This window comes from Oryzias latipes, chromosome 5, assembly GCF_002234675.1.
Source record: "Oryzias latipes chromosome 5, ASM223467v1".
Classification (NCBI taxonomy): Eukaryota; Metazoa; Chordata; class Actinopteri; order Beloniformes; family Adrianichthyidae; genus Oryzias; species Oryzias latipes.
In genome coordinates this window covers 1,176,031-1,247,626 of record NC_019863.2, presented here as the reverse complement: position 1 = coordinate 1,247,626, position 71,596 = coordinate 1,176,031, and the positions used below count along the sequence as shown (strand labels likewise).

At 41.5% G+C, this 71,596-nt stretch overlaps 3 protein-coding genes across 6 annotated transcripts; 1 reads left to right on the top strand and 2 right to left on the bottom strand.

Moving 5' to 3' along the window:
- The first annotated feature begins 17,258 nt into the window (after window positions 1-17,258).
- LOC101154846 (14-3-3 protein beta/alpha-1) lies at window positions 17,259-31,008 on the top strand. Its single transcript, XM_004086118.3, has 7 exons — window positions 17,259-17,396; window positions 21,263-21,423; window positions 21,864-22,004; window positions 24,224-24,347; window positions 26,624-26,787; window positions 26,963-27,058; window positions 28,902-31,008. The coding sequence occupies exons 2-7, from the start codon at window positions 21,271-21,273 to the stop codon at window positions 28,956-28,958; spliced, it is 735 nt and encodes a 244-aa protein (XP_004086166.1). The 5' UTR covers window positions 17,259-17,396; window positions 21,263-21,270; the 3' UTR covers window positions 28,959-31,008.
- Window positions 31,009-34,820: 3,812 nt separating this feature from the next.
- Window positions 34,821-48,043, bottom strand: LOC101164135 (A-kinase anchor protein 2). 4 transcript variants are annotated; one of them, XM_020701445.2, is made up of 6 exons: window positions 47,871-48,030; window positions 43,519-45,381; window positions 42,357-42,540; window positions 39,218-39,411; window positions 39,072-39,110; window positions 34,824-36,042 (listed from the first exon to the last, which is right to left on the bottom strand). In XM_020701445.2, exons 3-6 carry the CDS (start codon window positions 42,520-42,522, stop codon window positions 35,956-35,958), a joined length of 486 nt encoding a protein of 161 aa, XP_020557104.1. In that variant the 5' UTR covers window positions 42,523-42,540; window positions 43,519-45,381; window positions 47,871-48,030; the 3' UTR covers window positions 34,824-35,955. The 4 variants fall into 4 exon arrangements, 3 of the variants coding, with proteins under 3 accessions (XP_020557104.1, XP_011492891.1, XP_023810464.1); XR_002289656.2 differs by lacking the exon at window positions 42,357-42,540 and having other exon boundaries at window positions 34,821-36,042; window positions 38,237-39,110; window positions 47,871-48,024; XM_011494589.3 differs by lacking the exon at window positions 42,357-42,540 and having other exon boundaries at window positions 35,326-36,042; window positions 47,871-48,022.
- A 7,208-nt stretch (window positions 48,044-55,251) lies between these two features.
- On the bottom strand, window positions 55,252-65,962 carry krr1 (KRR1, small subunit processome component homolog). The gene is made up of 10 exons (XM_004086119.4): window positions 65,836-65,962; window positions 63,748-63,923; window positions 62,658-62,792; window positions 60,235-60,360; window positions 58,179-58,262; window positions 57,049-57,105; window positions 56,279-56,449; window positions 56,117-56,194; window positions 55,897-55,993; window positions 55,252-55,810 (listed from the first exon to the last, which is right to left on the bottom strand). Exons 1-10 carry the CDS (start codon window positions 65,909-65,911, stop codon window positions 55,665-55,667), a joined length of 1,146 nt encoding a protein of 381 aa, XP_004086167.1. The 5' UTR covers window positions 65,912-65,962; the 3' UTR covers window positions 55,252-55,664.
- Window positions 65,963-71,596: the final 5,634 nt, after the last annotated feature.

The window sequence follows — 71,596 nt, the reverse complement described above, 5'->3', positions numbered from 1 at the left end:
ATAAAAACTCTTCAGAACCAGGTGATCAAAAATAATACTGCTAATGCTGAAAAAGAATTGTTGACACTTAAAGCAGAATATAACAAAATGTCAGCAGATAGAGCAATTTCTGACATCATCAGGCTTAATCAGAACTTCTATGAACAAGGAGAGAAAGTGGGGACTTTATTGGCATGGCAAATTAAACAATTAGAAACTAAAAAAGCAATAACTTCAATCATAAATGGCGAGGGTATTACAATAACCAATCCTGTAGAAATTAACAAAGAATTCAGAGAATATTATGGGAAATTATACAACTCAGGGGAAAACTGTGGTAGTCATAATATATTTTTAGATTCTGGAGAAATTCCTCAAATTCCAGACAAATTTACAGAAAGACTTGAAGCTAGTTTGGAGGAAAAAGATATCAGTAAGGCTATTGATGATATGAAGGTAGGTAAAACACCTGGCCCTGATGGACTTCCAATTGACTTTTACAAAAAATTCAAATCTAAACTACTTAAACCTCTTTTGGATATGTTTTTAGAAGCATTTCAATGTGGAAGTTTACCAAAATCACTGACAGCAGCCACTATAACACTACTACCCAAACCTGGCCGCCCAAACAACTGTTGCGAAAACATGAGACCAATAAGCCTTTTGAATGCTGATTTAAAAATTCTTTGAGAAATTTTGGCCAAACGGCTACAAAAAACTTTACCCTATGTAATCCATAGGGATCAAAACGGCTTCATTTTAGGGCGGCAGGGGATTCATAACGTTAGGAGGGTTCTTAATCTTATTCATGGTTTAGATAACACCACAGATAAAGCCTTCTTATCTTTGGATGCCAAAAAAGCGTTTGACAAGGTTGAGTGGGCTTATCTTTTTAACGTTTTACTTCGATTTGGGTATGGCAAAAACTTCCTAAAATGGGTGCGCTTACTATACTTAAATGCTACTGCTGAGGTGGTGACAAACAAAAATGTCTCGCAGCCGATTACGATAAAGAGAGGATGTAGACAAGGTTGCCCTTTGTCGCCCGTCCTTTTTACATTGGCAATAGAACCTTTTGCAATTGCCATAAGGAAAAATAAGGATAAAGCAGGAATAACAATCGGGCACGAAGAACACAAAATTGCATTGTATGCAGATGATGTTATCCTATTCATCTCAAACATGAGTAAAACAATTCCAATTATCTTAAAATTGATAGAAAACTTTGGCAAGATCTCTGGTTATACAGTCAATAATACAAAATCATCCATTCTAGTACTTGATGAAAAACAAGCTAGCAATCCTAACTCGTGGGCTTTATCATTTAATCTTGTGGATCATTTTACATATTTAGGTATAGAAATCAGACGTAAACTAAACGACGTTGTTAGGGTTAACTATGAATCTTTGATAAATGAAACTACAGTGTCTGTTGATAGGTGGATGTCCTTACCTCTGTCCTTGATGGGAAGAATTAATGTTATAAAAATGAATATTCTCCCCAAAATGTTGTACGTGTTTCAGAATTTGCCATTGCCCCCAACTGATGATTTCTTTTCAAAAATAAAAAAAATACTTACCATAAATCTCTCCTGTTATCCTTCCGGGTTCCAGCATCTGGGTCTACATCAAAGTCTCAATTACCATGACAGCAGCAGGTTTGTTAGCTCAGCTGAAAGTCCAAAAAACCAAATCAGGGTCAGGCAGCCAGGAGTTGATAACAGGCATAAGATCATGAGAAGAGAGACAGGGTAGTCAAAATATAGGCAGGGGCGGGGCAAGCAAGCAAGCAAGCAAGCAAGCAAGCAAGCAAGCAAGCAAGCAAGCAAGCAAGCAAGCAAGCAAACAGAGATAAAGGCAGAGTGGCACAAACAATACTTGGCACTGAGCTGAGCTCAGTGCAGAGTTTAAGTATGCTGTGGTTCATTTAGTAAATGAGAGTCAGGTGTGCAGCATTCAGGAAGTGTGGCTAGAACTCTGGTTCCCACTGGTGACCAAAGGGGGAGACAGGGTTCTGACTTCTGACAATAACAAACTTTGTCTGTTAGCCTTAACAGAAACGTGGCTCCATTATGATGACTCCAGGATTTCAGGGAAAGGAGGTGGTTGAGAAGTAATGGCACAGTCTAGCTTACTTCGTAGCACTAAAGTCAAACATGTTTATAAATGCTTTGTAAATATCATATTGTCTATAAATCACCCAAACAGGAAGACTCAAAAAGCAGTTTTATTCATAATTATTTATAGTCCTCCCGGCCCGTATTCAGAATTTTTAAATGAGTTTTCTGACTTTCTATCGACTACCATTTTAGATTCTGATCAATTATAATAACGGGATTCCTTTTTTAAATATATTTTTATTGTCTCTCAAGCAAAGTTTTTAACAAACACAAACATTGAACAGCACAACACTGGTCCACAATTATCTACATTTTTGCAGAAGTGTATTCCAAAATAAAGTTCCTTCTCATACAGTGAAAGATGCAAAAAAAAATAATAAACAGAAAAAACAAGAGTAATAACGAAAATAAAGTTAGTCAACAATCCCGCTGTTTAGAATGGAAGCAATAGTGAGACGGGTAAAGCTGAGGTAGGGGTCCACGTTTTTATGAAATCACTTTTAGTTGAGTGGGGCAGACAGGTCAGGTATTCCAGAGGAAAAAGTTCAATGACAAGTCAATGCCAGTTTGCTTTGGATGGAGGTTTGTCACTGATCCATGACGGAAAAATATTTTTACGTGCAGCAAATGTCAGGATGTCATACAACATGCCAGAAGTAGAGATGACTTTATCATCCCTATAACCCAGAGGCAGTGAGACCGGATCCAGGGCAGGGCTGTCCCAAGTATTTTTTCCATGTCCTCCAAAATGTCTCTCCAATAAGATAAAATCTTAAGGCAGAACCAGATACATTAAGAAAAAGTTCCTAGTACAAGGTTAACACTCACCTACCATCCAGCATTCCATCCATCTAGACCATCCATGGTTGTACAGCACTTATCAGTAAACAAGACAGAAAATGAGTCTTGATGTATATCTGGACCCACTGCAGTCATTTCTGAATATGAGTGTTATTTAGGGGTGGCCAAATAGAAGACTTACGTAGAACGGGAAGCCTCTGCAGGATCCTACACCTTGATGTTGGTGGGTTTCCAGAGACACCAGCAGCTACAAATATGGGCTTTCTGCTTTGTAATGGTATTTTAGTGTCTGCTCTCTTAATCCTCTTTATGTATTTTTCTGGCACAATGTTACGTCTTGCTGTTGCTGCTTTGCTGCATCCCTATTATTCTGCTCACCTGCCAGGTGTGGCAAATGATCTTGATCACCACCTGCCAGTTATTTAAGTCCGAGGAGCCATCAACCAGGGAGGCATGCAGAGAGAGCAGATCAGGAGACTGAGGAACATTTGGGTTTGAGTTGGAGCTGTGTTGGTTGGTTGGTTTGTCTTTTTATTCCCTCTTGGTCCTCAGCAGTCTTATACTGCTGGGTTTTGTTATTTTAGTTTGGGGTTGGACCTTGGTAGTCCTTATTTGCTGGCTTTGTTTCTTTCTTTCAATAGTTAGATTCTGTTAGGCAGCCTTAGCAGGGAACTGCTGACTCTGACAGTCAACTATAGCTGGGTCAGTTGTCTCCCTGAATTATTTTATGTTTGGCCAAGGCTCCAGTCCCTCGGTTTTTTCTTTTGTTGGGACCAGCACAGTAATTATTTATTTTTGTTTAACAGGACACAGGTTCCTTCTTCCACTCAATAAACTGTGTTCCTAAACTTATTGGTGTCCATCTTTCATATGTTTTGGCCCCATTGTGATTTCCCCGAGACTGGGACAGGTTTGTCTGAAGGGGCCGTAACATGTTTTTGGGCTCGTCCGGGATTTATCCCGCTTGACCAGTGGCAGTTTTTTATTTGGAGGTCTGTCTTTATACAGCCTGTATTGTCTGTCATCTGCCCTGGTTTTTTGGGCGCTGGTATGCGCATTTGTGACTCGTGTTAGCACTTTGTTTTGGGGTGCTTTTCTTTGTGTCTTGTGCTGACATCAGTTTGTAGTTTTGGCTAATCTACTGCCCCTGCCTCAATTTATTTTCTCCCCCTCTTCTCTCTTACTCCTTTTGTTAAGCCCCTGCATGTCAGTTGACTGAGGATCAACTGTTTTGATCTGAGTCAAATTTTGTTGGTTCCATTGGAGGTATTTTGGTTGGCAGGATGAGTTTGCCAGACAGCAAAGCTTCTGCTGGGTCTCTTTATCTTAAGGAGCTTGAGGTTGAACTGCTCCGTTTGAGAATAAAGAAGAAGGAAGTTGGTTATGAGTTTGAGCTAAAAAAAAATGAAGGAGGAAAACCACAGGCAAATCTGCCTAAAGGAGCTGGAACTGCAACAAGCCACCTCAGTTGCACCACCTCATTCCTTCCGTGTGCCACAGTTTGATGTGGACAAATGTGTTAAATTTGTACCTCCACTAGGTGACAGGGCCATTAATGAGTATTTTGCTCTGTTTGATCATGCTGCGAGGATGTTGCAGTGTCCTAAATTGGTTTGGCCACTTTTGTTGCAAAGAGTCCTTACGGGGAAGGCACAGGAAGCAGTGGTGTCCTTGCCAACCATTTCAAGTCTGGACGATGAGAAGGTGAAGGCTGTGGTGCTACATAGATAGATAGATAGATAGATGACTTTATTAATCCCACAATGGGGAAATTTCATTTATCTGTGGCAGCAACACGACATTCAGAAATAATCTATATAACATAACATCAATAAAGGACATCACAAATTACATTTATATTAGATAATTAAAAATATTACTAAAATAATTATGAAAAATTATTATCAAAAATGAGATTCTTATTAAATAAAGAAATAAATATTAAATAAATACAGCTGCAAAAGTGTAAAAAACATGCGGTCTGCAAAACATGTAAACTGTAAAAAAACATTACAAATTTTTTCAAAATACAGAAATAACTAATGAAGTTCACACCAAGAACAAAAACAAACAACTGTTCAGGAACAAAAAACAATTTAAAATTGAAAAACAACAACTACAACAAAAGTAAATGAATCAATGACTAAACAGAAAAAACACCCCTGGGACCGTGGAGTGTCACTTTGACACGGTGTTGTACAGTCTGATGGCTGTGGGGAGGAATGACCTGCGGTAGCGCTCCTTCTTACACTGAGGGTGCAACAGCCTGGTGCTGAAGGAGCTGGTCAGCGCCTCTACAGTTTGGTGTAGGGGGTGGGAGGGGTTATCCATGATGGATGTCAGCTTAGCTAACATCCTCCTGTCCGCCACCTCCTCGATGGACTCAAGTGTGCAGCCCAGGACAGAGCCGGCCTTCCTAACCAGTTTGTTAAGCCTCTTCAAGTCTCTGCCTGCACTGCCCCCCGCCCAGCACACAATTCCATAAAGGACCACTGAGGCCACCACAGTGTCGTAAAAGGTCCTCAGCAGCTGTCTGCACACGCCAAAGGACCTCAGTCTCCTCAGCAGGTGAAGGCGACTCTGGCCCCTCCTGTACAGAGCATCCGTGTTGTTGGTCCAGTCCAGTCTGTTGTTCAGGTGAACACCCAGATATTTAAATGTGTCCACGACCTCAATGTCTGAACCCTGGATGTTCACCGGTGACTGTGATGGTGAGGACCTCTTGAAGTCCAGTATCAGCTCCTTTGTCTTGCTGGTGTTAAGCAGCAGGTGGTTAACTTCACACCAGCTAACAAAGTCAGTGATGACCCCCCTGTACTCCTGCTCATCCCCCCCTGATACACAGCCCACAATGGCACTGTCATCTGAGAACTTCTGCAGATGACAGTGGTGGGAGTTGTAGGTGAAGTCCGATGTGTACAGGGTAAACAGGAATGGGGAGAGCACAGTCCCTTGAGGTGCCCCCGTGCTGCAGACCCCCACATCAGACACACAGTCACGCAGCCTCACAAACTGTGGCCTGTCTGTGAGGTAGTTGATGGTCCAAGCAACCAGATGTTGGTCCACACCTGCAACCTCCAGCTTCCTCCTCAGCAGTGATGGCTGAATTGTGTTGAAAGCACTGGAGAAATCAAAAAACATGACTCTCACAGGGCTCCCAGGGGCCTCCAGGTGAGACAGGGCCCGATGCTGCAGGTAGATGATGGCGTCATCCACCCCGATGCCTGGTTGATATGCAAACTGCAGCGGGTCCAGTGCTGAGCTCACCTGAGTGCGGAGATGGCTGAGGATGATCCTCTCCATAGCCTTCATCAGGTGGGAAGTCAAGGCGACAGGTCTGAAGTGGTTCGGTTCCGTAGGACGAGGTACCTTTGGAACCGGAACCAGGCAGGAAGTCCTCCAGAGAACTGGTACCTTCTCCAGTCTGAGGCTCATATTAAATATGAACAGCATCACCACACAGAGCTGGTCTGCACACTCCCTGAGGAGCCTGGAGGTGATGCTGTCAGGGCCTGTTGCCTTCCTGGCCTTTGTTCTCCTTAACTCCATCCTAACCTGATTCAGGGTGAGGCAGAGGGGGGTTGGAGGATGGGTGGGCGGTGGATGGTCTGGTGCTGTGAGTCGTTGGGGGGGTCCCTTTGCTTCTGTTGGAAGAAGGGGAGAGTGGACTGTTTGGTGCCGAGGTGGTAACAGCTGCAGCTGGGAGGAGACGCCTGAGCTGGAAAGGTGTGAAGAGGGGCCGTGTGGGTGGAGACTGGGGGCTGGGCAGAATCAAATCGGTTAAAGAACAGGTTCAGTTCATTTGCCCAGGCTTGGTCACCTGTGACCTGGGACCATTTCCAGCCTCAGCATGTCCTGAGATGTGTTTCAGACCTCTCCACACATCACGGATGTTGTTCTGTTCCAGGCGCTGCTCCAGCTTCTTCCTGTAGCGTCTTTGCACTTCCTGATGTTGTATTTCAGGTCCTTCTGTACTCTGCGTAGCTCCTTGTCCCCAGAGAGAAAAGCCCTCTTCTTCTCATTTAGGAGGGTCTTCAGCTCAGGAGTGACCCAGGGCTTGTTGTTGGAAAAACACTGCACTGATTTTGTTTGCACTGTGTTTTCCACACAAACATTGACATAGTCCGTGGTGCAGTTAGTGAGACTGTCAATGTCCTCCCCGTGTGGACTGCAGAGAACGTCCCAGTCTGTGGTGTTAAAACAGTCCCTTAGTCGCTCTGTTACCTCCTCAGTCCAGATCTTCACCGTTTTAATCTGTGGTTTCTGCTGTTTCACCACTGGAGTGTACGCAGAAAAGATGGACCAGGTTGTGATCAGAGCGTCCTAAAGGGGGGAGGGGGGCAGAAGCATATGCATTCTTGATGTTAGCATAGAAAAGGTCCAGAGTTTTTCTGTCCCTCGTATGACAGTTCACATACTGGGTGAAGTTGGACAGGGTGGCGGAGAGGGGGGTGCATGCATGGTTAAAGTCCCCAGAAATCAGGATCAGGGCCTGTGGGTGTTGTGTCTGCAGCTGGGACACGGTGCTGTGCACGCGCTCACAAGCGACAGCAGCGTCAGCCGACGGAGGGATGTAAACAGTCACCACCAGCACATGGGAGAACTCCCGTGGAAGGTAGTACGGCCGAACGCTGACTGCCACCAGTTCAATGTCCTTGCTGCAGTGCTGTTCTTTCACAGTGATGTGGTTCGGGTTACACCACCTGTCATTCACGACTGGTGTCAAGCCAGCCCCCTCTCGTCGAACGGCTGTCAAGTGAGCCCTCTCTCAAATACGGTGTGCCGCTTCTTTACATACATTGCGGTAAAAGCAAGAATGCCTTCATTCGGGTAAAAGCAAAGTGTAAGAACTGTCATTATACTCATTTACTATTTACACATACGCCCCCCTCCCCCGTATATAACTATATATTTATATGTGTATATTTAATTATATGTTTCAGGTGAATTATCAATTAAAGACCAAATTAAAATCATATACTGAAGAGGATTTACTATAAAGTTCACTTATTTTTAGGAAAATCTCCTAGTTTCCACAGAGTCATTTCACTTCTCACTTATAATATCCCACCTGGTGATGTCACAAAATAAGTTTCAGAGGGATCTTATGTGGAATTTCAAAATAAAACCCAATTGAAATCTGTTAATACAGCGTTATTGTCATATGTTGACGGAGCTGTGAAATGAAAACTGCTAGTTTCCACAGAGTCATTTCACTTCTCACTGATAGTATCCCACCTGGTGATGTTCTAAAATAAGTTTCAAATGGATCTGATGTGGAATTTCAAAATAAAATCCAATTCTAATCAGTTATAAATGCGTTATTGCCATATGTTGACAATGGTGTTAAATGAAAACTGCTAGTTTCCACAGAGTCATTTCACTTCTCACTTATAATATCCCACCTGTTAATGTCACAAAATAAGTTTCAAATGGATCTGATGTGGAATTTCAAAGTAAAACCCAATTGAAATCTGGTATGAACGCGTTATCACCATATGTTGACAGAGCTGTACAATGAAAACTCATAGTTTCCACAGAGTCATTTCACTTCTCACTGATAGTATCCCACCTGGTGATGTCACAAAATAAGTTTCAGAGGGATCTGATGTGGAATTTCAAAATAAAACCCATTAGAAATCTGTTATAAATACGTTATCGCCATATGTTGACAGAGCTGTAAAATTAAAACTGCTAGTTTCCACAGTCATTTCACTTCTCACTGATAATATCCCACCTGGTGATGTCACAAAATAAGTTTTAGATGGATCTGATGTGGAATTTCAAAATAAATCCCATTAGAAATCTGTAATAAATACGTTATTGCCATATGTTGACAGAGCTGTGTAATGAAAACTGCTAGTTTCCACAGAGTCATTTCACTTCTCACTGATAATATCCCACCTGGTGATATCACAAAATAAGTTTTAGATGGATCTGATGTGGAATTTCAAAATAAAACCCAATTGAAATCTGTTATTACAGCGTTATTGTCATATGTTGACAATGGTGTAAAATGAAAACTGCTAGTTTCCACAGAGTCATTTCACTTCTCACTTATAGTATCCCACCTGGTGATGTCACAAAATAAGTTTCAAATGGATCTGATGTGGAATTTCAAAATAAAACCCAATTTAAATCTGGTATGCACGCGTTATCACCATATGTTGACAGAGCTGTAAAATGAAAACTGCTAGTTTCCACAGAGTCATTTCACTTCTCACTTATAATATCCCACCTGGTGATGTCACCAAATAAGTTTCAAATGGATCTGATGTGGAATTTCAAAATAAAACCCAATTGAAATCTGGTGTGCACGTGTTATCACCATATGTTGACAGAGCTATAAAATGAAAACTGCTAGTTTCCACAGAGTCATTTCACTTCTCACTTATAGTATCCCACCTGGTGATGTCACAAAATAAGTTTCAGAGGGATCTGATGTGGAATTTCAAAATAAAACTCATTAAATTCTGGTATACATGTGTTATTGTCATAAGGTGATAAAGTTGTAAAAAGCTGGGTTTTAGTAATTCCACATCAGATCTATGTGAAACTTATTTTGTGACCTCACCAGGTGGGATATTATAAGTGAGAAGTGAAATGCCTCTGTGGAAACTAGCAGTTTTAATTTTACAGCTCTGTCAACATATGGCGATAACACATTTATGCCTGATTTCTAATGGGTTTTATTTTGAAATTCCACATCAGATCCATCTGAAACTTATTTTGTGACATCACCAGGTGGGATACTATCAGTGAGAACTAAAATGACTTTGTGGAAACTAGCAGTTTTAATTTTACAGCTCTGTCAACATATGGCGATAACGTATTTATTACAGATTTCTAATGGGATTTATTTTGAAATTCCACATCAGATCCATCTAAAACTTATTTTGTGATATCACCAGGTGGGATATTATCAGTGAGAAGTGAAATGACTCTGTGGAAACTAGCAGTTTTCATTACACAGCTCTGTCAACATATGGCGATAACGCATTTATACCAGATTTCTAATGGCTTTTATTTTGAAATTCCACATCAGATCCATCTAAAACTTATTTTGTGACATCACCAGGTGGGATATTATAAGTAAAAAGTGAAATGACTCTGTGGAAACTAGGAGTTTTCATTTTACACCATTGTCAACATATGACAATAACGCTGTAATAACAGATTTCAATTGGGTTTTATTTTGAAATTCCACATCAGATCCATCTAAAACTTATTTTGTGATATCACCAGGTGGGATATTATCAGTGAGAAGTGAAATGACTGTGGAAACTAGCAGTTTTCATTTTACACCATTGTCAACATATGACAATAACACTGTTATAACAGATTTCAATTGGGTTTTATTTTGAAATTCCACATCAGATCCCTCTGAAACTTATTTTGTGACATCACCAGGTGGGATACTATCAGTGAGAAGTGAAATGACTCTGTGGAAACTAGGAGTTTTCATTTCACATCTCTGTCAACATATGGTGATAACGCGTGCATACCAGATTTCAATTGGGTTTTATTTTGAAATTCCACATCAGATCCATTTGAAACTTATTTTGTGACATCACCAGGTGGGATACTATAAGTGAGAAGTGAAATGACTCTGTGGAAACTAGCAGTTTTCATTTTACAGCTCTGTCAACATATGGTGATAACGCGTGCATACCAGATTTCAATTGGGTTTTATTTTGAAATTCCACATCAGATCCATTTGAAACTTATTTTGTGACATCACCAGCTGGGATACTATAAGTGAGAAGTGAAATGACTCTGTGGAAACTAGCAGTTTTCATTTTACAGCTCTGTCAACATATGGTGATAACGCGTGCATACCAGATTTCAATTGGGTTTTATTTTGAAATTCCACATCAGATCCATTTGAAACTTATTTTGTGACATCACCAGCTGGGATACTATAAGTGAGAAGTGAAATGACTCTGTGGAAACTAGCAGTTTTCATTTTACAGCTCTGTCAACATATGGTGATAACGCGTGCATACCAGATTTCAATTGGGTTTTACTTTGAAATTCCACATCAGATCCCTCTGAAACTTATTTTGTGACATCACCAGGTGGGTTACTATCAGTGAGAAGTGAAATGACTCAGTGGAAACTAGCAGTTTTTTCTCTAAACATAAGTGAACATTATAGTAAATCCTCTTCAGTATATGATTTTAATTTGGTCTTTAATTGATAATTCACCTGAAACATATAATTAAATATACACATATAAATATATAGTTATATACGGGGGAGGGGGGCGTATGTGTAAATAGTAAATGAGTATAATGACAGTTCTTACACTTTGCTTTTACCCGAATGAAGGCATTCTTGCTTTTACCGCAATGTATGTAAAAAAGCGGCACACCGTATTTGAGAGAGGGCTCACTTGACAGCCGTTCAACGAGAGGGGGCTGGCTTGACACCAGTCATTCACGAACACCGCCAGACCACCGCCTTTCTTCTTTCCGCTCTGCGCCGCGCTCCGGTCCGCCCGCACCAGCGTGAATCCGTTAACTGAGACCACGGAGTTTGTCATGTCCTGGTGGAGCCACGTCTCGGTGAAACACAGCAGGCTGCTCTCACGGTACACCCGCTGCAGACGCATGATGAGCGCTGTTAGCTCGTCCAGCTTGTTAGAGAGTGCGCGGACGTTTCCCATAGTAACGGATGGTAAACATGGATTGTACCTCCGTCTTCTCTCCCGGCGTTTAACTTCAGCTCTGCAGCCTCGTCGTTTCCTCCGTATTTCAGCTGGAACATCTGGCTTTCCAGCGAGGAGAATCTCAACTCGTCCAAGAGCTAACAGCTGATCTCGAGTGTAAACAATGGAGCTGCATCCTAACGGATCCCCCGAGGCCGGTTCAAAAAGTTGACAAAAAATAAAAAAACAAAAAGCAAAAGTAATGATGTTCCTGTCCTTTGTCGCAGAACTTTGTAATAGTTGTTGAAAAATACAAAAAAAAAAACAAATAAGTTGGAAGAAAATATTAAAAAACGCAAAGTAAGGAACACAAAAAGGTAGAGCTGCCCAGATAAGCTGCCACACCATGGCGCCGCGTGTGCATATGCGCACATGCATATGCGCTTAAGCCTGAGGTTTGTGGAGTAGATGCTGGATGTCTCAGGAAAACAAATGATTTAGCTGGGGACAAAGCCCTGCAAAACCAACATGTTTGGGACAGGTTTGCCTGTCGGGGCAGTAACACAGAACCCTTCCTAATTCTGCCTTTATCTGCACCAACCTGTGGGTGCTCCGAATCAGCCACAAATTTCTTCATAGTACAATAATAATTTTTACGTTTTTGTGAAAGTGTCTATTCGCACATCATTTTCAAAAGGCCTGCAGCCAGCCCTTAACTTTTTTCTTGGCTGCACGGACCCAGAGGATGGGCTCCGGTTAGGATTATGGTTGGGGTTAGGTTGTGTAGGTGTGTGATAAATAATGGGACTTTAACTTTAAGTTAAATTTTATCCAAAGCTTTTAACTATTTCACACTTTTCAGCAGAAGAGATTCATTTTATCTCCATATTGCTTGAAAATGTTTGTCTGCTATTTAATGTTGAACATCCTTCTATAGTTTTTTCTTTAATTGAATTCACATGGCAAACGGATATTCACAGGTTTCTGAGATTTATGTTATAATCCAAAGAGACCCGAGAAACAATATCATCCATTAGTTTAATTGAAAAACAAATAATTGTATCTTTGTGAAATTTGCATAATAACTTTGAAGGGTGTTTCAAACTGCATCATATGAGGTGAAAAAATTAGAACAGAGTTGGACCAGGGGTCGGGATTTTCTCAGCAACCTGCAGCTCTGGAGCCGCATGCGGCTCTTTCATCCCAGTGCTGTGGCTCTCCGTGGTTTTATAAATATTAGAATTATTATGAACTATTATGTTCTAAACTAACAGGCAGAGTATTATGTTTAAAAAACAAAAATCTAAATGTTGACATTTTCTAAGTAAAGTTCTACGTGACTATTGACCTGCGTCACTGCCACAACTCCCGCCGGCGTGTAATCCCAACAATGTTCCAACCCAGGTAGAACAACGATGAAGAATTTTGAGAAAATGGAAGTTCCTGAAGACAACAGTACGTCTAATGGCAACTGGGCAGATTTGTCTGCTTTCAATGACTTTACCAGTATGATTAATATGTAATGAGGAATTGGCAAATAACAAAGTCTCAAATGTGGCAAGACAATCCAGAATAAACCCGCAGCGTTTGCCCAAAAACATCCTGATCGAGATGAGAAAAAAAGCTGTTGACAAAAATCTTTTGGAGAAGTGGATTAACTGCTATTATGACATATTTTCTAGTTTTGATGCCTCTCTGGAAATAGTTCTCACCAGAACCCATTAAATCCATGTTGCAGCTTTCTGTGTTTTAATTTCTGTGGGAAAATGGTCTGAATGGCTTTTTGAGTGGTAAAGGCTGCCAAGCCCTGATTGTCAGTGAAGGTTTTGAGCTTACATTTTACTAAAAGTCACTTGGAAGGCAGAGTGATAAAGTGCCCAGAGGGAATGCCTTGTAATAGAGGGGCTGTTCCAAAAAATGATTTAATGCAAAAACAAAATGCAAGTTTGGGACTTTTTTTTTTTTTTTTTTTACAAAAAATTGGTCTCAATTTTAGCAAGAAATTGGGAAAAATTCCCTTTGATTTTACTAATGATGTATGAGAAAAAACACCATTTCCAGTAGTTGGATATTTATTACCCCCCAAATTAAGACAATTTTAAAGATTGCCCCACGTAACAAAAACCAACCATGTTCATAGGGGATATTTCTACCGTTTGACAGTTTTACAGCGACTTCTCATGCCCCTCACCAACTCTGTGATATTTTACCGAGGCAATGCCTTCCAATCTTCTACAAGTGCTACAGATTTTTTGCCTGGACACTTAGGAGTGGTACACTATCATTCAGTCTCAGCTGGTCCAAGACATGCTCTATGGCAGGGGTCGGGAACCTATGGCTCGCGAGCCATATATGGCTCTTTTGATGGTCACATGTGGCTCGCAGACAAATCCTTAATTATACTTTTTTTTTTCATTAGACCAGTCCTTCTCCGGCGCGATGCAATGCCAGAGGCGCGCAGTAGTAGCGGTGCTTGGAGAAAAAACTATCAGTTTACTGTTATCTATTATTTCACAGAGTTTGTACCACCCGGAAACCTTTGAATTGCCTCCCTGAGGAAGAGCGCGCAGTTTTGGGGACGGGATGTGTGAGGAAGAAAGCAGAGGGGGTGGGGGGTGGGGGGGGACCGGCAGCAGGTGAATCGCGCAGAGATGGTAAAAACGTAAACCTGCTGCCCGTCACTCCTGCAGCGTGGGTGTGTGTGTTTGTTCCATGTCTGTCTCACATCTAAAGAACATTCAGACCTACGATCACGTTTAAAGTCTCAACGCCTGCATGAAGCAGAAACTCACCACGGATCAACCAGACTAGACCATCAGCAAAACCACCACGAGAAATACTCATTATTTATTAGCAACAGTATAACAATGTTATTAAAAAGAATCCACAGACTTATTGGACTTTAAAAATGTTGAAATTACATCAAATGCACACATTCACTTGTATTTTAGTTTTAAACATATTGTCGCGGACTGAGTTTAACTTGGCTGTTGGGCCGCGTTAAAAGTTCTGGAGTTCATGGAACGCATCGTTCAAGCAGAGATCTGATTGGCCCTCAGTTCTGTCGCTCAGCCTGTTGTTAGGGAGTTTGGACCAATGGGGTTCAGCTATGGGCCGAATAAGGGAAATGGGAGGGCTGGAGCAGGACGGGGGAATATAAAGTTGGGAGAAGTGCTCTCGTCTCGGCGGGAGAGATTCAAGAGTTGCTGAATTAATCGTACGGCGTTTGTTGTGGTCTACAGTAACCAGAATAAAGAACCTTAAAAGAGGTTAAGTCTCAGTGCCTCAGTGTGGGAAAGGGACACTACATTATTGTATGGCTCTTTCGAAATTACATTTAAAAATATGTGGCGTTTATGGCTCTCCTGGCCAAAAAGGTTCCCGACCCCTGCTCTATGGTGTTCAGGTCTGTGGTCATACCTGGTCATACCACATGATGATGATGGGTTCTATGATGTATCTGTGCAGTGACTGGGTCATCTACATTAACCAAATCAGTTTTGTGCTGACTGGTGATGCCTGCCCAGACTGTTGCCCCCCCCCCCCCCCCCCCCCCACACACACACACCAAAACCAACCCTGGACACCATGTTGATCTTGATGTATCACTCACTTCGCCTTCGCCAGAAAAGTTGACAACCAACGTTTCTGCTCAAGGTGGCCCACCCCTCATCAGGGGTAGACCATTTCTGCCACACATTGTTGCATTGTCCAGGCCACATACTCTTGTTCCTACTGCAAACATTCATTCTGGTGTTGTTAGTGGGGTCACCAGCAACGGTCATCTGGCAATCAAATCAAAGCTGTGGAGTCAGGTTTTTCTGGAAACTTAGTACCCCTCACGTCTGGTAAACAGGCCTGCAGCTGTGTGGCATTTGCTAAACCATATCTGAGTAAAGAGGTCCTTGTACTGCTCATGGTTGTGGTCTGTCACTTGCATGGCTCCACTCCTGGGTCTGTGACAAATTCTGCCAGTAGTTCTGTGTCTTGAAGCAAGTCTGCTGATGACACTACCACATTCACCTGTAACATCTGACTGTTTACTACCAACCTGACTGACTGGATTTGGTATCTTCCCTCCACATACCCCAAGAAACTGCTTCAGAGCTTCCTTGCCACGATCTGCTGCCCCCCCCCAGTCTATCCCATTAAGACTAATATTACAGCCAGGTGTTCTATGAAGGGACGTGCTGGAAGAAAAGCAAACATTAACTGGCTTCGTCCACTAAAGGAAGCACCAAAACCTGAGGAAGCAGCTTCCACAACCACTCCACCCCCCTCTTTTAACATGGCACTTTTTAACATTCGATCTTTGTCGAACAAAACTTTTATTATAAACGATTTTATCCAAGATTATAATATTGATGGTCTTTTTTTAACAGAAAGATGGCTGAGCACGGATGCATCTACTGTTCTCACAGAGGCCTCTCCAACCAATTTTAGCTTTGTTTTTTCAACCGGGGAGGGCAAAAAGGGTGGGGGTACTGCATCTATAAAGTCCAACTTCTTTGCAGTAAAACAGATGTCATTCGATGAGTACCCAAGCTTTGAACATCATGCCTTTGTTTTTAACAGCCCTCCAGTTTTATGCATCACAGTGTACAGACCACCCAAACCAAGCTCTGTTTTTATTGAGGAGTTTTCTGAGTTCTTAGCATCTGTCCACACTTCCTTTAACATGATTTTAATAACAGGTGATTTTAACCTGCATATAGACAGGAACTCGGACTGTTGCACCACTCAGTTCTTGGACTTGCTTGCTTCTCTTGATTTTAAACAATAATTTAAAAACAATAATTGATAGCCGCTGCAGCTCTGGATGGGAAACTGTATCCCCACTTAGCTGTGGTGGAGCGGTCCCCGCCTATGATGCTGCATTTGGCTGTCTATGCAGCTGTCCACTGGGAGGGAGGTTCCAATTATCAGCGTTTCCAACGTCTTGCTTTGGTGCTCAGCCTATTTCTCATTGTCTTTTCTCATCAGTTAGGGGGTGGGAGGTGTGAAAGGAGTGGGGGTCTAGGTACGGGGAGGGGAGCCCTATTTTTGTGCTTGTTTATTTTAATCGTCATGCTTGTTTTTATATCTTGTTGTGTTTTAATGTAAAGGAGTTTGTGTTATATTTTTATATGAAAAGTGCTTTATAAATAAAGTTTTAATTTGATTTGATTTGATTTGAAGGCGTGCTATGGCCAGGTGGTGCTGCCGTTGTCCATTAAGCAACGTTGTGTGTTCATGGCTGTTTGAATGATGAACTTGGAATGACTTGATGGCAAAATCGGCTTTTTAGAGCCTTAGAATGTTTAAATTGATGCCATGTTGAAAAGGTTTTTCTTTCAGAATATTTTGGGCCAAATTGTGTTGTGTTTGTACCCCAATACAGCTGCAACTCCCAATCCTGAACATCTGAGAAGTATGTTTGTTACGACAATAAAAACAAATTCCACTGAGTTTTTTCACAATATCTCGAACTTATTGTGAGTAGTTAATATGTTGGCTGGCGTGTGTCTGTTTATTTAGGACTGAGCTGCATTCGCTGTTCTGATAAATCTATAATGTGAAAGAGGCGGCCTCAAGAGCAGTTTCCACGGAGACTGTTGCACGTCATCTTTAAGCGGTTGCCATGATCCTCCTGACGTCAAAGCCCCTTGCAAGGTCATTAAGAAACCCCCTGGCAGGGTTGCTATGGAAACTGCGGGGAGGGGAGGGTGAAATGAGGGTTTTAGAGGAAGCGGAAGTATCAAAACAGGCGGAAGTGGAACTGCCCTGAGGACCCAAAGAGCGGAGGACGGCTCGAAGAACTTTAATCATTCAGAGAATAAAGTCGGGATCACCAGTACACTTTAAATGTGAGTTCATGATCATAACATTTTATTCATTGGCTTATACCGGCTATCGAGTTGATATATCTGCCCACGAGCTCACGTACCTCATCCGCGGAACGTTCTTACTGCGGTTTGATGTTGGTTGCAAAAAAATAGGCCAAGAATGTAATTAAATGAAAATAAATGGATACATTTGAAAATCGCAAAGCAAAAACATACTGTTGGGTTGTGCACGTTAATTTGAAGTCGAGATGAAGCAGCTATACGCTTGTTTTAAGGACAGAGACTACTCCCTTCCTACACGTTCAGCGCGCGTGTCCATGTAGGGAGGGTGAAGCATTACTCAGTCTCAAGCTGGGCCATTTTGACAACAGCGATCGAGCCCCGACCGTCGAAGAAACACGTTCGACATTTAGCTATTGGTGCTTGGCACATTCTTGAACATGTTATCCTATAGCATCCACTAAATGCAGACCAGTATCATGTAAGAAGCCTCGTTGGTTGTTAATTGTGGTTTTAACGGCCAGTGCCGTGGCGTAATGGAACGTCAAAGGGAAAGCTAACATGGACCCAAGAACATGTATGAATATTAAAATAAATGTGAATCAGAAAGCCCAAGAGTTATTTTTTAATGCATACGATTTATTTGTTTGAAGTGCTTTGTTCGTATACATTTTTGACCTTTTGCTCGCCTAGCAGATTAAATTGGGTCAAGTCTTGCTAACAGCTAAGCTATCCTCCGTAGGAGCTCGGCTGTGCAGTTAGCTGGCTTGCTAGCTAACTGACGTTATCTTGTCCCTCTCCATCTTAAAATTCTGAAAGGACATATAAGAAGGGAATAATTGTCAGAAAACATACATATCAAGCATAACTAACTATGTTTGTGTTGTTGGCTGTTTGCATTAAACTAGAATGTCCGGGCCCTGCCAAAGATTGTCGTGAAAAGGCCCCCAACCCTGCTGCATATCCGCGTTTTTGATACCTTAACGGGTTTTCACCTTTCCATCGTACCAAGTTTGTACATCGCCTGAAGTGTTTTTCGCATCCATAGCGAATAACTACTGCAACATTCACTACATGTTATATATACTTTTTCGCCTGTTCCTGTTTATGCATTAGCAAAAGAACAGTCCTCTTAGAGAGAAAAAGAAAAAAGGTTTGTTCAGAAAATATTTTAATCATCTGACCCTAACTTGATCAAGCTGTCATAAAGCTTAAACTTTAAACTGTTTTGATAGAAACAACTTAATTGATTCTGAATGGGAAATGTTAGCAGCTCGCCAGCAAACACGAAACAAAAATAAAACAGGAGTCGAGGAATAATGATAATCATAAAAAGAAGAAGAAACAACGGATTCTAAAATGAGCTGCATTGATGAGTTGAGTGACTTTAGGTTAGATAAGTTTAATGGAGAAAATGGATGAATAAAACTGTGACTATTAGCTCTTACAGCAGTAAAACTCTGTGGGTCCACATTAGCATTCGTTCTGTGTCCAATGATTGTGATTGATTATGATTGTGTTGTTTTTAGCCCAAAGGAAAAAAACTGTAGTTTTATTTAGGACATAGTTTCTGCAGAGTGGCAAGGGTTACTTAGAAATTCACCTCTGAACTGTTGGTGGGACTGTTGCCCACTCTTCATCATCCATCTGTTTACATGCTCTCCTGCTAGCTTACAGTCCCTCAGTGTGGTAACCTAACATTAGCAATGCAACAAAAATGGCGAGCAATATTGGAGCTTTCCAGCCGTACAGTTTAGATCCAGATTCCAGCTCAGATCCAGATTCCAGCTCAGATCCATTTGTCTGCAAGTGGATTCATCAGAATGGAGCAGAGCAGGGAGCTTGTGGCTTGCCATAGTAGCTTCTACATCACATTTCAACTGCATCTTTCATTTGCTCCTGATTTACGATTTGAATAAATACCAAGAAATGCTCAGATTTGGCTCTGGTCTTTGTCTCCAGCATTGTTCCACGCCATCAGAATGTTTTGCAAAGTTTTTAGATGCATCTTCTCTATCTGTGCTCTAAACATCTGTGCATTTTATTATTCTGTATTAAGGGCTTGAACCTGTGACCGCTCCTTAATATAATTCATTTGGGATGTGATGTGTGGGATGTGGATCTGTAACGATGAACGTTGCGCTTTACATCGAGTTTCCTCAGTGGGGGGGTGGTTTTGGGGAACTAATTTATTTTGTACCTTTCACGAAGGTGTGAAATTGATCCAAAGTCATTAGAGCGCTGCCGTTGGCTCACAAATGTCCGCTAAGTCCACTTTACCTTCTTTCTGAATTAAAATCAAACTATAAGCTATCCCAGTAAGCACAGCAACGCATATATTAACACTTTACATTTTCCAGTACTGAAACCAATCAAACTTTATTTCTAAAGTACTGTTCATGTAATAATATAACACTGCTGTACATTAAAAAGAACAAAATGAATAATATGAAAAAAACAAGAAAATTAAAATAAAGAAGCACAAAATCAATAAATAAATAAAAATAGGGCCCCCCTCCCCGTGCCTACACTACCCCCACTTCTTTCACATCTCCCACCCCCAATAAGAAATAGAAACAGGCTGAGCATGAAAACAAGATGTTGGAAACGCTGATTATTGGAACCTTCCTCTCTGTGAATAGCCGCATAATCAGCCAAATGAAGCATCACAGGCGGGGACCGCTCCACCACAGCTAAGTGGTGATGCAGGTCCCCATCCAGAGCCGCAGTGCTGAACAGCAGCCGATCCAGAGGGAGAGGTCCCAACTGAGGAAGCACCGGAAAAAACCCCCAAAAAAACCAAGTTCTTCTTTGGCGAAGTGAACGTGTGCGAACGGCATGGGCGGCGCCCTTTGTGCTAACTACCAAAGGGAACATTATTGCAGACTGTATGGTCACATGTCTTTTCACACATTGGACTGGAATGATGGACTGAACAGTTCTTGCTTCATCACGTGTGTTTTGTCTGCTGTGATACACGTGTGTTGGTTTTTACAGTGCAGTATTCCCCCCTTTTTCACGGGGGGTAAGGAGAACCATCCTTTCCCCTGCGGCCGAAGAATGTCCTTCAGCAATCCTTTCTCATCAAAAACCCATCTGAAACATTCCTGATGCTTTAAAGAACACTGGAAGATTGCTCAACATAAAGATTTTTTTTTAAATTCAGACCAATGGACTGTAACGTGGCGTACTTTATAAGGCACATTAGTAGTGTCACGCTGTCGCTCTCTGCCTTAAAACCAGGAGTCCGTGCTCTGGATGAGGTTTATTCTCCCTGATTATCTTACTCGGTGTATCAGCTGATCAGCTTCAGAGTCAGCTGATGTCATTTTTCTTTGCAGGGGCACAAACTTTGGTCATTGCGATTCAGGAACATGTCGGAATAGTGGAAATATTCCTTAGCAGCCGGCAAGGAAGCCGACGGGCCGACTTGCTCTTCATCTCCTCCCCCCTCCCACCAGCATCTCCTTCGGATGCAAAAGTCAAATACAAGCGTCTTGGCTTGAGAGTAAAATAAACCTACCGCACCTCAATCCAAATGGTATTTCCCAATACCAATTCGATTATCGATTTGTCATTTTGAAACGTTTTAACGGTATAGGTCGATTAACAACTTGCTTTAAACGGATTCATCTAGTTGGATAAATTGCAAAATTGATTGTTGCAACCCTACTGTTATCACATTGTCTTGGGTTATGACATTTGACTATTCAACAACTCTTTGTCTGTCTATACTTTATTGCTTATCACACTCCCCCCCCCCCCCCATTTCCACAACCATGTCAAGCTTTGATGACGTTCTTAATGTGCACACAGTTTAGTTTCCTTTTTAATTTTTAGTCATTTTCCTGTAAACATAACCCTGTGTGTGTTTTTTGATGTTGCAGCCTAAAAGATGGATAAGAATGATCTGGTGCAGAAAGCAAAGCTGGCAGAGCAGGCCGAGCGCTATGACGATATGGCGGCTGCCATGAAGGCTGTGACGGAGCAGGGCTTGGAGCTCAGCAACGAGGAGCGCAACCTTCTGTCTGTTGCCTACAAGAATGTGGTATGGCAGCCATTGGGTTTGTTTCCAAAACTGATAAGATATTGGGATTCTGTTATCGGCTGTTTCTGATCCTTTTGATCATCTGACATCACATTTATGAAAAGTTAAGGTGGAGGCGGGTAGGGGACTAACAACATATTGGCGCATCACTTTCTCTTCCTTTACAAATGACACAATGACCGATTAATGCCGAATACTTTTTTTTATTGACTTTTTAAGAGAAATAGTTTTACATTTATATAAATCAGGAGTTATTTTTACTGTTGCATTATGATATAAAAAGGATACCTTTTTGGTGTAGATATTCGTTCATCCAGGTGGATTCCATCAAAGTAATGCATAAAAGGGAAAAAAAAGTTTATCACCAGTTTTTGGCACCACTGTGTGCATGTCTTTTTCTAATTTCAGATATTTTTGGTTGTCATTTATGACCTCTGTAGGTGGGTGCACGCCGCTCATCCTGGCGTGTCATCTCCAGCATTGAGCAGAAGACAGAAGGAAACGAGAAAAAACGGCAGATGGCCAGTGATTACCGTGTGAAGATTGAGGCTGAACTCCAAGAAATCTGCCATGACGTGCTGGTAAGGACCAGGTTTGGGGGAGAGGAGAGGGGAGGAGATTACTATTTGGTTTTTATCTTTTTTAAGAGCACAATATGTAATGAAAAACTTTTAAAGTGGTTCTCAAGCTTTGGGTTTTAATTTTCAGGTCAGAATCTACGAACATTTTTGGGATCCGTACAGTTTAATTTTTTATAGAACTTAACACAACAACCTTTTACCCAATATTTCTTCCTGAAATTTATCTCACTGGTCCAAAAAGGTTACATGAATTTCAGAAAATAGATTTTTTTAAATTCTAAAATCCAAAGCCAGAGAATATTAAAACTTGTATTCTTGAGTGCGTTCTAGTATTTCTCTTTGCGATGCTCAAGCTAGTGGCAGCTCCCAAAACATCTGCTGCAATGTTCTGCAACATTTTTACAATGTTTTAAAATTTCTAAAGGAGATGTTAAAAGAAAATAGGTTTTAAAGTCCATCATAAAAAAAAAAAAGACAAAGCAAGGAAAAAAAAAATCAAGTAAAATCGAATTAAAAAGGAAAATCAGCTATTTTATTTCTTGGCCATATCGTCCAAACATCCATCTGAGATTGCAAATTTTTACTCACATTCTGTTTTATTTATTTTTTTAAGAATTGCACACCACACAACATTTCATATTGAAAATAATCATGATCCAACTTCTGCCAGAGATTACGCTTATTTGTACGGCTGGATCTGCAGCGCTCTCTCTCACCTCCAGAGAGCATCTCTCTCTTTTGACCTTTCTAGTTTACTTCCACGTGAGAAAGCGTGGCTGCAACGGTGCAGAGAAGACTGTGATGGAAACAAAGCATCTTTGTCACATTAAAGCGTCTCCTTCATCCTGTCCTGCTGCCTCATCACACTTTATTTTTTCTGCAAAGAATGAGTGTGCCCCCCCCCTTATTTTTGAAGTACCATCCAGGCTCCTGAGCTGTTTAAAGTACTGGAGAAGCTACATTAAGCAATATTGAAAGTAAAAAGCACTTTATTAACTTCATCATACTTTTAGAACCTTATTGGTTAAGGCACATTCATTCAAGAATTTAACTGCGACTCCTGCTGCTTCATCACCACGGTGATCAAAAATCCCCCACCGTCACAGCTCTAGTCCATATAGTGCGGACTGAACTTGGTATGTGGGAACAACATGCCAATAAATCCATATTTCTTGTTGGAATCCTGGTTTTGTAGTGTAAAATGCAGATTTCTTTTTTTCTGTTCCCTCACTGACTCTTTTCTGTGCAAAGAAACTTTCCAAAGATATATATAGATATAGATGGATAGATATATAGATAGTGTTAAAGGGCCTATGCCATGCTATTCATGAGCCTCTTGTAGTATAGTATAATAATATCCCTATAATAATAATAATATATTACCTTTTGGCACACAAAAGAACCCATTTTCTTTTTGTTTTCACAGCTCATTTTCCTACCCAGAAGTAAGACGACTCGATCTGAGGCTCCGCCCTTCCCTTCTTATGTGTGCCGCCCATTTCATGACATCAGCCTAGAGCCGGCCTCGGCAGCATGTCTGCATTTCTCCCACAAAAACAAGCAGCATCCAAACTTTTGCAAAGATGGATGTGACTTAGGGCTGCACGATATGAGGAAAACTTGCGATATGCGATATTAGAGATTAATATTGCGATAACGATATAATTTGCGGTATATAAAAAAATAGAAAAATGCCAAAAACATCATTCCCATTTCATTGCAACAGTTTAAAATTACGCTCCAAATGACCCTCATTGACATAGGTGACAAACATCTAACATAATAGGCCTCCATCTGATTGGTAAACAATGGGAAGGCGTCCATCTGATCGGTCAAAGCATAAAGGGATTTATTTGGGTTTATGATTTATCACGATATTCGCATTCTTTTGCGATATGCCTATTGCAGAGCTGGATATTGCGATAACGATAAATTTGTGGTATATTGTGCAGGCCTAATGTGAATGCTATGCATATAAATTGAAAGCGTTTAGCCAATCACGGCTAGCTCCACGGAGACGGTGATAGCCTGGGGGCGGGGCTGGCAGCTCAGTTGAACAGCTCCTAAAGCATTTAATTGTAACGGGCATAATTATGAGATTCTGTACCTGTTGCCATGCCATACTGTTACTAAGAAGGATGTGCCGTCTCACGTCCTATTTTACTGATTGGACTTTGTCTTTCTGGTTCTAAAACCTGCTGCCTGTTTCTCTGTTTCAGAACCTGCTTGACAAATTCCTCATTCCTAATGCGTCTCAGGCAGAGAGCAAGGTGTTCTACCTCAAAATGAAAGGAGATTACTTCAGATACCTGTCAGAGGTGGCCTCTGGAGACTCTAAAAAGGGTAAGTATGGATTCAAACACAATATGCATTATGTTTTGTGTGTTATTCTTACCCCCAGTACATGTAGTCTTGCATTTTAAATGTATACAGTGCTCTCCAAAAGTATTCCCCTCCCTTAGTGTTTTTTTGTATTTTGGTGCCTCACAACTTGGAGTTAAGGTGGGAAGTTTGATGATTTGCATAATACAATTTACAGAACATGCCCACAACTTTGAAAAGTTTTCTTTTGTGTGAGGCAAATGACAATTTCAAAATATACAGAAAGTCAACATACAGAACTGTTCACCCCCTAAAGTCAATAGTCTGTAGAGCAGCAGTCACAGCTCCAAGTCCCTTTAGGTTCATCTCAGTGAGCCTGTCACATCTTATCACTGGGATTGTTGCCTATTCCTCCTTGTTAAACGGCTCCAGCTCCTTCAGGTTTGATGGTTTGCACATGTCAACATCACACTTTAAGTCTGACTGTAGATTTTCTGTTGGATTGAGGTCTGGGCTTTGGGCCATTCCATCACATTTGCATGTTCTCCTTAAACCACTATTGTGTTGGATTTGCTGTGTGTTTGGGGTCATTGTCCTGCTGGGAGGGGAAGCTCTGTTCTAGCCTCAGATCACACGCAGAGCTCTACAGGTTCGGCTCAACATGTCTTGTATTTAATGACCTTCCTATTTCCTTAAACTATGGCCAGTTTCCCAGTGCTGGCTGCTACCACCATGGGAAGATGGTGTTCTTTGGGAGCTGTGTTGGGTTTGTTCCAGAGGCTGCAACCTCAAAGTTACAAGATAAACTAGCTTAAAAAACCTGAATAATGTTTAGCTGGTATGTGTAAGCAATAATACCAAAAAGTTTGTGCTAGATAAGTGATAATGTGGAAAGAAGCATCATTTAATATGGATCTAGTTTAAAGTATATAGTGCACTTGCCATTTTGTAGGGGTGTCTGTATCAACAATTCCAAAACCCAGTGCCCTAGAAATGTCCCAGAAGTCTCTGCGAAAAACCAGTGTGCATTGATCGGCAAATATAGACCACAATGCATTGCGTCTGAACATTTTTACCCAAAAAATGTATTTAAATATTTTTTTAATAAACCATCTACGTTTTTATCTCCAGAAGACAGTGGATTTATAATCGTCACAACACGCTCATATCAATTAGATTTGAACTTTAACCATAAAAATAAAAAGTAGGGAGCATGGTGTCCAAATTGGTTTTAAAATTCAAGGCACCACATAGTGCCGCTCTATATCGTTTTTTAGTACTTAGGGTGGGAATTTCAGACACAGCCACATTTTTAAATGTATTTTTAGTCTTATCTATCCGCTGTTTTTAATGGAGTTATGAAAACAATGTCATTTCCCTTATTGTGGGATCAATAGTTTGTCTCTTCACGCTGTCGGTCAACCGTGACACAGCGCCCCCTGCTGGTTCATCACAGCGGAGATCAAAAATCCCACACCGTCACAGCTCTACTCTTTGGTATTAAAAATGTATCTATTAAGCTAATGTGTGTGTATAAGAAAACTTCATTTTTAGTGGCGTGTCCTGCAGAAGTGGGCAGAGTCATGAATGAAGCCACTGGTTTCGTCAGTTTGACTTTTGCAGATTGTCATGCCACGAAGACGTTTAGGTGCTTTATATCTGTGTGTACATTCCTGCTAAGAACAGGCTGCAGAGAAATGTTTGTGTGGCTTGTTCAGCAGGATTTTATGTTACAGCAAGTGTGTCTTTGGTCTTTTTATTGTGCTTCTCTTTAAATCAGAAGTATGCAGATCTTCAAATTGTACTTTTTAAATTATTCATACACCTTTTTCAGTTATTTGACGTCTACTACCTTAGCTGGTTTTAAAAATGTGAACCCAGGTCAGAGGTTTTAATAACAAATTGTGCTGACTCCAAGTAACTTGTTAGCATAATTGGTGAGTTTAGCAGCTTACAGTTAGACCTCTGCCCTGCACATAAATGGGGAAGGACTCTAGAATGTCTCACCAGTTCAGCCAGCCAATTAAAAAGGTTAAAAGCATATCTTATTCTGTAAATATTCCAGTTTCTTAAACACATTAAGCCTATATTGATTTAATCTAATAATACCTGTGTTAGAAGGTTATTTTAGCACCTAGGCTGAGATCTGGCTGCTATTATAACAATCATCCATGTTTCCTATGGCAGACATTTTCTGTCTGCCATAGGAAACATGAACTCGTAAAGATGGTTTTGACGTGTGCAGTGAAACCATGTGCAGCAAAGTGAAAGGAAGTGCTTTTGTCTGTGTTGGACAGACACCGTGGAGAACTCTCAGCAGGCCTACCAGGATGCCTTCGACATCAGCAAGAAGGACATGCAGCCGACACACCCCATTCGGCTGGGCTTGGCTCTCAACTTCTCTGTCTTCTACTATGAAATCCTCAACTCGCCAGAGCAGGCGTGCTCTCTGGCCAAGCAGGTGCATCCACATAGGCTCATGCAGATGTGTTTTAGAGATGAGAACACGTGTTAAGGTTCTTCAATTATGCATTATGAAACTGAATTAAACAACAATACATCTTCATGTAATTTCTGTAACTCTCCATTTTGGTTTGAATAGAAATGTTGACGTCACTGCCGTTGGTTTTCTGCAGGCTTTTGATGAGGCAATTGCAGAGCTTGACACTTTGAACGAGGACTCATACAAAGACAGTACACTGATCATGCAACTACTAAGGGACAACCTTACTGTGAGTACATCCTCCAACAAAACAGAAAAGATGGTCATTTGTGGAATTACCAAACAAGTCACTGGAATGACCTGTGGAATGTCAGGTTTACTCATTTACTTCAATAGGAAACAGACCTGTGCTTTTCACCCACAGTGTGCTGGTGAACATTAGACTGCTGTTGATGGTAGGAGGGCATGCAGCGGCACTAAAGGAGTTGGAGTGGGAACTGTGAATGTTGGAACTTTGATAGTGTAGACCAGAGAGATGGCCAATACAATAGCAAGGAAGGGTGAGACTGACAAAGGAAGACAAGTACAAATGACCCTTTATAGAAGGGGAAGAATATGAGCCTTTAAACTGTTCCAATGTTTTCAGACTTTTTAGCTTTTTAAATTGGTCGAGACTTTCTCAGTTAAGGTGTATAAGATACGATTTTTTTTTTTTTAGATATAACTGGAAATACATAGTCAGTTTAATGTTAAACAATACATTTTCCAAAAGCCTTTTGAGTTGTCCTGAATGAATTTGATTTGACAGTCAACTATTTATTCCATGCAGGCTACTTAATACTTTATTCCCAGTAAACAGACATTATGATCTTCTGGAGTGTTGCTTCCAAAACGTTTGTGTAACGCAACCTCTTTTAATTTTAGTTGAGTACCTAGACGAAGACCAAAGTAATAGGCTTTATGGAGGTGGTGGAGGACTTGATCCACCTTCTCTTCATCCTGGGTTAGATTTAGGGTGGTGGTGGTGTGGGCAAGGAGAATGCTGCTCTGACAGAACATGAGACCACTGTGGAGATGGTTGTTCAACTGAGAAGTGGTCAACATTTAAATACCCTGGCAAACTCAATGGAGGATGATATACATTTAAAGTTCCACTCAGATCACATATGATCTATTTTTAAAGTGTTCTCAGTGGTCTTTTCATTGATTATGCCGCTTTTAGCCAAATTTAACCAAAACAGTTTTTTTCTAGGACATAGTTTCTGCAGAGCAGCAGGATTTAATTAGAAATTCACTTCTGAGTTCCCACCATCCATCTGTTTGCACATTCTCCCGTAGGCTTACAGCCCCTCACACCACACACAGTTCTGATCCAGATTCCAGCTCAGACCAGGAAAGCAAAGACGTTCATGGATCTGATTTTTTTAAATGTCATTTTTTTGTCTGCTCCTTTACAACTATTTGAATGAAGAAATACTCAGAAATGTCATTTTAAGCATAATGGTTCAATACATGTCCTGAGAAAAATGCCACAAGAACCTGTTAGAAACACCAAGCTTTATTCTCAAATAAATCAAAGTCATCCATCAGCTGTCGTTCCATTTCACTAAAAGGAGATTCCCTTTAGCCTTTCCATTACAGGCCCATCAGTATTAAACCTGTCCAAAGTCACAGAGAAACCTCACTCATCCATTTCACTTAATCCTATGCAGTTTACCTTTAGATTATAATATAATCAAATGAAAACACAATTTTCATCAGAGTGGGTCTTTAAGTAATTATAGATGACTGCATTGTTAAAAATATCTTAATGTTCTTTAAGTATTATAAGTTGATATTTCTGATAAAGGTCTAGACTTCAGAACTATACATATACTTTCATGTATTCAGGTTTTTCTTGCATTTTCATACTTTTTACAAATTCATTGGAGTAGCAACTTCACCAGAGAAAATATGAAAATAAAGTAAATTCATGTAGTTCAGATAACCAAGGCAGTTCTCCATGATCCTTTGAGCTCATTAGGATGCTGAGTGCAGGGCCAAAGGTGATGTGATGCTGAATGCATTTGCGTTTCACCTGCACAGTGACTGAACCACGTTGGTTTAATTGTTTTTTTTGCTTTTGTCTGCAGCTGTGGACATCAGAAAACCAGGGAGATGAACCTGAAACTGGTGATGGAGAGAACTAGTGTGCACTTCAATGTTAACTCATCCCAACAATCCTATTCTTGTTTTTCTCTTCCTCTTTCTTCTCCTCTTTGTACACATAAGATACCTGCTCATTCCCGTGTCCCTTCTGTATAACCAACAGCATGAATAGTACTTGAACTTCAAATGTTAAATAAAATAAATTGAAAGAGGAAAATAAGTCCTCAATTCTTTCATTGGTCCTCAGCACTCATCCACCTTCCCTTCCTCCATCATGGCCCTTCAGAGCAGCCCAGCAATCTGGCCAGTCAAAAAACGAGCAGGAACAACTCCAAACATCGATAACGACCTTAAACAGGCCACTTTTTTTTAAAATCTTTTTTCCCCTCTTAATTGCATTTATGTTTTCCTAACATCTGTCCATTGGCTGGCCCTTCCCTGCTTTACTTCTCTCTTGTAGGCTCATGCAGTGTTCCATTCCTTCCTCCTCTTTTGGCTTTTTAGTGTTCTGGCAAACATGACTGGTTTCATTTTTACTTTAAAGAAAATAAAGAGGTTATTAAACAATCCATTTATTTTCAACAATCACTGTGATGCTTACTTTTTTTTTCTCCACTTCACCACCAAATCATGCCGACGAGAGAAAAACGATTGGAGAGGCGGGGCTTATCGGATAGCAATGTGATTCTGCTGAGGTTTATACAGAAGGGTCCTCTTGTACGGTTTTATTGTGACACTGCCAAACAAATGTCATCAAACACTTTGAGCTGGAGTTTTTAAATAAATCTGGAAAATTGAGCTTAAGCATACCATCCTTCTTATCCTAGACTGAAAGCATATTTCAGACATAAACTGGACTGTACTAGTCTTTTGTTTTGGATGTGGCTGGCACATGCAGGTGAATGTCAGCACCACTGTAGCTACATCTGATTCTATAGTGACGAGCCTCTTTCCCTGCTTGTTTTTAGGATATGTGCTGTAAATTTAATCAATCTTGTTTCTTGCAGAGAAAACTTGGTCATTAGAGCTGATGGTTAGTTGCTATTGTGTGCTTTGGTGTTTGACTGTTTTCTCCTTCTTTGCCATCATTCATTACATCCTTTTTTTAATGTTTTTTGCTTTTAGCAGCAGGTCTAGTTAAGTCTCAGAATGGTAAAGCATCTGAACATGTGGCTCAGGGGGGTGAATCCCACTCCCCCTGGACCCTGCTCTTCAAGCTAGATCATCTGAAGTAAATTCAAAGGAAGTAGTTAGTCGCCAGCATTTGTTTGTAAAGTGAAGGAGTAAAATTAAAGCTCATCAGCCAGGAAAAGTAGGAACGTTTTCCATTTTTATTTTGAAATCCCTGTTTCAGTAACCCGTATGCTTTTTCAGGCAACCTGCGTCAGAAATGTCTTGCATGCGATCGATCACTGCTACATTCTCAGTTTTTTGACCCCATGGTCTTTTGTTAAACCTCTGACAAAACAATTAAAGAACTGCCATGTGTTGCAACACCACCACTGTTTTAGCTTTTACTTTTGTGTGTCAGGAAATCGTCAGTGTCAAAAACCATGTTCATAAAGCTCAGTGACATTCCACTATAGTTGTAGAAATGGTCTGTAAACCAGAGACGGTTGTCATGAACCAACATCCAAGGATTTTTAAAAAATCATCCCGGCTGCTTTTTTCTTTTCCTGAAAGACAAATGTGCGTTCCAATTTTTAAAGAAAAAAAATTATAGATCCCACGCGATGGTGGATGTGGCAGTAAGTTCATGTTGCTCTGCTCTCTGAAGTCATTTTTGCTCAACAGTATTTTGCCTAAAATCAAAGTACAAAATTCATAACGTATACTTGCTTCTTTGGTGGTTTTCCTGCTTAGCCAGCCTGTGGTTGTGAGTTTTAGTAAGCTTGAGGACATCAGAAAAAGAAAAAAAACCCCAACAATAAATGAAAAACCCTTTCGGGACCCTTCTTCCACCCAGTTTATAAGAGTAATACTAGATTAGTGTATCTTTAAAAAAAATCAGACTCTTGTTTCACCTTACATGTTATAATCTGGACAAGATGTGAGATGATGTAAAATGAAATAAAGATTTTATCAGTTCCACCTCTGTCCTGCTCTGTATATCATCTTTATTTAACTGTTTCTGAAATGTTTAAACTGCCTAGAAGTCATTTGCTTCTTCTTCATAATTCATTTTGAAATGATCCCAAACTTTGGAGCCCCCTATGAGAATACATAAAAAAGCCCCAACCGACCATTCAACACTGAATGAAGTCGCATGAATTGTAGTGTTTCATGAGAAGAAAATATTTCTAGAAAATGCAAATGAACAAAACAATCATCCATTTACTGAACCCCTTTTGGGGTCATGAGACTGCTGGAGACTAATGCAGTTACTGTTTGGTAAAGGCAGGGTTCAGGATGCTGCAGTGCAACGCTGTCAGGAAAAAGTTCTATAATAAATATGCCGTTAGTTCATACCCAGGAGTCCAGATATGCAAGAAGAGTGAAAAAAAATGGTTTAGCTGTTTAAGATTTAGAAGTTCTAAGTTAATTTGTTAGCTGGCTGTTAATTTTTTATGTATTTATTTATTTAAAAGCTATCCCAAATGACATCCTCTAGAAAAAGGCAGTTCTGCCTGTAACAAGAAAACATTTTATTAAATAGGTGAAATATTTGTATAATATAGATATACATATACATAATCAAAGAAATGTTATATAATCAACACATATATAATCAATATATATATATATAAAACCAAATGATATCAAAATAAATATAACCAAATATAAAATAAACGTATGACTAATGAACATTAATATAAAATTATGTGAATAGCAAATCTATTAACTGTAACTATTAGAATAAACATAAAACTTTGTTATTGATAAATAATATATTAATGATCATAAGTGTTATAATAAAATAGAACAATAATAAAAAAGGACATTTGGATTCATAAAGGGACATTTTTAGGCAAAATAATGCAACCACAAGAGGGTGCAATCTAGTGCCTCTGTGTTTGGGTAAATGCAGGGCGTTTTGCCTAGAATGTCTAACCAAATAAACGTATAGAACAACCAATCATGTCAATCACAAACAGAACTTAACCTTTACCGGTGCTGGTGACCTACAGGGTGGAAATCCCTTCCTCTGGTGTTCATCACCGACAAGCTGAAGAAGAAACTCTTTGGAGCCAGGCTGACTTGTGGGACTAATAAGGCAGCTGACGGGTACCAGCAGTCCACGCCAGCAGCGACCCCGGCTTTTGGGGATGAACTGAGAACACCTTTTTGCTAAATGAGAAGAGAGAGGTGATGGGCAAGTGTGGGCTTACCCTCAAGCCCCCAGCTCAGCCACTTCCCAGAGTTCACCCCGGGGGAAAAGAAAGGTCCTGTTTCTATGGCTTCAGGCGGAAATGGGTCTGACTTTAGTTTCGCCATGCAGGCTGAACAGAAATTTGCCCTTTCTATGGGTCACTTGGAGAGGTAGAAGATGCCCAGACAGTCCTACTGGTTAACAGTATGCGGCCTGCTGCAGACCAGAATCTTCTTTGTTCTGCAGAGGTTTGTCTGGCCTCCAGCAGCCTCACAATCACAGTTTCTCTCAAGAGGGCGTGGCCTACTGGAATACTGACAATATTGCATTCATTATAAGCTGTCATTCAGGGGGGCAGTGGCTCAGATAATTAAGCAGGTCAGCCATAGATTGCGTGGTCGGCAGTTTGATCCCCGGTCCCCCAAGTCAACTGTTGTGTCCTTGAGCAAGACACTTCACCCTCCATGCCTCCAGTGTGGCTCCACAGGAGTGTGAATGCATATGAATGTCCCAATGATCGCCAGAGGGCCGCAGACGCGAACCGGCAGCCACGCCTCTGTCAGTCTGCCCCAGGGCAGCTGTGGCACATCAGTAGCTACCATCACCAAGTATGAATGAATGACGGACACACTGGAAGCACTGGAAGGGTCTGGAAAAACGCAGATAAATCCAATTCGTTACTGAAATGATTAAAACATTTGTAACCCATTTTGTAGATTTCAACAATGCAGGTTATTTTTGACAACATAATCCCCGCAAAAACAAGGCAACTCCTTGTACATGAAAACCCCGCTGCGACCACACGCCTCTGCTGGTCCATACGGTTCTCCTTTCTAGCTCTGCGTCCTGGCGGCGTGTCTCTCTCCTCCAGCAGAGTGGTCCCGCGTCCTCTGTTGTTGTCCTGCAACGAGGCTCAGTTAGGGTTCCGCCCACCACAAGGGGGCTCCATCAGTGCCAGTGCAGCATCATGTTCTCTCAGGGGGATGGGTCATTCCCATCTTCATCCTCTCCCAAGCGGGGAGACTGCACACAACTCACTCCACGGATCCGGTAGGGAGGGGGGTAACCTGGCATCCTGTCTGTTCTCCTTTCTCATTCTGGTGTTCTCCCTCTTTTCCTGTTTTTGTCCTGCTCTCTTATAAAAGCTGATCCATGCCAGCTCCACACCTGTTTCTAGTTCTGCAATTACGCCGGTGAGGAATTCAAGGTCCTCAAAATTTCTGCTCACAGCATCACAGTCCAGAACGAGGAGCCCAGAATTAACGCAATAACAACACACCCCGTCACAAATATGTGAGCTTATTGAGTTTTATTTTACATTTCAGCTTTGGTTGTCTAGCATCCCAAAAAAGAAAGACCAAAAAAACCAAAGCCACTACTTCCCTTTTGGGGAACACCAACTCCTGCTTTCAGCATGGAGTGAGGCTTCATCCGCCATCTTGTCTGCAGCTAGGTACTCTTGCGTGTATGCAGCATTCAGCAGCCAGTACTCATCTCATGGCTTAGTCACAATCACACTTACAGGTGGACGCGGGTGAAAAATGGGCGAATCTGTACGGGACACTCAGATAAACTGCACAAAATTTTAAGATCATAGACCACCCAGTGAGCCTGTATAACCCAAATGTTCATGCACATTTTTCTACGGGCATGCTGTGGCCGACAGGTTGTAGCGAACACCTAAACGACATGTAAGGGGTAAGGTTGAAGTAGGTGCATGCACATCCTATGGATTTTTCATTTTTACTACCCACCGGACCTTGCGCACTTTGTTAGTGCTGTTCAAGTGAAATGAGCGTGCTCTTTTTACATCCTTTCATGCATCCTGGCAGTCATTTGACAGTCAGGATGTAGCTGGTGTGGACATCCTACCCTCTTATATGCCTCTTATAGGCAGTTATGCATCATGAGCACCCCCCATGCATGCATCGTGTGACCCTTGATCTATCCTAGGCACTTCAACATTGGGAGTTGGGTCATCTAGACCCACTAGACAGTGCTCTGAACCTTTTTTCTTCAATGATTTGTTGTGATCCTGTGGGCGTGCTCTTTTCCAGTGACTGAACCGCACCTGCACCTCCTCCTGATCAAACACATGCACTTCCTCCTGATCACACACCTGTCCCTCCTCCTGATCACACACCTGCACCTCCTCCTGATCACACACCTGCACCTCCTCCTGATCACACACCTGCACCTCCTCCTGATCACACACCTGCACCTCCTCCTGATCACACACCTGCACCTCCTCCTGATCACACACCTGCACCTCCTCCTGATCACACACCTGTCCCTCCTCCTGATCACACACCTGCCCCTCCTCCTGATCACACACCTGCACCTCCTCCTGATCACACACCTGCCCCTCCTCCTGATCACACACCTGCACCTCCTCCTGATCACACACCTGCTCATCCTCCTGATCACACACCTGCACCTCCTCCTGATCACACACCTGTCCCTCCTCCTGATCACACACCTGCACCTCCTCCTGATCACACACCTGCTCATCCTCCTGATCACACACCTGCCCCTCCTCCTGATCACACACCTGCCCCTCCTCCTGATCACACACCTGCCCCTCCTCCTGATCACACACCTGTCCCTCCTCCTGATCACACACCTGCACCTCCTCCTGATCACACACCTGCACCTCATCAGCCACTCTACATATTCTTCAGATGGACCTCCAGCCGACACCAGACTATCGTTCACCTCTGGTAACAATGTTGACAGCTTTAGCAGAGCCGAAAGTTATTCTTATGTGCTCTGATCCTCCCATCCTGCCTCTCTGCCTCTATCTCTCTCACTCCACCAGTTTAAAATGAAAATTTGCTACCCACAAAGCCGTGTCCACATTTGGATTCCACCTTCCACCCACCTGCCATAACACTAGTTTTGTGGGCAAAGGTGTTAAAACAGGATCGACAAGAGACCTCCACAGTTATTGAGAACATTTCTCTACTTTTTTTCTCTACTTTTTTGAAAGAAACTTCTTCACTACAATTTCCTCCTCTTCTATCTGCTGTGTAGAACATTGTTCAGCCTTCTGTTTCTTGTAATAAATAAATACAATGTTCTACAAATGACAAGAGCAGATTGAGTTAATCTCTTAAAAATGTGTCATTTATTTCAAACAGTTTTTAATGTTCAGATATTAAGTGACATTAAAATTAAATATTTAAACAATATTTAAGAGTTCAGACTTTGTAAAGCTAATAAAAGCAATCAGCAACAAGAGTCAGTGTTGTCCCATCAAAAGGCCTTTAACCTAACATCTTTCATACATCAACCAAATAATGAATTTGATTCTGTTGATGAAAAAACAGTGGTGTATGACCTGATCTTTGTTAAAGCAAGCAATCAAGCAATTTGAAATACGTAATAAACAGCAGTTTTTTTACAAGCATCGCATCCAAGCTTGTTCAAAACAGCAGAGCACATGAACAAAATAAAAGTTTGAAATCAGTGGCAAAAATTATTTCTGCTGGTTACAACCTCTAAAAAAGCTCATTTCATTTTCTCAAACAACAGAACACATTAAAGACATTTGTTTTACTTCTTCAGTTTTTTCTTTAGGTTTGTTTTGCTGCAGAACAGCTCAACCTTCTGTGGCCATGTATGATGCCACAAGTGTGTAGTTTTAGGGCCAAGAGGTGTGAGTGTGCACCCCAAAAGTATTGGCTTCAGATGCAGCTGTCTCCACTCAGTGTTTTTGGACAGACTCTTTACTTCTCCTTGTTGGTGAACACGCCAGCCTCCCAACGCAGAGCTTGCCGGTTTTTTTGTCGAACAACTCTTGTGGACTCAATGACCTGGAAACAGATGCAGCAGCACAAACATGTCAGGGGACAAAGTCACACAACGGTAATTAGCCTAAGGTAGCAACGCATTGGAAGAATGGACTTCAGCTATGTTCTTAAAGACCCACTGTAATGCAAACAGTGTTTGAACATGTTTTTGAATACTGTAAACCTGAATGGGTTCAGTGAACTCAAGATTTATGAAGAAACTGATTGCATAATATACATTATATTGAATCAATAACTTTTAAAAATATTTTTGTTTTACTGAATTAGCATATTTTTAATACATTACTTGATTAACTCAAAACCATGAATATATTCAGTCATTATCTAAAACCCATAATGTCCCTTTTGGCTTAACCCGGCCACTCGTAGGCAAAGGCGGGGGACGTCCTGGACAGGTCGCCCGTCTGTCACAGGGTCAGAATCACACACCCATGTGTGCCCACGTTCACATCTAGGGACAATTTAGAGTGACCAATTATCCCTTGGGCTATCTTAGATGACCCCCCCTTCCATTGACGTGTTCTCCCTACCATGACAAAGGTGGATAAAGGTGGAAAGATTTCATGTAATCCATGGACACCAGTGAAGATCATGTTGGACACGGCTCTTGAGGCCTGGATTCTGACCACCCTGCTCTAAAGTGTCCCTAGGTATGTGTGTGGGAGTGATGGTATTCGTTACATGACCGTGAAGTCAGCCACGTACTGAGAAGATTCTTCAAGATACAGTGGAGCATTGGTTAGTGCTCTCGCCTCAGAGCAAGAAGACTCCAGTTCAAGTCCCCACTGGAGGATCTGAAACAAACAACCAACAGGGCTTTCTGAGTGGAGTTTGCATGTTCTCCCCGTGAACAAGTGGGTTTTCTCTGGTGGACTCCTGGCTTCCTCCCCCATCCAGAAAAACATTCTTCATAGGTTAACCCCATGGTTCTAACTTTTTCTCTTGTTCCCCCCTTTGGTGGAGGAAAACATGTTCACCCCCCCATCGCGAAAAAACTGTGACAAAATAAGCCAAATATGTTCAACTTTACTACCATATCAAAATCTCAAACATTCAACAAGTCCCGCCCCTTTAACTGTCTCCACCAATCATTCTTGAAGGCTCAATCACATGTCATCAGTCTGACCAATCAGACTCCACCCTGAGGATGAACTTTCCAGCACAGACAATCACTGAATTCTGGCCGGGTGTGGAGAGGGAGCATCCACTCATTGGGCAGAAGGCTGTGGGCATTCTGCTTCCATTCGCTACATCCCATGTTTGTGAGATAGGCTTTTCTGCTGTTGCCACTTTGAAAACAAAGAACAGATCTTGGCTCAGTATTGAGCATGACTTGAGAGTTGCAGTAACAAACCTGCAACCTCGTTTTTAACCCTTGTGCTATCTTAGATGACCCCCCCCCCCCCTTCCATTGACGTGTTCTCCCTACCATGACAAAGGTGGATAAAGGTGGAAAGATTTCATGTAATCCATGGACACCAGTGAAGATCACAAATCATTGAAGAAAAAAGGTTCAGAGCACTGTCTAGTGGGTCTAGATGACCCCACTCCCAATGTCAAAGGGCCTAGGATAGGACAAGGGTTACAAGATGTGCAGCCCAAAGCAGACACATTGCAGCCATTAACACAACTTTTTGTTTTAGTTATGGTTGTTAAAAAGTATTTTTTTCTAGTCTCTAGCAGCAAGAATGTTTGAGATTTTGATATGGTAGTAAAGTTGAACATATTTGGCTTATTTTGTCACAGTTTTTTCGCGATGGGGGGGTGAACATGTTTTCCTCCACCAAAGGGGGGAACAAGAGAAAAAGTTAGAACCATGGGGTTAACCTATGAAGAATGTTTTTCTGGATGGGGGAGGAAGCCAGGAGTCCACCAGAGAAAACCCACTTGTTCACGGGGAGAACATGCAAACTCCACTCAGAAAGCCCTGTTGGTTGTTTGTTTCAGATCCTCCAGTGGGGACTTGAACTGGAGTCTTCTTGCTCTGAGGCAAGAGCACTAACCAATGCTCCACTGTATCTTGAAGAATCTTCTCAGTACGTGGCTGACTTCACGGTCATGTAACGAATACCATCACTCCCACACACATACCTAGGGACACTTTAGAGCAGGGTGGTCAGAATCCAGGCCTCAAGAGCCGTGTCCAACATGTTCTCCAACCAACCTGCCATTAAAACTACTCAGTAGCTAAACACACCTGATCCATCCAGGCAATCAGCAGTAGATTTCTGGAAAACCAGCAGGAGGTTGGCCTGGAGACCTAGAGTTGGACATCTTTGCTTTAGAGCAGTGCTTCTCAAATAGTGGGGCGCACCAATGCGATAACGGGTGGGCACGCACTAGTAGCGGTTTTAGGCACACCTGGGTCCTTTAGGCTGGAGTGCCTACGAATGCAAACTCCACACTGAACGGTTTCAACCGGGATTTGAACAAGGACTTTCTCACTTTCTCTGCGCTACCATGCTAGAGAACATATAAAAAAATCAACTTCAAACTGTGTTACCTAGTATTGCTTTATTCAAATTGAGGTGCATCAGGAGCAGAGGAAAAATGCAAATTGAAAAGCTCTCAGTTTTTAAGTAGAAAACACACAAACAGTGCAAAACATTTCACTTCCACAATCATCCTTCCAGACTCATTTAGCTGGGGATTGGGTCTCCCTCCTCTGCTCCATTCTGATGCATCTACTTGAGTGAGGGGCTGTATATTAGCCTAAGAGAGTGTAAACAAAGGGATGATGGGAAAGAAGCAGAGGCTTACTTCTGCCCCCACAGTCCCGCCCACAACTCAGAGGTGACTTTTTCATGAACTCCTGCTGCTCTGCAGAAACTATGTCCCAGAAAACGACACAGATTTTTGGGTTTTTGCTAAAAACTGTATCATCATCATTAAAAGACCACCAGGAACACTCTGAAAATAGATCAAAAGATGATCAGAATGGGACTTTGAAGATCAGCAGTGCTGGTGTTTGTAGTTTTCAGTCAAGGACCAGTTTTGAAACCTTTAGGGTCAATGTGAACGGCAGTCTGCACCTTGTTGTTAATGTTGTCAACCAGCAGGATCCCTCCATACTGAAAAACACAGATACAGATGGTCATGACCACAGGTGCTGCTGCTCTTCATGTCTTCTCCTGAACTACAAAGAAAGAAGCTGAGCGACAAATGAGGCAACACTCACTGAGCTTTCTTCCAACCTCAGCTTGGCTTGATGCCCCTCAAAGTCCTGCACTGGAATCTCGGTCAGACTTTGCAGACTTGGTGGAACCTGCTGGACCCTGGAGGAGGTTGTCCAACGCTGATGGGCATTGGAGGAATCGGAGGTCACATGGCCAGAAGGACAGGCAGATGAGGAGGAAAAACTTACTAGTTTTTCTGAATCATACAAAAAAAGAAAAGAAAAGAAACATCTTTTGAATGAAAAATTAGCCATTTAAAATACAAATGTTTCTGCTATGTCTGACATATTGTTTATATATTTCCACATTTAATGAAATAATGTCTTCTTCTACATCCCAATGTTCACAGAGCCTTCCAGCTGTTTTTAAAGTTGTTTGAATAACTGAGTTCACAAAGTTAGTGTGAGGAGTGGTTTCTGAATTCCACTGTAATCTGTGTAAACCTGTGAATAGACTCATGTCCTCCACAGTGGCAAAACACCTGTTCACATCACAGAAGAGGCACATGATTTCCCGTTAGAGAGATTTGTTTGGTGACAATATCTAAATGTAGTTTAAGAATGCTGTAAGAAGCTGTTCATTGTCAGGTAGTACAAGAGATAGGAGCTGTTTTCTAGAATCATTGAAATGTTGGCACAAAACTGCACTCTATAAACGATCTTCTTTCCTCAGACACTGAACTGAACTTTGCTCCTGATGGTTATAGGTTGGCTGTGGCTGCAAAGCGCTCTTGGCCTTCTCTGAAGGTAAAGCGCTACATGTAAACGCCATTTACCTTTTGGCGGCCTTCTTTTAGGTGGCTCCACAGCAAATACCCCCCACCCCCATCTAACCCTCTCCTCTACATCATCTTCACTTGCCACACAGCGAAAAAAAAAAAAAGGAACTGTGCAAAGATAAAAAAACTGAAAATAAAAGAAATGCTACAAGTAAAAAGAAACACTGCTGCAAATAAAAAAACAACGCAAACAAAAAAGCCACACAAATTTTGATTGCATAACAGCACCAAATATTTAGCTAAGCCATGTAACACCGGGTTGGAAGGTAAACTGGCGGGTGCCGGTCTATTGTTAGCTTCGGGTAACGCAGAGAAACCAGTGTGCAGAAAGACACTAAGACGAGGAGAATGAAGTTCTGCAGCTGGTCTGACCCCAGACGAAGGACAACAGGTACTGAGAGCCTGCAAGCAAAACATCAGAGTGGAAACAACTGACAGCTAAATAAAGAATAAATAAATTTATACTGTATTCATCCCTCAATGGGGAAATTCTTCTCCGCATTTGACCCATCCCCTGGGGGAGCGGTGAGCTGCAGCTGAACCGCGCTCGGGAGGCAGTAGTGTTAAGGGCCTTGCCTAAGGACCCCCACTGGGTGATGTTAACTGCTCGCCATTGATATGGCGGGAATCGAACCCTGGATTCCTGCATGGTAGCTTACCAACCTTACCAACCGAGCCACCCAGCCACTATACTTCCAGCAGTTACTTACTGTGGGGGTGGTTGTTGTTTTTCATCATGCAATTATCGTGCCCACAATAATCTAAGCTGTGGGGAGCATTTGGATAAATATGAAGTTGTTTATTTTGTATTTCCACTTCATTTCATTTCTTTTTATTTCTGGGTGAGTGTAATCCAGTGCCTGAGCATTGTTTGACTGTTTGCTCTTGTTTGGCATTAGCCTGGTTGCTATTACCTACCTTAATAACATAATATTATGAGCTATTAGTACATGACATTGCTTATTGTGAAGGAAATTGTTTTAGTATTATCATTGCTTAAATGTATTTGGTTAAATGTATGTTTAAATGTTAACTCAGATTGACCTTTTTACCTCTTCTAAAAACAGTTGTGTTTGTTCATCTGCTTCTCTTCCCCAGCCAGGAAGAGGGGGTTTTACAACACTGTCCTCAGCTGATAAGGAATACTGTTTGAACTTAGAATCCAACCAAAAGGGTCATTTGACGACACCCCCTAATGAACTTTTCTCTTTGTCTTGAAAATGTTACCTCCTTCTTGTGTTCTTAATAAAAGCAGCACGAGGAGAGGCAGACCTTGGAGAAGAGAAACGTGGTAGACATTTTCTGTCACTCTTGCTCCTCTCCCTCCTGCATGAGAAACTTGAATCTTGTTGTTACGCCCCCTTTGTGTCTAGGGGTGCTAGGGGGGGCATAACATAAAAAAGTAACGGTTTGGCTACCAAATTTGACCGTAACAAAAAGCACCAAACGAATGTCTCCATAAAATAACCAAAATATTTACAAATAAACAAACAATCCAGCAATAACTAAAAGTGAAGCTAAAAGGCTTCAGGGTGAACCCAGGCCAAAATAACAAACAAAACCCCAACTAACTGAAACATGTAATCTTACCTGTAAATGAAAGGAAAGGGAAATAAATGACAAAACTCTAACCTCCCTAACCTAACAAAAACAGGAGAAAACATGTACTAAACAAAATGGCGGTTCACCCCTACAGCTTCACTTAAATAACTATAAACCAAAAGACTAATCAGAGTGGGCACAAACAATACAAACTACAAAGAACTACGAATACAAAATACTAAAGTGCAACACACAACTAAACAAGAGGTGAAATCAAAACCAAAATGGAGAAGAGGGCCAAGCTGCAGTGGAGACTGTTGCAGCAAGGCTCCCTTCCCCACGGTGTGGAGGTCCAAGTGGTGGCTTTAAAGGCTGCCTCCACCAGCTGGTCCGATTGGGAGGCCACGCCCTTTCCACCACACCTGAAATTAATCACAAACAAAGACATACAAACCCAAAGCTCCACACAAAACACAAGTCCCACTCTGATACAGAAATAATACACAAAACACAGAACAAAACAAAACCAAATACGGCCACAGCCGTAACACTTGTTGTGGTCTATTGTTTACACTTGTGTTTTTCTTTAATGTCTAGATGCATTTATCTGACATTTATGTACTGATAATTCAAAAACTACATAGTAAGAGTACACAAATCTATGTGAGGAGATACTTGTATTAACAGATGAGGCGTTTTATTACAAAAACAGAAAGCAGCCACTATTGTTTTTCATGCCATGCTGTAAACCGTGCAATAGGGGGAGCATGGCACTTGTAAAGCGCTGCTGGCTGCGTGGGCAGCGTTCGAGAAGCGCGCACCACAGGAAAACACTGCTGCCTTAGTGGGCTCGGATCCATCGGGCGGGAAATGTGGCAGGACAGCTGTGTCAGAAGGGGCGAGTCCAAATCGAGGAGGCACGGGGGAGGCCTCAATTAACCCTCCAGTGGGCCGGAGTGGTCTTCTGCCGGGGACTTGACGTGCCATGAGGCAAGTAGCGACTTTCTGATGACAGACAGAATTTGCGCTCAAGTCACGCATGAGCCGTGCCCAAAAAACACAGCCATGAATAAAGAATGGTACCAAAACACCCTGCACAGTAACTTCTCCCAACAATCCAACAACGGTTTGGTGACCAACAATACATTTTCCAGCACTATGGAGCACTGTGCCATAAGGCAAAAGGGAAAACTAAGTGGCTCGGGGACATTGACATTTTGGGTCCATGTCCTGGAAACTCCCCACATCTTGATCCCATTGAGAATTTGTGGTCAATCCTCTAATTTGGTAAAGATAAAGGTTCTTAGGTCTGCAGGATCTTTTAGAATGTTATTCCTGCCATCCATAACTCTCTACAGCCGGATCATCCAGACTGTGGATGTAGATCGTTCTCTGTCTGCATTGATCTGGATCTTCACCTTAATGAGTCTTTAGCAAGTTTCCGTGTTTCCAAAAGGTTTTTTAAAAATAGGTTTTAATAAATTGATATTCAAAACATTTCTAGCTCTATAAAATACTTTGACCACAAAAACGGATTTTCGCCATGGTAGATCCATCAACCAAAAGACTCCCCCGCTCAGAGACTTGGTCTCAATGGGGTTTCTCAGTAACAACAGGCTATGTTGGGTCTCCTTCTTGAAACCAGCCTTTAGTTTCTGCGTCATATGTGTGTCTGTTAACAGACATTTGTCCTGGAAAGCAGGTTTCTCAAGTGCAGCTCAAAGAAAATCCTTGTGGTTTTGTGCTGTTTGTCCAGTTTCATCCAGGAACCTTAAACAGGGTTTTTACTGTGACAGCATTGAAGTGGGATCAAAGTTGATGCTGAATGACTAAAACAATTCTGCAGTTCCTGACAAAAGACCACAAACGAATTACACATCTAGACACAGCTTTCCTAACTACAGTGATTGTAATGGAAGTCATCAGTAAAGCAAAGAATACAGACATTTGGACGTGGAGCTTGAGGAGAAGCGGATCACTTACCCTTGTTTGGTTGGGGGTAGAACTGTCTGACAGCCATCATGTTTGCCGTTTCCACCAGAGAAGCTGGAGACAGGAGTTGTTGGCGGATCACTTTTCTGGACTCCATCATCTCTTTTAGTTCTTGTTCTCGTTTTAGAACCTCTTGGATCTCTTTCTTAATTAAGTTTAGAGGTGCCGGTCCCCTAGAGTCTGATTCACAGTGAGGTGTTGACTTTAGGGATGGAAATGAAGGGAGATAGGGCGCTGAGGTAAAATAGGGAGCTGGGTCTTTTTGAAAGCACATTGCGTTCCAGACCTCACTATCACCTTCAGAACGGGAGGAAGCAGCAACATTTGATCGACAGAACTTTGATTCTTCATGATGACGATGTGGACAGCAAGGAAATGGGAAACTGTCACCTGTTCCAGATTCCACCTGTGGCTTATCTTCAGTTTCTATGTTATCAGTCCTGTCAGCATTTCCCCTTAAGGGACTTTGCTCTGGAATTTCATGGTGTTGATGATCCTGCTCCTCTAGATTCTGCGTGTCATTCTCTTTTTTAAGGTTTTGACCAACAAATTTAGTGTCTCTGGGGGAAAGATAGGATGATGAACATTTACTTTTCATTTCAGCCTCCTCTCCTGGACTGTTGTTGTCCAGTTCAGAAGAACGTTGCAGGTTCTCTTCCTTTAGTAATAAGATCTCCTTTCCAGTGGGACTTCCATTAAGCAATGCAGATTTATGAGTTGTAAACAGGTTCAGGTTACTTGTGAGGCGACCGTCCTCCTGTTCGGATGTCAGCCTGTGGCGCCTCTCAAGCTCATCAGGTCTGCTCAGACTTGTCTGCGGCCTCTTCTGCTGGTTCAGCTGATCTTCTTCCGTTGCTGCTAAATTTGGGCTGATTTTCCCTGTGCTTTGCTCCTCCTGTCTTTGCGATAGAGGAACATTAAGATTGGACCGCAGTGCTAAAACCTGAGGGAACTTTGTGGACCTATCAGGGCTGAGAGGAGCTTTCAAATTCTCCTGCTCCATGTTCAGAAAGTGCTTCCTGATAGTTTTGAAGTTGGTCTGATATTTCTCCGTGGTCTCTGGCTGGGTGGGTTGACAGGGTTTTGTTCTGGAGGACTGGAGGACAGTCCTGTAGGTTTCTGTACACTGGCTCAGATTTCCCTCCAGGCGTGTCGTCTGGGCTAGAATCTTTCTTGGTGCCTGACTACGAATGATTTCTTTTCGGAGCTGCATTTCCTCTGTCTCACAGATCACTTCAATGCAGATGCATGGATCTATTTTGTACTGTAAATCTTCTTTGTCCACAGAAAATAGAGTTTGAGGCTTTTTGATGCCGTTGTAGGCCTGCAGTTTGAATCCAGTCTCCTCCTTCAGTGTGGCAAGGTAAGTCTGCCGCTGAGATGATACCATCCAAGACTCGTTTTGCTTCGCTTCCGGACTCATGGGATCCTCTACAAAAGAATAGAACCCACACCGGAGGCTTGAAGAGCTGCTGGGACATTCAACGCTACCGGAACTGCTAAGATGATATTTATCAGAATCATCTGTGTTCCCATTTTGCAAAATGGAAACATGGCTGGTCTGAGCCAATCTGTCCAGGGAACTTTCCCTCTTAAATGAAGATTCCACAAGAGAGGAGTTACTGCTGCTAGAGGTGCTGCAGTTGAGAGGGTAGGCAGGAAAAGTCATCCTCTGAAGGTCTGAAGGTCTCAGGATGGGGGACAGAGGTTTCAGTATCCACCTTTTGGGGGTGCTGTTCATGACTGTAGGGGGATTTAGCAGGAAAACAAGGCTTCTGATGGAAAAGGATCATGAACAGAACTCTAAAGTCTCTGAAATCTCTTAATATCCAGATGATGATTTACTGAGAGATTCTGAAACAACAGAGAGGAGGAAACGTTACTATGACAACATGAGAGAAACATCCAAACTGCAGCAGGTGGAAGGAAAAAAGAAACAACCAAAGGCGGTGACACTATGAGAATTACATGGTAACAACTGCAGGAGAAGATTTTAATTCTGTTACAAGAGGAAGCAAGTCTTGATGGGAGTATGGCTAATATGTAAAAAAAACACACAACAGAGATCAAAGAAAGATTCTTATGTTAGTGGAGGTCATAGTAGTCATGTTGGTTTTGTCCATCCATTCTTCCATTTTCTGAAGCTACTTAGTCCCTTTTGGGGTCACAGTATTTCCTTGTCAATCTGTCACAGGGCTATTATTATTATCATTGTATTATGTAATTCATTATGGAATATAACAAACCACAAACATTATTCTACATTGCTGTTTAAACAGTCTAAATACTCAAGAACAGATATGAAAAAAGAAACACAAAAGAAGCTTCAGTTGAATAAGGGAATATACAGTTTATAGTATATTTCTTCTTTTATTTTATGGTGGGAGAGTGGTTCGCTCGTGCCTCACAGCAAGAAGGCCCCCGGTTCAAGTCCCGGCTGGGGGACCTGAACCAGAACATCAATGGGGGACCTTTCTGTGTGGAGTTTGCATGTTCTCCCCGTGCATGTGTGGGTTTTCTCCGGGGTCTCCAGCATCCTCCCACCGTCCAAAAACATGCTTCATAGGTTAATTGGTTACTCTAAATTGTGTGAGAGTGTGTGTGTGATTGCGGACACTCTGCCCAGCAGCCCCGTGACCCCAAAAGGGAATAAATGGAAGAAGATGAATGAAAAAGTATATTTCTTGAACTGTCTACTCAACCAAACGATAAGAGAACATTTTAAAAACACGTTTATAAAAAGGTTTATTGTGTGCTTTACTCACCTGAGAGAAACAGAAATAGATTTTCATTTTTTTCCTTATCAATTTATGGATTTATTGATAACATTGTAAAGAGCATTTAACCCTTGTGCTATTCTAGGCACTTTAATGTTGGGAGTTGGGTCATCTAGACCCACTAGACAGAGCTCTGAACCTTTTTTCTTCAATGATTTGTGATCTTCACTGGTGTCCATGGATCACATGAAATCTTTCCACCTTTATCCACCTTTGTCATGGTAGGGAGAACACCTCAATGGAAGGGGGGGTCATAGGATAGCACAAGGGTTTCACCTTCTGTTTGGCAGATCATTTGCTGTAACAGTGATTCCTGGCAATAAACCTTTTCTGTTGGGAAGCTCGATTATTTCCACCTGAAATGATGCCACACGGGTAAGAAGCAGGTGTGGAATGGGTGAAGGAGCTGAGTATGTGGCTTCTACCCGTTCAGTTTTTGTCTCATTTGTCTTTTTTTTAACCAGCTCCTGGTGGTCATTTGAGGAACTGCAACATGTGATACTTCTGAGTCTGCTTGAAATTTGGTAAATGGAAGCTGGAGACTTGGTTGACAGAAGTTTTGCTCTAAACAAAAGTGTGTCAGGATCTGTCTTAAGCTCAACAGAAAGAATGTTCTGGAGGTTTGGACCATCCACTAAGAAGTAATGGTCACTCCTCTCCTCAGACAGGAAAAGACCAACACTTCTCTGAAGACACAACACTACTGTTAAAGTCTCTCGCCTCTTTGAAGACTCTACCAAAGTTTTTGTCAGGTGAGGAGTTCAAACATGCAGCAGAGAAGCCGATTAGTGAATTTGTTGGGAGGCTGGTTTTCCAGCCAGACATGCTTTTGCTTCTAGCATTAAATGCAAATATTAGCTTTTGTAGAAATGAACTGTTACAACAATTTTTGATTTTTTTAAAAAAAAAATGTAGTTTGACCAAAATGACTAACTTTTAAATTTCAACCCCAAACTGTCAGAGAAGAAACTTCCAGAAAGCTGAAACGGCTGAAAGTTTATCTACGGTGTATCTACTAAGAATTATAGCCAAAGAAACACGTTTTTACATAAAAAAAAAACAAAACAAATAACAGGAAAATAGAAATGTGCAAAATAAATGCAAATACCGTTTTTCTTCATGTGTATTAAACCAATGGAGCCCTGAAACTGGAGCAGCTGTGAGATTTTTGATCAACCTCTTCAGGCCAGAGGCTTTGAGATGTTTGAGGTTTCTTTCTATTTTGAAAAACCAAAATTGAAAGAGCTAAATGAGTCTGACAGCAAATGATACATTTAATTTTAGGGAGATCACACGTCACTGTTTCTTTTAGGAGTGAACAATATTCACCACATATAAACACTGAACTGCAGTTCAGGGAGTTTTGCTGGTATACATTTCTGCTGCTTGGTTGCAACAGCCAACATGTTATGTTAGTTTTAAAATAGTTAAAAAAAATGGCTACCATAAAGAATGAGATCCCAAAAGCAGCCTAAATTCCTCCGGATACATTGGACCTGTCATTATTCTGGAGGTCTATAACCTCTTTCACTTAGGATCATTATCAGAAGGAAAATTTAGACGTACCCCACGTCTTCCGGCGTTTTTCCAACTCTTGATGGTTACAAGAAAAGTTTTTATCATAAACAACTTATAAAGCATAAACATGAGCTCGTTCCTAACCCGGGTCACAAGAACGTTGGTTTGATGGAGAAGACCAACGGTACGAGTGGATCATCAGAGACAAAGCTGCAGTTTGGAGTCTGACAGATAAGGGTCAAGAGGCGTCTGCTGCCAGCTGATAAGCCCTGCTGGTTCACTACCGGCAGGCTGACTGGTCCACACACTACCAAGATGTCCAGTTCATAAATCCTGCAAGATATGTCTATGATCCGATAATACCAACGTCTCCAAAAATGTGTCAAACCCTCATGTACTTGATTGACATGGCATCAAATGTTTGGATTGGAGAGTTAAACCCCCAAACTGAGGGCGGCGGCTCACTGCTCTTCCAGAGAAGGACTTAGATGCAGAGAATCCATTTCACCACACTGTGGACAAATGGTGGGACTTCAGCTTGGCTTCTATTCCAACCATCGACGTAACACACAGTTGTCTGATTATAGTATTTTTCTTTTGTAAAACACAGAATGATTTGGAGTTTTTTGCATCAAAGGTTGAGTTTATTTTTAGGTTGAAACGAAATTAAATGAAAGTCGAAAAATGTCTATTGATGCTAAAATTACTTTAATTAAATTGAATCCTGTTTGAGTGAAACCAGCCTCTAACTTCCTGTCAGCAGCACCAGAACAGGTCACTAATGTAGCTTAATTCTACTGACTCTTAAGATCTCATCCCGCCACAAACCCCACCCAGTACTACCATCACGTCCACTCAGTGATGTGTGGCTCCAGTATCAAAGCTGTGTTGTTTCCTTTGATTCTTTACCTCTAAGGGTAGGGAAAATATTTTAAACTGGTGTTTTAAGATGGTTTGACTGTCTGCTTTGAGTCAAAGTTTCAATCTCAATTTACATTAAAACATTTTTTAAACCTATCTGTAATGCAGTCCTTCATCTCCCACACTCACTTCCTGGTCTTCCTCCACTGGAAGAAACATGCGATGTTAGCAGATTTCTGTTCTCTATTGCCTGTTTTGTTGTCATAGAACTTCTTCTTCTGCTCTTTAGCATGCCGAGAAGATTGGTTTGCTTGAGCATGATCAAGTGAGAGGCTGTCATGTCATTTTTGGACATATTTCCTGTACCCACCTTCATTGGTGGTTAAGAACCCAAAAATCAGATCAACTGGGAGTCTAGGATGTCTGCCAACAAGTACGGTGTGAAAGCAGCTGTGTGGTGTTGAGTACAGTTATAGGAATGGCACGCCTGTTAGTGCTGTTAAAGTAAAAAAAAAAATAATCTGAAAAAAAGAAAAATCCATGCGACACACCAGCATCCTCACCTCATGTAGATGCCCTTTGCTACCGCAGGCAGCCCGTATTCACCTGTAAGGGCAGATAAGGGTCACCTTTGCTCGTTCGCGCCTTACACTTTGGGTTGTTCCTCCAAAGACCCGAGCTGACAGTCAACTATGAGGCCAGAACACTGGAAACATTACTAAATAGGCTAATTTTTCTATTCCTCTACACTTTTTTCTGCTGTGTTGAAAGTCTTCTAACCACCTTGGTCACTTCATGGTTTTTTTGGTAATTGTACTGGGAAAGTACTTAGAGGACCAACTCTTTACATTATTAGTACAATAAATCTAATGAGGTTTATTAAATTACTTAGTTAACACATCTACAAGCATTATTATTATTAGGATCTTTTTAAGATGCTAACGATACATTTATTGGCATTATAGATGCCTAACAAATGTCTCAGTGTTAATAAGCTTAATAAGATTTATTAACAACTTTTGTTAACAAATTAAGAAGTATTATTAATGTTTGGGTTTTTAGTAAGACATTTATTAGCATTATAGATGTCTCATAAGTGTTAATAAGCTTAAAAGTTTGATTAACTAACTTAACAAATTAATAGGCTTTATTAATGTGTCAGATGCTAGTAAGATATTTATTAGCATTATAGATGTCTTGCAAATACCTGAAAGTGTTAATAACATTTATTAACATCTAAAGTCAGATGACTTAGATGACCGAAGGCAATAAACAAAATGAGTTATATCACTAGAGGAGACGTCACGTGGTTCCTCATGGGAGGAGAGCACCGCCATCTTGGTGAGGTCAAGTCACTACTGCAGTGAATGCATGTGAACACATTTTTTCCAAAATTCCAGCTCATTGTGCGGGTTTCAACTGACAAAATAAGATAAATTAATCCATGAAGGAGGAAGGCATAACATTTCACAGGTAAGTACTATAATTTTTTCTTTTAATGCTGCAGGGGCTTCATTAATAGAACACATGTTGACAAGTATGATGCTGCAGGGCTGTTATCAACATGCTGCATGATGTACGGAGAATTTGCTGTCGACATAAATGTATATTTTATTGTGTTAAACCTATATACAGCATACTAGGACTAGGCTATTATAGTAATATAGATTTAAACATTTCTGACTCAGTGACTGAACTTTTCTTGCAGGTTTCCAATGAATTCAGACTTAAGGAAAAAGTGGGCCTTAGCTATCAAAAGAGCTAACCCAGATGGATCACTGTGGTACCAACTAGTAATACAGTCTGGCTATGTTCAAAATATTTTGTGGAAACACATTTTGATGAGAGGCCAGACTGTTTGCTTGAAACCAGACACCAGAACATCTGTGTTACACAAATTGATCACTCACATGAATCAGTAAATCTATTGTTTTTCTTTTTTTTTTAAGGGTAAATCTGTTGTTAACTTTTGGACTTATTTTTGATTTATTATTATTATTGACTTATGTATATTCTTTCTCTTTTGGCTTTTCCCATCAGGGGTCGCCACAGCGAATCATCGTTTTCCACCTCACTCTATCATGGACATCTTCTACCCTAACGTTAGCCAACTTCATGTCCTCTGTTAAGACATCCATGTATCTCCTCTTTGGCCGTCCTCTTGCCCTCCTGCCAGGCAGCTCCATCTCCAACATCCTTCTACCAATATATCCACTATCCCTCCTCTGAACATGTCCAAACCATCTCAGTCTGGCTTCTCTGACTTTGTCGCTAACACAGGCAACATGAGCCGTTGTGTGTTTCCAAATGTGTTTCCACATTGACTTATGTATATGTTGTTATTATTTATTATTTTTATTGACTATTGATTTTTTATTATTATTATTTTTTATTGATTCATTATTATCATTATTGACTTACTATTTACTTATTGTTGGGCTTATCTAAATAATTTAAATTAAATATCAAAGAGGTCTAAAACTTCTAAATGTTTAGAAATCATCTTTAAAAATTCTTTGTAATAATTTTTTAAATAATAAGAAGTCCGTCAACAATGCATTTTTCATTAAAGTTTGAGCTTTTAAGGCTTACTGTTTCTCTTATTTAACAGCAACAAATGATGCATGTATGTATAATATAATATATGTATATATTATATATTTATATATATGTATAAATATAAAGAAATATGAATGTATATGAATCATATAAAAGCTACTTAGATGCCACTAAAGGTATGGAGTCCTACACTGTTCATAATTAAATAAATAAATATTTAATTAAATAAATAAATATGACCTCATGCAAATTCACAATCAACCAATAAATCTCTCATAAATATTTGAAAAGATCATGAAATTGTGAAAAACCTGCATACTGATTTTATATAAGCCATTATATTATTCAATATATTTCATTTTGCTTTAAAAACCTGTTCATTATTTTAAAACAGCATTTTAAAATATTCATTTTTAATCATGTTGAATATTATTATAATTCTGTCTTCTTTTTTCAGAAGCTTGTAGTTCAAAATCAATATTTTCCAAAGTAGCTTTGTTTATATTTCATGTTGCTGTTTTTCACAATGACTGATTTATTTCATGAAGAGCTTTTTCAGGAGAATGACTCTATCTGTCAATCAGTGAAAGTGGGCGGGATCTAAACGCTCATTGGCTCATCCATGGAAATCGACTCATATTCCTCGATACCCGCTCAGCGGTGTTCCAGTCAGAGAGATGACATATTTCAGCGATATCCGCGAGGCTTTGCTGACATTAGAGATCAAATAGAGACAATCTGTCTGCTGCAGAAGATGCAAACATGGACAACTCTGTTTTTGTAGTTTGAGGGTTTGTGTGAACCAAACCACTGAGGAGCTCCGGTCGTCCACGTCTAGAAGTCCCCCGTTGAAACACTCCTCATTCTCACGCCATTCTCTCAGAGCTCACATCGTGCCTTGTCAGCTGGCAGGACCAACAGACTCAGACCAGGCAGCTGCGCAAAACGGAACAAGCCTGCTCGGGCCTCCTGAACCTTATGATATTTTTCTATTTTCAATGAGACAATGATTATAACCAGGTCCTCTGGTTTTATTTTCCCTTCTCGGGGAAAATGTTGAACCTTTCCTGCGATGACGTTTCTGACTGTGGTCGGAAAACGCAGCGGAGATCCGGGGTTTGATTTGGGTTTCACTTTCCCCGTTCAGACGCTTCCAGAGCGGGTTAAAAGAACCAGTCTCTACACTTGGAGGAAACCTTTTTTTACTATTACTTTTCCAGGGAACTGAGCAACAGACCCTTAACTTGCGCTCACACACACACTCTTGCGCTGCCTGGGCGCTCTTTACACGCAATTTAAGACGTAGTTTGACTGCAGGACCTGAAGCAGAGACTCTCTGGGATGATCATATGAACTCAAACATGGAAACATTTTTATCATGTGGAACTATTCAAAATAAATAAACCTGATCTTTTAACACTCCCTGTGCATTGTGCATTCATGCATTGTTTATGAGATAAGCACAAGCAATGGCTCCATGTGGCTATCAGGCTAAAATATTAGCTGGTAGCTCCTCCCACACGCGGCCTGTTGCGTTCATGGAACTCCAGTTCATAGAAGTTTTGTGGAACTCCAACAACCACTCATCCTAACTTAGGCCACTACTAGATGTTAATGAGAAGATGAAAACCGCCGAACTGACAACAAAATCGCCTGAATTATGCACACTTGCCCAAAGCCACTTTTATCCTCAAATTTAAAACCAAAACTGCCCAATTTCGTGTAACAACGTGGATGTGTTGAGGTGCATACTCCCCCTAGTGTTGAGGAGTGAGCATCGCGCCGTCACGTTTGCTGAAGCATCTTCGATCGATGTAGTCAGGGTGCTGCTGCTCATGTCTGAGTAAAGAAGTAGCCAATCACAAAAGTGTCTCCGACTCGTCTAGTTTGATTGACAGACAGACCCATTCTCCTGAAAAATCTCTTCATGAAATAAATCAGTCATTGTGAAAAACAGCAACATGAAATAAAAACGAAGCTACTTTGGTAAATATTGATTTTGAAATCCAAGGTTCTGAAAAAAGACGTAGAATTATAATAATATTCCACATGAATAAAATGAATATTTTAAAATACTGTTTTAAAATAATGAACAGGTTTTTAAAGCAAAATGAAACATATTGAATAATATAATGGCTTATATAAAATCGCTGTGCAGGTTTTTCACAATTTCATGATCTTTTTATATATTTATGAGAGATTTATTGGTTGATTGTGTATTTGCATGAGGTCATATTTATTTATTTAATTAAATATTTATTTATTTAATTATGAACAGTACAGGACTCCATACTAAAGGCCATGGAAATCATTGTCATGTTGGCGCCAACGAACTCCCAAAGATGGCGTCGCGCTCCGCCACCATTGGATAGGCTTCCCAAGGGGCGTGTCTCCTCTAGCGAAATAAATCATTGAATAAACCTACAGGAGCCATGCTAAAGCTAACACGCTAACGTCCGACCGGTACAGAATCAAATATGGGCAGGTCAACTAAGATCACAATTGAGTCTGTCAATCAAACTCCTCAGCAAAACAGGCGTACTCGCTTTCAGCCAATTGCATGGCCTCTTAGACTTTCTCTAAGCTTTCACCTAGGTGACAAAAAGCCCCGCCCATAGCCTTCAAAAATTACTGGCTTGTGCAACTTTCCAGTGGACTTGGAAGCAATGCAACAGTGGTTGAATGCAGTTGGCATTGAATCCAGAGAACTGTCTGTTAGTGATGGGATTTCAATGAATGTTTCACTCAGGATAGTTTGCTAATACTTTATCCTAATTAGCTATGATGCTAGTCATTCAACACCGGTCCCTGTGTTTTTTTTTTAATTTGTCTGAAATTATTTATTGTAATTGTATTTATTTTACAGAAAGATTTTTGTACGCTTAGTCTGTTTAATGTTATAAAGCTCTTTTTACAAGCTTTATGCTTTGTGGTTGTTTGTGGTAAAAACCTTCCTCACTTTAGATGAGGTGCTGCAAAACAATTAATAAACTGTTAACAAAGTTAATTAATACATTTGTTAAGCTTATAAGCAGTTTAGTAATATGGATTTTGAAGACCATGGTCTGACTTTAGATGTTAATAAATCTTATTAACACTTTCAGGTATTTGCAAGACATCTATAATGCTAATAAATATCTTACTAGCATCTTACACATTAATAAGGCCTATTAATTTGTTAAGTTAGTTAATCAAACTTTTAAGCTTATTAACACTTATGAGACATCTATAATGCTAATAAATGTCTTACTAAAAACCCAAACATTAATAATACTTCTTAATTTGTTAACAAAAGTTGTTAATAAATCTTATTAAGCTTATTAACACTGAGACATTTGTTAGGCATCTATAATGCCAATAAATGTATCGTTAGCATCTTAAAAAGATCCTAATAATAATAATGCTTGTAGATGTGTTAACTAAGTAATTTAATAAACCTCATTAGACTTATTGTACTAATAATGTAAAGAGTTGGTCCTCTAAGTACTTTCCCAGTACAATTACCAAAAAAACCATGAAGTGACCAAGGTGGTCAGAAGACTTTCAACACAGCAGAAAAAAGTGTAGAGGAATAGAAAAATTAGCCTATTTAGTAATGTTTCCAGTGTTCTGGCCTCATAGTTGACTGTCAGCTCGGGTCTTTGGAGGAACAACCCAAAGTGTAAGGCGCGAACGAGCAAAGGTGACCCTTATCTGCCCTTACAGGTGAATAAGGTTGTTAATAAATGTTATTAAGCTTATTAACACTGACAAATTTGTTAGGCACCTATAATGCCAATAAATGTATAATTAGCATCTTAAAAACATCCTAATAATAATGCTTGTAAATGTGTTAACTAAGTAATTTCATAAACCTTATTAGACTTATTGTACTAATAAATGTCTTACTAAGGCCCTAAAATTCTATTATGCTTGTTAATACGTTAAAGCTTGTTAAGGAATCTTAATATTAAGTGTCACCAGAAAATCTATTTGAAACGATCTTCAAAAAATGTCATGTTCCTTAGAATTTACGTTTTGGAGAAATGTTTTATTTCGTACTGTTGAAATAACATTTTGAGGTGTAATTAAACAATTACTGTAACTGTCAGGTAATAACAGAAGCCGATTCCTAACAACAACAGATGGTCAAAAGACAAGACAAGCCCAAAATCTTTCATTCATGTTCACAAGACAATCTAAAAGTGAGATAAACACAGTAATAAATTGGTTTTTTACATTTGTTTCTGAGTCAATACAGTCAAACTGCATAAATATTCATAAAAATCTTCACAAAGACTCTGGCGAGAGAACAGGAGAACAAACAGATCCTCTCTTCCCACTTTTGTCCACTTTCTCATTGTCAGAGAGGAAGTTCTCTGAATCAGAAGAAACCCTTTGTGGTGAAACCCAAACCCGTCCAGCTCTGCTTCAGGATGCTCCTCAGCCTTTGCTTTTAGCTTTGTTGTTTTTTGTTTTCTTTATGCTGCTTGGAGCTGGAATTAGAGGCAGAGCTCCCAGTCTCTTGGTTTTGGCTTTTCTGACTTTGTCCTTGATGGCCTCTATGTCCAGCTTTGCTTCTGTAGAAGCTGAGACAAAAGCAGAACAGGTAGAGAGGTTAGCTGGGATGTTACATTCACTCAGTGATCTATCTGTAGCTGGCACCGGTGTCTACCTTTTGCACTTTTCTTCATCAAAGGCTTCTCCTTGGGAGGAATGAATGCTTTGTTTCGCTCTTCTTGCCTTTTAGTCAGAACTTCTGCTTGTTTGACCTGGGAAAAAAAGACCAGTGTGAATATTATAAACCTCTTCTTTCAGTGTTACACTTCTCTACTGAAGCTGAAGATCATGAAAAACCTGCTGGCATTGTTTAAAAGGTAAAAAAAGATCCTCACTTTTATTTCCTCCATCTTCTTTCTCTTCTTCACACTTTCTCGTAAGAAAAACTCTCCAGTGGCAAGCTCCTTATCAATCTGCAAAAGCCAGCATTGATGAGTTATGTTGGGCTGTTAGCATAACTCGACATATGCGAGAGCATGAATCAAGGCCTTTCTGACCTTGCTTTCTGGCTGTGAAGGAGGGAAGGGTGTGTACTCTTTCTTCACGCTCTTCTTCTTAGGTTCCTTCCGCTTAGACAGGTTCTTGTGGCGGAACTTTGGCATGAAGCGCTCCCAGTTCTGCGTTCGCAGCTCTGGGTCCCTGGAGAGTTCCTGTTTGATCATCAGTGTCTGACGGCGAGACAGAACAGCATGCATGGGAAACCAAATACACGTATTGTCAGTTTGGTCCTCCTGAAGACATTCATGGACTTCTTCTGGTGTTGGTGCTCCATAACTGCACTTGCAGTAACATTAAGAAGTGTTTCTGTTCTCCAAACTGCAACACTATAACAGGTGATCAGGTTGCAGTTCATTGGTTTTTGTGCTGCTTTAATGAACACAGCTTCAGCAACAAAACTCAGAGTAAATCTGGATCTGCTGTGACTACAGAGGCCAAATAGAAAAGACTTATCCTTAACATGGGCGGGGAATGACCTAAAAGTGTTTAAGTACGTGAACAACATATAGAAACTGCTGGAACCACATGAAAAAATTCAACATTGAACTAAAGTGTAGATATATGTGTGAACAACAACAGGAGAGTTGGACAAACAAGGTGCATAAATGTAGCAGTGTTTTTCATGCCCTCAGCTCCAGGCATCAAACCCAGAGAGGCTTGTTTCAGTCATGAGATCCAGAACAAGGATGGAGAAAGTCCTCATAGGGCATGAATGCAGTCTCTCCAAGCATTCTGTGATTCCTGTGCAGCTTCAGCAGCTGGAATGTACCTTGATGTTATAGATGGGATGGATGTTCTTCATCGTGTCCATCACCACCTTTCGAACCTGCAGAGCAGAAAAGACAAACATGTCAAACATACGATGTATGAGACAGAAAGGCTTACCTTACCGTTTGCTGAACGTTTGTAGAAAAGCTCTTTGGGCAACATTTAACATTTTTAGTGACGTTCATTTGCATGATTTTCTATGATGATGACATAGAAAAGGTTTGATTTGAAAAGAAGAGGACAACACTGTTTGCTTCAGGCCCAAACCGCAGTGAGAACTTGGCAAACAAGATGTCAACATTTCATCCCCATTTATCTGTATTCAGTAATTAGAACCAGCAAATGTTTTTCTTGCACTAAACAACAGCAGAAACTGTCTACATTTAGTAAGAAATGCACCAGCAGAAAGTTTCAGACCCAGAGGTGGTGAAAAAAAGCCCAGAAAGCAGCAGCAGACGTGTCACTCCACTCATTAGATGTAAAATAAGATCAAATTAGATGAATAAATGAATGTCACCAGGTTAAAAATAAAACAATTTTCTTTTCTTTTTTTTAAATATCCCTACGGTCAGCTACCAGCTAGTCCACTTTAGCTCTGAGTTAGCTTTCTTTAATTTGGTTATTTTTCCCACATGTTCATAATCCACCATCTTCCCTTCGGGATCACTGTAATGCTGGAGCCCGTCCCGGCTACTGTTGGGGGGTGGGGGGGGGGGGGGGGTCGGTACACCTGGACAGGTTCAGGGGCTGGAGTGAGTGTGCCTGCCCCGCTCTGGCAAAGGATATCACTGTCATAATCTGTTTTTTTGGTTGTTTTTTTTAACAGCAATTGTACTAAAACAAATTCCATGTGATCATTAACATTCTAAAAAGTTTAATTCTTTTTTAGTTTAATAAATTAGCCTGAAAGCACATGCTAATAAAGTTGAAACAATGTTTCAGTTCTCGAATACGTCTGTGACCCTGTGTCGTATTTAAAACAGAGAGTTAACGCGGGAAATCGCATTCAAAACAGACATGTTAAACATGAAACTAAATGTTGTAATCATATTTTTGTTTTAAGTTGAACACAATTTCGTTGTTTCTGCACAAGTTCCTCATTGACAGTTTACCATTCGTCCGTGGTCTTACCTCCTTCAGGCCGTTGTAGGGTCCTAGCGCGGACACCGTGTTGCCTTGCACCATCACGTAGCAGTTGGTCAGCAGCTCCAATGCCTGGACAGAGATGGAGACAGAAAATGATCTTTCACGTCCAAGGGGCAACTCTCGTACTTCCCATCTTTGGAACTGAAATGGGTTTATTTCAAACAATCAAAACAAACATCTCATCCTTGTTCTTCCAATTACAAAGATGAGAGAGGCCAGTGGTTTTCATCATAGTAAACCTCAACTTTGAGAGACAAAATGAAAAAAAAAAAATCCAGAAAATCACATTGTCGGATTTTAAAAAAAGTTCTTTGTAAATGATGGTGGAATATAAGTTTTTGGTCACCTACAAACAAGCAGGCTTTCTGTCTCTCACAGACCTGTAACTTCTTCTGTAAGAGGATCCTCTGTCCTCCACTGGTTACCTGTAATAATGGCTCCCGTTTCTTCTTGTAGTTTACATAGCGGGAGGCACCAAAGTCAAGGTGCAATACCAACACCTAGTGTGTAAAAGTGTGAGTCGGACTGGGGAACTACCTAACTAGTTTAGTAAATTAAAAAAGAAAAAAAACTATATTCTCAACAGTCTATCTGGTTCACTTCAGAAAACCACTAACAACTCTGTTGAAATTCTGCTCCCCTCCCAAAAGCCTCCTCAAACTCAGTCGCTCTCCCTCTGGCAACTGTACTCTATCCTCCAGCTGATGTCTTTCTTCCCCATTCAATTCAGTGATTTAGAATGTGCTTCTTCCCTTTTCCCACAATCACACAGGCCAGTAGGATGTTTCCCCAGTTGATGTAATGTATTATTTAAAGCCGTGTGTCCAATCCTCAATGTTTCCTAGTAAAATCCATGCATTTTGTTTTATCCACTAAAAATTGAAAGCCCCAATCCTAGGACCAGTTTACCACCTCTGTTAATGCATCTTGCATCTTTCCAGGTAGCAATACGGGTTGTTTGACGAAGATCAAGCAGTACTCTTTGCTCAGGGGCAAGCTGGGGTCTGTTACCATATTGGGCAGTCCGGCTTCATTTTCTGGTCGGTTTTGTAACAAGGAAGTTTCCCCTGGCTGTGTTGTTGGCCCTCCGCAGGACACTTTTGATAGTGGGGGCCACCTTGCAGTGTTCCAACAAGCTGCGGGTCTATGTTTGTCTGGAACGTCACCAAGTGACCAGCCCGCCAAGGGTGACCCCACCAGAAGCAAGCTCCAGACGGTATCGCTCTCTGGGTCATCGGTTCACAGAAGTCTCCTTGCCCCAACAAGGCCAGACCCATAAGGAGGAAAGAACACCATACCAACTGTAAAGTACAGATGTGGAAACATCATGCTTTGGGGCTTTTTTTCAGCAAAGGGACCCGGACGACTGATCCGTGTAAAGGAAAGAATAGATGGGGCCATGTCTTGTCAGATTTAGAGTGAAAACCTCCTTCCATCAGCAAGGACATTGAAGATGAAACATGGCTGGGTCTTTCATCATGACAACCATCCCAAACACATTGCCCGGGATAAAGAAGGAGTGGCTTCGTAGGAAGCATTTCAAGGTCCTGGATTGGCTTATCCAGTCTGCAGGTCTCAACCCCATAGAAAATCTTTGGAGGGAGTTTAAAATCCATGTTGCCCAGCAACAACCCCAAAACATCACTGCTCTAGAGGAGATCTGCATGGAGGAATGGACCAAAAAAACAGCAACAGTTTGTGAAAAGCTTGTGAAAACTTACAGAAAAGGTTTGACTGCTGTCATTACCACAAAAGGGTTTATAACAAAGTACTGAGCTGAACTTTTGTTATTGACCAAATACTTATTTTCCACCATACTTTACAAATAAATTCTTTAAAAATTAGACATAGTTGAAGTATACCTATGATGAAAATTACAGGCCTCTCATCTTTTTAAGTGGGAGAATTTGCACAATTGGTGGCTGACTAAATACTTATTTGCCCCACTGTACACACACGCTGGCTTTGCAGACGGTTAACAGAAACCATCTCCAGTTGTCCCTTTTTTAGCTTCAACTCTGCAGCGGAGTAATAGACTCACTTTTAAGGTGGAACCTTTGGGGCCGATCAGCCGCTGTCTTCGCTTTACAAAGCGTTCTCTGTTCCGCACCATGGTGCCGATTTTGATGATGTCACACGCCATGTCATCTTGCAAGATCCGCACAGCCTGTAGACATCAGAAGGACAAGATCATTGGGAGACCAGAATACAGTCAGCATCACGAAGGATAGCCAAGCGTCCACACTGTGACGAGGAACAATTCTGCTAACTCCTGCTGTGATAGTTCGCAATACTGGCAGGACATTCAGCTCAACTTAAATGTCTTAATCTCCAGTCGAGTTAAAACTGGAATTTATTAAGCCCAAGTATTTTAGGCAAATTCATTTCTCCCTGAGGAAAGAATTGGAGTTAAACATCAGCAACACTTTAGAGTTCTATGAAACAAAAGTTGACAAAACAATTGAACCAGAACATTTTTATACATTTTTACACGCAGCAGAAATCTTTGGAGGTTTATTTAAAACCCTTTTGGATAAGAAACGTTGAAACGTCTTCTAACTTTAAAAACAAAGTCCAGATGACAGCCCCTAAACCTACTACTATGATGTATCCAAAGAGCCCAGAACAGCCTCCAAAGACATTAAAGGTGAACTCCTAGATCAAGGTACATCAGTGTCAGATCGCACCATTCATGGTTGTTTGAGCCAGAGTGGACTTCATGGGAGACGACCAAGGAGGACACCACTGTTGAAAGGAAATCATCAAAAAGCCAGACTGGAATTAGCAAAAATGCATGTTGACAAGCCACAAAGCTTCTGGGAAAATGTCCTTTGGACAGATGAGACCAAACCGGAGCTTTTGGGTAAGGAACATCAGCTCTATGTTGGTAGACTCAAAACTGAAGCATCCAACCAAAAGACCACTGTCCCTACTGTGAAACATGGAAGAGGCTCAGTTCTGTTTTGGGGCTGCTTTGCTGCATCTGGCACAGGGTGTCTTGAAGTTGTTCAAGGTCAAATGAAATCTCCCGATTATCAAGGCATTCTGGGTAGAAATGTGCTGCCTAGTGTCAGAAAGCTTGGTCTCAGTCTCAGGTCATGGGTCTTCCAACAGGACAAGGATCCAAAACACACAGCCAAAAACCCCAAGAATGGCTCAGAGAAAAGCGTTGGACTATTCTGAAGTGGCCTTCTATGAGCCCAGATCTGAATCCCATTGAACATCAGTGGAAGGAACTGAAACATGCCGTTTGGAGAAGACACCCATCAAACCTGAGACAACTGGAGCAGTTTGCTCATGAGGAGGGGGCCAGAATACCTGTGGACAGGTGCAGAAGGCTCATTGACAAATACAGAAACTGTTTCATTGCAGTGATTGTCTCAAAAGGTTGTTCAACAAAATATTAAGTTATGGGTACCATCATCTATGTCCAGCCCTATTTCATTAGTTTGTTTTTTGTCAGTCATTTATTTGAATAGGGGGGACAGCGCATATTAATAAACATTTCTGTCAATATGCCAGAGTTAGCCAAAGGGCTATTTTTCATCTGCAGTCCCTGGGAAGATGTTAAAAATCACCCTAAAAGATCAAAGTAAAATTACATATTTACATAACATTACATATATATATTAAACAATGCATTCAATAAAATAAGCAGTTAACCTAAAATCAAATTAATGATAAAACAATCCAAAAACAGAAAAATGTAAGAACATACGTGCACATAAAAGACATGACAGTAATGAGGATCAGTGATAGGAAATGTACTCAGTGTTGACAGCTCTGATTGTCAATGAGCCATTTCTTTAATTGTGTCTTGAATAAATGATATGTGTTTTGATTTCTGATACTAACAGGTGTGAAGTTCCACTCAGTAGCAGCTCTAACAGAAAAAGCGGTCTGACCAAAAGTGCTTTTTCTGAAGGGAATGATACAGTCTCCTCTGACTGCACTCCGAGTTCTGCTGTGATCTGCTGTCCGGATGTTAATAAACTGGTGAAGAGGAGGGGATGAGAAGCCATGAAGGATTTTGTACATGAGACAGAGATTTGAAAATTTGACCATGTTGTCCCAATGCAGTAAACCATGTTTTTGTAATATTGGACAATGGTGAAATATGTTGGGTTTTTTATCCAAGGTTTTAACAGTTTGTTTGTATAATGTTTGGACAGGTTTTAAAGATGTATTGATGTATTAAATTTTTTAAATGATTCTATTACTTAACAACTCAAAAGTAATGGCTGATTTTGATTATTTGATTTTTAATACATTTTAATTTGTTACTTTTGAACGTTTCAAGTCATTTCAGTGAGCATTGTGGACTTTAATTCTTTAACTGAGGGGGACCAACTATTTTGTCCACCAGTGTAAAAGCTACTTTTTCAAAACAATTGGTTAAATCTAATTTTTGAACAGTTGGTTAACAAAATCAGCTTTAATGAGAGAGGACTCTTAAGTCTTTACCTGCTCAAACGGGACGCTTCTTGCCAGGAGCTTGATGAGGTCCCTCGCTCTGACGATGGCGTAGGGGTCAAAGGTTTTCTTAGTGGTGCACACCGTCATGCTGCCTTCGATCAGGTCCAGAGAGGCTTTGATGTGCTGAGAGACAAAATGAGCATCACTACACCAAACCAAGGCAACAATTTTAGGACTGGTTCAAAAAATCCAGTTTATCCAAAAACCAAAAACCATCTAGAACACATGTGTCAAACTCAAGGCCCGGGGGCCAAATGTGGCCCTCCATGTCATTTTACGCATAAAATTAAAAACATTTATGTTTTTAATAAAAAATTTAAAAAAATTATAAACATTTATGCTCTTGCGGGCCGCAGCCCGCAAGAGCATAAATGTTTATAATTTCTTAAAATAAAAAATAAAAATTGGTGTGTGTTTATTCATATCTAGAGGGAATCAGACTTGAAATATCAGATTGGGCGACTATACATTAGGACTTAAACACTGTCCATATAACCTAACCTGACAGAATCAAATGTAAAAGGATTTATGATAGAGTAACAAGCAAACATATCTTTACTATGCAACTGTAATTGTCACTTTAAAAAGTTATGGTAATTAAATAAATGAGTTATTTAACATTAAGGAGTAGTTGCATTTATTTTTCATTACATTTAGTTACATGTATAAATTATATCTGGCCCTTTGAGGACAACCGCTATGCTGATGTGGCCCTCGGTGAATATGAGTTTGACGCCCCTGTTCTAGAACATATAAAATCTATTCATCAAACCTATGGATACATTTTTCTTTCAACTTTTTTGCTGTATTTTTTAGGACTGGAAAAAAATCTGTTGTTTTTAATGCAACAATGATTTTCCCTCTGAAAGTGTTACATTCAGTTTAAATCTCAAAAACAGTATATAAGAAAAACAAATTTGTTTTTTTAATACAGAAAATAACATATTTGTTTGATTGCATCAAATCCCAAGCCAAATTAAGCAGGCAGAAAAGTATTTCAGCAGAGAAAGCAGTCCAGAATATTGATCATCAATCTATCGAGCTGATTCGATTCCTTCTCTTCTGAGTTTTTACGTACAGAATCTCCAAGAGCCTTTTCCACCAGCGGCCAGCACTCCTTCAAGTACGCCTCTCTGTATTTAGGGAAGAGAGTTGCGAAGCTGCTTTCCTCCAGCAGGCCGCGGGGGTTATCCTCTCTGGAAAAGGCCGGTTCTTTCCATCCGTCAGGAACAGTCATGAGTTCAGCTTCTGCCCCTGCAGGATGCACAGGTCAGTCAAGGCTCAAAGACTTTTCCTCCCGACAGCGAGGACGACCAAAACGCCACAATACCTCAAACTTAAAGTGTTTCATGGAATCCGACGAACTCTGATGAAAGATGTATAAAATTAACTGGGTTAAAAAGATTCCTTGAAGTTCCACTTCGACCATCTTTTGTTCCCAGTGGTCTTTTAATTAGGATGACAGCGTTTTTAACCCAAATCCAAAAACCTGGGTTGTTTTTCTAGTGTCGTTTCTGCAGAGCGGCAGGAGTTCATTAGAAATTCACCTCTGAGTTGAATGGTTGGCATGAAAGAACCCCACCCCCACCCATCTGTTTACACGCCCACCCACTACCTTAATACCACAACCCCAACCGAACAAAATGGCGAGAAATTTTGGAGTAAATCCAGCCGTACAGTTTGGATCCAACTCCTGCGAGACCCACATGTTCTGTTGAGATGTTCAGAAAACTTTCTCTCAAATGAGCCACATTTTTCATCAATAATATGTTATATTGAACTCTTCACAACTTTCTCCCCACAGTTTGAGTGTGTGGAACAATCCTGACATTTTACACAAAAAGAAAATGTTTTTCTTGCCTGATTGATTTGTTATAAATATAAAAACTTTGAAATGGATGATTAAGTTGATGGTAACTACAGACTTGAAAGGTTGAAAACCAAATGGATGTTCCCCACAGAGAGATAAAGTGATGGTTATCAAGTCACATGGTGTACAAAGAGGCGTTTCCATCTGCTCCTTGTGAGCCGCTGCCCTGCTTGAATTGCAGCTAACTCTGCCTCAGTAGCTGCTGATTACCTGAATGGAGTTAGCCCAGTTTCTGATTGACTGAACACACCTGATCCAAAGAACAGGGTTGGAGACCACTTGTGTGCCATCATTACCTCCCACTTGAAATGAATGAAACAGAATGCCTTATTTCCCTTGAGGAGAGTACTCTCATTGATAGGAATTGTACTAACAACGTTCTGTTTTTAGTAATAGATGTACCGGTAGATGTAGAAAAGTCGATATTGGTTCATTATGAACGAACCTAAAATGGATCCAGGACATCTTAAACCAGAACTTCAAGCAGTGTGACTCAGAGAGAAATTCCTGCTACTGAACAATGCAGGTGAAGTTTTTCCAGATTTTTGAATTTCTTCAAGATATTCAAGTATAAATGAAATCTGTGTCCAAACAAACAAGTAAACTAGAATGAATGTCAAATCCATTCACATTCTAGTAAGTTTCCTAAAGTTCACCACTGTTGTTTTTCCTCATCCAAAGGGAACATTCTAGACACTGGATGGTCACATGACTAAGTGTTTCAACACATTGGACTGGAATGATGGACTGATCAGTTTTTGATGACATCACATGTGTGTTGTTCACTGTGATGCACTTGGTGGTTTTTATCTTATAGTGAAATAAACCTACCATGTCTCAATCTAAATGCTATTTCCGAAATTAACTACCATCAATTTATTTCATTTAAAAACTATTTCAAAATGGTAAAGGTCGATTTAATAAACAACTTGCTTCAGACATCGATCTGGTTGGATAAATAGATTAATTGACATCGATAATCGTTACATCCTTCATGATAATTTTGTCCGATAGAGGGCAGGGTAGAACAAAAATACGATATTTAAAGCTTTGTTTTTAACAAGTACATTTAGGAAAAGTGTTGCAGTATATGCAGATTAAGTCACCGAACAAACAAACTTAAATAAAGTTAACACAGATCGCTGAATAAATGACGCAGCCGCAGGCAGCAGTAGATCAAAACACGTTTTCACCGGACATGTGGCTTGTTTAACGTGGAAAGATCAGTTCCGAGTCCACAAAAATCAGCAGTTTAAGTAATATAACGGTAACCAGCTGCTTGACAAAGAAACCCACCGTCATATTTAGCTTTTGTGGGATTTTTGTCCGTTTTCGCTTCCTTCGTACCACTCTGAGGCAAAGAGGACGCCATTTTTTTAAGTAGAGCGGAAGTGACGCAGGAGCGTCACTCGTGTCTTCCTTTAGAAAAATGTCGAACCCGTTTCGCCCCCTAACGGACCACAGTATATTCCATTTCTTTCTTTTTGGGTTATTGAAATGCTGTAAAGCATTCAACCTTTTGTTTCCATGTTTCTCTTTATTTATTTATTTATCATAGCATCTTCCACCGTTTTTCGGCTTTAAACTCCTTCTACAAATTCTCACCAATTTTCACCTATTTTAAACCATTCTAGTATTAAAATGTTCTGCTGTTTCAGCTTATTCCAGCCATGAATTTTGGTCCTTCAAACCCTTGAACTTTTCAAAATATTCCAGGACTTCACCTTCATTGAAATACATGGAGAATCCTTGAAAACTTCAGCTTCTTTCAACCATTATAACTTCAACATACTTTTAGCTAGGGACACCATTCAAATGTTAAAATGATCACAAGGCTTTAGACTACAGCATCATGGGATGACGACCGTTTGGCAGTCATTTTGTGTTCTTCAAACTTTCAATAGTTCAACCATTTCTTCAGCAAATTCAGCTTTCATTTAGCAGTACAGCATTCAACCCTGCATTTTCTTCTGGAAATGCAGCTCCTCTAGTTTCTTTTTCTTTTTTTTATTAGAACTTCAAAAGATGACACACATATTCACATAAATAAAACAGAAATAAATAAAAAATGAAGAAAATGATAACATACAATAAAATAACAGTAGAATTGTAGTCTACAATACTTAGAGTGTCATGGTTTTGAGTTTGTTGTCTTGTTTTTCATCTTAGTTCTTGTTCTGTCTTGTTTTCTGTTTCCTGTTTTATTTTGAAAGGTCCTGTCTTGTCTTGTTTCTTGAGTTTTACTTCCTTTGGTCCCCATCAGCCCTGATCGTGTCCACCTGTGTCTTGTCTGCCCTGTCTGTATTTAAGTCTTGTCTTTGCCTTCCTCCTGTGCTGGTTCATTACCTCTGTTATGGTGTTCATGTCCTGTCTAGTCCATGGTCCTGTCTCTTGCCTCGTCCACGTTTCATGCCTCCCCAAGTAAGTTTTTGTTTTTGTTTTGTGAACCTGCTCTGCAGCGCTTTTTGTTTGTTTCCTTGTATTAAAACCACTAGTCCCTGATCCTCGTGCCTCCGCTTCTGCGTCTGGGTCCAACCGGCTCTCGAGCCTCCTCTACACATGACAGAATGAACCAGCCATTTTTTCTGGACCCAGCGGAGCGGGACATGATGCTCCTAGAGGCTTACTGCCAGGAAGCTGAAAGGACTAGAACATTTTGGATTTTTGATCAGGCCCAGTTTTCATCATCTCCCTGGAGTGGGAGCCGTCCAGATTATGCTGGGAGCCGTCTCGCCATGAGGGGGGGTCGACGTCGACGTCGTTCCCGCCGTCCCCCACAGCCACGTCCAGTGGTGGTCCCGGATGCACCACAACCTCGTCCAGTGGTGGTCCCGGATGCACCACAACCTCGTCCAGTGGTGGTCCCGGATGCACCACAACCTCGTCCAGTGGTGGTCCCGGACGCATCACAAGACCGTGTAAACACTTAAAAACATGCAAGAGAATTTTAAAATGAACTCTATAAAACACAGGCAGCCAGTGGAGTGATGCAAGGACTGGGGTGATGCACTCTCTCTTACGAGTCCCAGTTAAAAGTCGAGCAGCAGCATTCTGAAGCAGATGCAGACGAGATAGCAAGGACGGACTCATTCCAAATTAAAGTCCATCGCAATCATCCAGATGGGATGTGATGAATGCATGTATCAAGGTTTCTAAGTGCTGCCTGGAAAGAAACAATTTCACCTTTCCCAATCATCTTAAGTGGAAGAAACAGGACTTCACCACTGATTCAATCTGGCCCTCCAATTTAAAATCACTGTCAATCTTAAAAAGCAAAGTGGACTCACAAGGGCCACCAGGTCCAAACATTATGCCCTCTGTTTTGTTTTCATTGAAATATAAGAAATTCAGGGCCAACTGTACTTTTATGCCCTGTAGGCAATCCAAGAGTGCTTTAGCTAAGAAGCCATCATTCTTTTTCAAAGGTAAGTAGACCTGGCAATCATCAGCATAGCAGTGGAAGGCAACGTTGTGTCTCCGAAGGATAGAACCTAAAGACAACAAGTGGAGGGAGAACAGCAGTGGTCCTAGAACTGAACCCTGAAGGACCGCACATGATGGGGGGCAAGACGACTCAGCATCCAATATGCTCTCACAAAAAGACCCATCAGCCAGCTCCCCCGTGAACCGCCACCTTAACGTGGTGGGGGAGTTTGAGAGCTCGAGTGATCCCAGGAGCTAAGCTGTCTGGGGCTTAAGCCCCTGGCAGGGTCTCCCATGGCAGACAGGTCCTGGGTGACGAGCCACACAAAGAGCGGATCAGAACCCCCTAATGAAAAGAAACAACAAGGACCCGATTACGTCGCCTGGATTGGAGTCACCGGGGCCCCTCTCTGGAGCCAGGCCCGGGGTTGAGGCTCACAGGCGAGCGCCTGGTGACCGGGGCTTTTCCCACAGACCCCGGTCGGGCACATCACGAAGGAGCAACATGGGACCATTCTCCCATGAGCCTGCCACACATAGGAGACCTCAAAAGGGGCCAGTGCAAGGTGGTTTTGGTGGCAGTCGAGGTCATGGAACTTGGCATTTGGGATATGGAATGTCACCTCTCTGGGAGGGAAGGAGCCTGAGTTGGTGCGAAATGTTGAGAGATACCGTCTAGATGTAGTCAGGCTCACCTCCACACATAGCCTGGGCTCTGAAATACAGTCCTTAGAGAGGGGTTGGACTCTCTACCACTCGGGAGTTGCTCAAGGTGAGAGGTGGCGGGCTGGTGTGGGCTTACTCGTGAGCCCCCTGCTTAGTCGCCAAGTGTTGGAGTTCACCCTGATGGACGAGAGGGTCATGTCCCTCCACCTCCGGGTGGGGGACAAGTCTCTAACTGTGGTTTCAGCTTACGGGCTGAACAGCAGTTTGGAGTACCAGACCTTCTTGGTGTCTCTCGAAGGGGTACTGGAAAGTGCCACAACAGGGCACTCCATTGTCCTCCTGGTGATTGGTAGGAATGCCCCCCCCCCCCCCCCCCCCCGATCTGAACCCGAGTGGTGTTTTGTTATTGGACTTCTGTGCTCGTCATAGTTTTTCCATAACGAACACCTTGTTCGAGCACAAGCGTGTCCATCAATACACCTGGCATCAGAACACCCTAGGCAGGAGGTCAATGATCGACTTTGTAGTTTTTTCAGGCGACCTTCTTGGACACTCGGGTGAAGAGAGGGGCAGAGCTTTCCACCGATCAATACCTGGTGGTGAGTTGGATTCGATGGCGGGGAAGGAGGACGGAAAGACTTGGAAGACCTAAATGTACTGTGAGGGTCGGCTGGTATCTGGCCAACCTTCCGTTAGGGAAGTCTTTAACTCCCACATCCGGGAGAACTTCAAACAGGTACCGAGGGAGGTTGGGGACATTGAGTCTGAGTGGACCATGTTTTCCACTACCATTGTCTCTGCTGCTAGTCAAAGCTGTGGTCGCAAGGTCTCTGGTGCGTTTCGCGGCAGTAACCCCCGAACCCAGTGGTCGACACCGGAAGTAAGGGATGCCGTCAAGCTGAAGAAAGAGTGCTACCAGGCCTGGCTGGCTTGCGGGACTCCAGAGGCAGCTGACAGGTATCGGGAGTCTAAGCGAGCGGACTGTTGCGGAGTGGATGAAGTACTCAGGGTGGATGAAGTCCGCCCTGAGTACTTCAAGTCTCTGGATGCTGTGGGAGTGTCTTGGCTGACACGTCTCTGCAGCATCGCGTGGCAGTCGGGAACTGTACCACTGGATTGGCAGACAGGGGTTGTGGTTCCCCTCTTCAAGAGGGGGGACCATGGGGTGTGTCCCAACTATAGGGGAATTACACTCCTCAGCCTCCATGGGAAAGTCTATGCCAGGGTACTGGAGAGGAGAGTCCGTCCGATAGTCGAACCTTAGATTCAGGAACAACAGTGCTGTTTCCGTCCTGGGGCCTCATTTATAAACATTGCGTACGCACAAAAGAAGCCGTACGCCACTCTCTACGCAATAATTGAGATTTATAAAAAGCAAACTTGACGGGAAAATGTGCGGTCCTTCACGCAAGCTCTGACCCAGGCGTAAGCACAAAAACGGGTGAAATGAGAAATGGCGACACCTTCGACAGATGGAAGAAACACGTGAAAGTGAAAATGACAATACTGCCTCTCATAAATAACATGAAGACTTCACAAAGCAAGTCTTACAATTAGAAGCCTACACGAACACCCGTTTGATCGATCAGCAGTGAAACAAACAAAAAAAAAATCAAACGAAAATTACAACAGAAATTCAAATGAACACATATTTGCAAAAAGAAAAGTGAAACATGTTCTGCAATATTGGCATGTTGTGCAATTCATCCTCATAAATAATATAGTTAACAGAACGAAATAATGTACAAAACTGATATTCTCGTTAATGTGTCTGTCTGGCGGAGCAGATATAGGTGCAATTAGACAGACAGACAGACAGACAGACATATTAATTGTCCACTGGGGAAAGTTGTTTTCATAGTAAAATATTTCTTCATAAGCCACGGAATTATGGTATTCATGCATATGCCTTTAGTTTGTTTTATTTTTGATAAAACACTGTATGGCGTATGTCTCAACCATTCAGAAAGCAACAAGAAATTACATTTGCGCTGATCAATTTTCCATTTCCATGTTGATTATTACCGACATCTGTAGCTTGTCAGATGCAATTAAATGGATGGAAATAAAATGCCCCATCACAATTCGTAATGACAATCTTTAGACAGCAAGAAGACTTGCTGGCAAACGAGGACGAGTGGCTTATGAGCCGGTTCCGACATCCTTGAGCCGTCCTGTTGGACCTCTGTGGGCTTTTGGGGGTGTGTCACCCGGTGCATCTGGGGCGTCGGTGTCCCCCCTGCGCCTCAGTCACCACTACACTTAAAAGGGGTTCCCCCCTCCTGGGTGTGGGCGGTGGGCCCCTGCCTTGCTCCTCCCTGGACCAACCGTGGGCCGGGTGGGTGGCTGCCTGGAGTGCGGAGCGGGTCTCCCTTGGGGGGTCTTGGCTCGTACCTGGGGTTGGGGCGTGGGGATGCCCGGAACTCCTGGGTGGTGATGGGGTGCTCGTCTGGGGCTGTGGGCGTCTTTCTCCGGTGGGGCCCTGCGTTGGGCTCTCCCGGCGCGGCGGGGGGGCTGCTCTCCTGGTTGGGCTGGGGCGGCGCTCTCTTTCCCTCCGTGCCTCCCTGCTCTCTGGCTCTGGGGGCCTCGCGGCGGCCCTGCTGGCCCTGGCCTGGGTGGCGGGCTTGGTCGCTCGGGGGGCGGTTGTTCCCTGCCTGCTCTCGTGTGGCGTTGGGGGGATTCCGGCTGCCGCTGCTGCTGCGGCGGGGGTCTTGGGGTGGGGATGGCTGGGCACTCTCCCTCCTTCTTTTCATGTTCCACCATCCATTTTAGAAGAACATAAACACTCACCTAAGCACAGGTGTTAGCTCACCTTTGCACAAATAGTTTGCATGATTGAATGACTGAAATATTTCACACTAGTTGGTTTTAAAGTATACGTGTGAACACTATCTATTTTGTGTACATGTCGACATGTGGACATTTTTGCAGCTAGCAAGTGTGTTGATAACATTTGAGTGTGTGTGTG

Bases quoted from the DNA above. Each gene is read 5' to 3' on its own strand.
- LOC101154846 (XM_004086118.3), top strand. From the start codon at position 21,271: ATGGATAAGAATGATCTGGTGCAGAAAGCAAAGCTGGCAGAGCAGGCC. The intron at 21,424-21,863 runs GTATGGCAGCCA...TGACCTCTGTAG, and splicing joins CTGTTGCCTACAAGAATGTG to GTGGGTGCACGCCGCTCATC. The intron at 26,788-26,962 runs GTGCATCCACAT...GGTTTTCTGCAG, and splicing joins CGTGCTCTCTGGCCAAGCAG to GCTTTTGATGAGGCAATTGC.
- LOC101164135 (XM_011494589.3), bottom strand. From the start codon at position 45,268: ATGAACAGCACCCCCAAAAGGTGGATACTGAAACCTCTGTCCCCCATC. The intron at 39,412-43,518 runs GTAAGTGATCCG...TGTATGATTCAG, and splicing joins CTACCCCCAACCAAACAAGG to AAAAACTAGTAAGTTTTTCC. The intron at 39,111-39,217 runs GTGAGTGTTGCC...TGTGTTTTTCAG, and splicing joins TGAGGTTGGAAGAAAGCTCA to TATGGAGGGATCCTGCTGGT.
- krr1 (XM_004086119.4), bottom strand. From the start codon at position 65,911: ATGGCGTCCTCTTTGCCTCAGAGTGGTACGAAGGAAGCGAAAACGGAC. The intron at 58,263-60,234 runs GTGAGTCTATTA...ATCTCTGTCCAG, and splicing joins CCAAAGGTTCCACCTTAAAA to GCATTGGAGCTGCTGACCAA. The intron at 55,811-55,896 runs GTAGACACCGGT...CTTTTGTCTCAG, and splicing joins GATGAAGAAAAGTGCAAAAG to CTTCTACAGAAGCAAAGCTG.